Source organism: Artibeus jamaicensis, unplaced genomic scaffold, assembly GCF_021234435.1.
Source record: "Artibeus jamaicensis isolate MK-2021 breed Jamaican fruit bat unplaced genomic scaffold, CSHL_Jam_final scaffold_916, whole genome shotgun sequence".
NCBI lineage: Eukaryota > Metazoa > Chordata > Mammalia > Chiroptera > Phyllostomidae > Artibeus > Artibeus jamaicensis.
Window position 1 is genome coordinate 1,572,957 of NW_026522059.1, and position 67,159 is coordinate 1,640,115.

Below are 67,159 nucleotides of genomic sequence, written 5' to 3' on the forward strand. Positions count from 1 at the left end.
CAAACCCTGGGCATCCCTGACTTCTCTGCTCCTCGGTTCCTGCCGGGTCCTCAGGAAAGCCCACTGCGGCCCCGTGCCCGGGACCTGCAGCGCAGCCGCCCGGCACCCCGGCCTCCCTCGCACCCAGCCCGGACCGGGTTCCACCCACAGCGGCAGGGGTGCCTTCCAACCAGTGTGTCTCGGCCTCTTCCCTTGCCCCACCCCATCCCTAAGGAGCGTCTTCAAACATTTGCTCCTAACTTGCTCCCCCGCAAAATGTTAAGACCACGGATGAACTGGGCATCTGCCGGTGGCCCGATGCCTGTCTGTGCTTCGTATGTAAGAGTAAGGTTTCTTCATCTGCCAAGAACTGAGTTCCCCTTGGCAGGAGTGGGGGGGGTGGGCAATATGAACGCCTGTTCAGAATCATTCATGAGGTCATGCCGTGTCTCTGTTCCCAACCATCATGGGACAGGCCACAGCCCCAACTCTGGTCCTTGCCCCACGTGAGACGCCTGGACCTGCCACTTCCACCCACCCGGGCCCCTGCCCCCAGCTGCCTGCCTCCCAGCCCCTTCCCTGAGGGTTCTGCTCAGCCCTCCCCTCTCCAGTGGCTTCCCTCTGAGCCACTGGGAGGGCCGTCAGCCTGTGGAAGGAAGGAGAATGGGGCATGTCCACAGGCTGCTTCCCCCTCGTTCAGTCCTCAAGCCCTGCTGGGCCACAAGTGGGGAAACCGAGGCACAGGGAGGCGGCAGCTCAGTGTAAGCCATATGCCCACATGGTCTCCACCGGGGGGCTGGGGGCACCGCACTGAGGAGGTCCCTCCCTGGGTCTGTGCTCCCTTCACCGCCAGCACCGTCCTCCTCTGCAGCAGCCCTGCCTGCCCGCAGGAGCCCAAGGAGGTCAGGAGGGGACAAGCAGGAAGTCTCCGGGGCTGCGGCCACGGCAGTTACGTGTCCCTCACGCCGCAGGGGCCCCAGGAGTCAGGACAATGGAGGAGGCGCTGTCTCAAACGCCCTGGTCATCGTGGCAGAGGGGACAGCACCCCCAAGGGTCTTGCTCTGGCAATAGGTGCCCTGGAGTGACAGATGTCATGGTGCCCACAACTCACTGGCCAGCGGTCACCACCCAACCGCACAGGGCTGGGGGCACAGGCCTGCCCAGGAAGTGCCAGGAGGCAGGAACAGGAACTCCTGGGCCAGCCACTCTGGTGACCACAAGGAGGCGCTCTGGCCGTCCGGCCTCCAGGCCCTGGGACCTTCCTCCAGGCCACCGCCGCTGGCCTCCCCCGGGCCGTCACTCATGGTCACTCACTCCAGCCCAGCCTTTGTTGGCTGGACGAGGACTTCATCTGATGGGGAGGGACGCAAAGTGGGTCCTCCAAGTAACTCAATTAATCCTCCATCAGAGATTCAAACACAGTCAATCTGGGGAGCGGCCGACGTCCTAACACAGTAATTAGGAACAACTTTCAACTCTTGGCTTCCTTGGAAGATTGTAATTGCAATTAATTAAACACCCTCCCTGCTCCTCAGAGTCTGTTCCTGAGGAAACTGAAGCATAGAGGGGGGCCCCACCTTACCCCCGACCCCGTTCCTGGGAAATTGGGGGGTTGGCTCCTTTGACACTGAAGGGTATGCGGTTTTCTGTGGCCCTGGAAGCCCGTGGGGGTTTCAAGGTGGAGAGAGCCCAGCCTCGGCATTTGGAGTCGCTGCCCAGCCTCGGCTCCCTGCCCTCTCCCCAGGGATCCGCCTGCACCCAGAATGGAAGGGGGACCCTCGGGGTGCCCCACCCCTCTGCTCAGCAAGGTTAAATCCCAGTCACATTTCTAGAAACATTCCTACTTAAAAACATACCAGAGATAAACCCCAAATTCTCAACTACACTCTAGAGTCGTGAAATGGCTGTACCTACTCGTGAAAGTTTGTAAACGGTTACTCTGCATTTCTGTTCTTGAGACAGGTGTGTGCTCGGCGCCCCCACAGGCAAGCGGACCTGCCGGAGTCCAAGTCCCTGGGAGACTTCCTTGTCCCTAGGGTGTGACAGGTCAGAGGCAGGCACCACGCTGTCACCCAGGGTCCCCAGTGGGACCTGCCGCTGCCCATCAGGGACACTTGGGGGACGTCACACCTGTTATTTATTGGCTTCTTTCCCTCCGCCATCTCCCTTCCTCATCCCCTCACCCATGTCTCCAAGCGTCATCTCCCAGGTAAACCTCCTGCACGTGAATCTGGGTGGAGGGACCGCTTCTGGGGGACCTGAGCCATGAACACGCAACGTGGGGTAGTGCTACCTAACATCCTGGCCGCTGTTGTCCTGTTGCAGTGCAAACGCCAACTGCCGCACGGGGACTGCGTGCATCTGTGTGCCAGTAACAGGCAAGGCTGCGGCTGCCTAGGAGGCCGGACGGGGAGCGAAGGGCCTGTGGGGCCGCCTGCGGAAGGGGGGGCTGTACACCCCTCTTCCAGAGCCCCGAGACCTTCTCCCCCTCCGAGGGAGCATTTCCTGCTGCTGATTCTCCAAGCAAGACTTTGGGAAAAAAACATTTCTACCCACGACTAGGAAGCTATAAATAACCTCAAATTAAAAGAAAAGGGGAAAAGAAAAGCTCCAATTCTATGGAGGGAGAGCGCACCCCCGGGCCTCCCACCGCGCAGGCGCACCTGGAACCCAGCCCTGAGCAAGAGGAGACCGGGGCCCTCGGCCCACGGGTCAGAGGAGGAAGCCACTGGGGTCTGCTGCCCGCCAGCCCACAGCGGGCAGGTCTCTGCCGTGGCTTGTCACCAGAGAGGGGATGCTCTTCAGATGGAGGCCGGCCCTGGCGCTGTTCCTAACTCAGGGAATGCTCTCGGCCCCAAAGTGGGGAGCAGGGGGCACCCCCTCCTGCCCAGAGTCAGCAGGGGACGAGGGCAGCAGTACAGGGGTGCACTGCGTGGCCTTCCTGACTTGGAGTCTCTGCCATCCCAGCCTCTCCCCCGCCCACCCTGTTCTCTCGGCTCCTTGTCTCCCCCTCTCTGCTCCGACATGTTGCCCTTCTCCGTCTGTCCACCCACCTCCCCCATCTCCTACATCCCAGCGTATCTGTCATGGAAAATGGGAAAACTCCCGGGCGTGAACTCGAAGTCAGACACGCCAGGAACCAGATCCCAGCTGCTGCTTGGAGAAGCCAGGACTTTGGGGTCCTGACCTGCAGGGGAGAGCCACCCACGTCCACTGCAGGGCTGTGGTTAGGACCCCTGAGGGCAGGCACTGGGAGCAGCCCAGCCACCACCTCCCTCTCCCAGGTCCTCTTTGCCCCAGCAGCCCTGTCCTGCCTGCCGTTCTGACTTTGCCCCTTCATTCACTGTCCATCTGAGGCCCGCACAGTTTGCCTGCCCCACCACCGGCCAAGCCTGGCCTGGGGGTGGGGCTGAGATGAGGGCCCAGCAGGGACCGGAGGCCTGTCCTGGGGTATCCAGCAAACAGAGTCAGAGAGGCGGAAGAAGCAAATGCACTCTTTATTAACTTTCCGGGGGACACCAGGGAGCTAGCCCAGTCTTGGGGTGCCCCCACTGGGGGTGGCGGATTCAGGCCCGGCAGGCCCATTGACGGTGGTGCTGGCGGTGGGCCCAGGCGCCAGGAACACGAGGCCCGGCCGCTGGCCAGCACCCGCCTGCGCGTAGCTCAGTGCCAGGCGCTCCAGCTGCCGCTTGCGCAGGGCCGCCTGTGCCGTGCTGTGCAGGGGCCGCAGCAGCGCGGGCGGCAGGGCCCCCGGGCCCTGCAGCAGGAAGTCGAAGCCGGTGCGGTCGTGCGGGTCATAGAAGAGCGGCCCGTTGGCAGGGTCGGGCCCCGGTGGCCAGGCAAACGGGAAGGGCAGCGTGAAGTCCTCGGTGAGCACGCGGATGGTGAAGTCGTCCCCCTTGCCCAGTGCGCGGTAGGCACGCCCGATGCCGCGGAAGTGCGCCTCCCAGAGCTGCGTGTCCCCGCCGTAGATGTCCGGGAAGCGGATCTCCTGCGACACAGACGGACCTGTGGGGCCGGGGCACGGGGACGAGGACGAGTGACCACCGTGCAACTGGCAGCCACACGGGCAGGATGACGGGAGAGAGGAAGAGCACGCACCACATGGCTGAGCCCCAGACAGCAGAGGGAGGACACCCACAGACCGTGAAGACAGACCCCAAACGGCGTGAAAGAGTATCTGCCACTAAACATTATTTGGGTGGGAAGTTCTGTATGGGGAAGAAGCCCAGGCGGGGTGGCCAGGAGGGCCAGGCAGGGCTTCCCGAACAAGCTCATCCCGCCCACAGGGGTGAATGGGGACGCGGGTGGCCTGGCCTCTCTCCATGGAAAGTCGATGCCAGGCTGTGCGGAGAATGGACCACGGGGGCCCAGCCCAGAGGTCAGGCCCGCTCAGGATGAAGTGAGGACAAGAACAGGAAGAAGTCTCTCCCAGGAGGAGCTGAGGGGCCCAATGCCAGCCCTCTCGGATCCAAGTGGGGGGAACCCCAGGGTGAGAGTGCAGCCCCCAGCCTGGCACTGCTGGCCCCGGACCCTGGGGGAGGGACGGCTCCACAGGTCCAGGGGTCGGGTTGGAAGGTGAGTCGGTTCTGTCTCTGTGGGGCCCTCCCTGGGGGGAGGTCGAAGGAGAAGTGTGACGGTCTCTAGGCCTCTGTCCTGGGGTCCCACGGGGAGTCATGCATGGGTTCCTGGGGGGTCTGGTGGAACCCAGGACCCACTCTCAGAAGGTCATGTGCACGGGAACACGGCACTTTGCCCTGGTTTGGGGGTCTCTGCACCCTCAAAGGCCACCCATGGCCCGCACCCCAAAGGTGGCTGGGCAAGCCCTTTCCAGCTGGCCACACCCTCCCGGCGCCAGGGCCTCTGGATGACCATGCCCCTCCCCTTCACACAGGTGCACACGGGCACCACGTGTGCCGGACTGGTGCCAGCCCCGCATCAGAGCCCCGCACTCAGGCCCTGGGCCCGCACTCCAGGGCAGAGAGCTGGTAGGCCTGGGGCGGAGGTCCCACTTTGTACCCGTGACAGCCTGGATAGCCCTTTAACTTCCCTGCACCTCAGTCTCTTCTTCTAGAAAATGGGAGCAATCAAGCATGTCCTGCCGCCCTCACAAATGAGAAGACATTGGCAACCAGCCTTATCACCCGAAAGTGGTTTATTAGCTCAGCCTCCGGATAGCGCCAGAGCGAGCCACCGGGACTGTGGCATCAGCACCCTGCACAGCTCTGAGGCTCCCACCAGGGTGGGCTAATGGGTGGTGCCTCCCACCCACAGCAACCCATCCCGTCTGCCCATCGGGAGGCCCCAGGGAGGGGCCCCTGGACCTGCAGGGCTGCCCTTCCGTTTGAGCCACTGGCCTGGCCTCACACGCAGCCCCAACAGAGGGCAGGCTGTCGGGGAGGGCCCGTGGAGAAGAGGATGGCTGTGGACGGGGACCCTGCGAGAGGCGAGGGGAGTGTTGCCCCGACTGGCAGCCCACCAGGCGAGCGTGGGTGTGGTGCCAACTGGTGGAGGGGGGAGGGCAGCAGGGGCGGCAGTCCGGGCAGAGGGGCTGCTGGTGAGGCGAGGGCAGTGCAGAGAGGCACTCGGGTTCTCTATCTGCCTTGAAGGTAGAAGCGGCAGGGTCTGCCGGTAGAGAGGGTGCAGGAGTGAAGAAGGAAGGAAGACGCCGAGGCTTTCGGCCTCCACAGCTGGAAGGAAAGAGGCCCCATTTAACGAGATGGGGGTTGGTCAGAGCAGCACGTCGGGGTGGGGGGGGAGCCAGGAGCCCACCTTGGGAAGGTGGGTGCCCTCACACTCCAGGGCAGAGGCCCAGAGCACGCCGGTTATGAGCCTGCCCTGGGGTGGGGGCCACAAGCTGGGACAGGCTCCTGGACGCTGGTGTTTAAAGGACCCGAGATCACCAAGGACGTGAGAAGAAGAGGCCCTTGTCCGTGGCCAGGTCTGGGGGCGCCTCCTCAAACAGGAGGGGGGCCACGCAGGAGGAAGGCCTGAGCAGGAGCTGCCAGCAGGCCTCGGCCTGCCAACTGGCCTCAGGTTGGGCTGCTTCAGCGAAGTGCCGAGAGGAAGGACCTGTTCGAGTGGGCTCGAGAGCGAATGGAAGGGAACAATCGTGAGGCAGCGAGTATAAAGAACCTTTCTGAGCTTTGCTATAAAGGGGATCAGATACACTGGGTTGCAAACAGGGAAGTGGGGTCAAGAGACACTTCAGTGTTGATGGGGAGACCCTGTGAAGAGATGGGGGTCCTGATGTGGCAGAGGGTGGGGGCAGGGCTCGGGGGACAGGCGTGACCAGGAGAGAAGGAACAGGAAGGCAGTCTGGCCATGCCTGGGAGCAGGTGGGGGCGGACAGCACCTGGGGGTGCAGGTGGGTGGGGCTCACAGGGCCCGAAACCCACAGGAGTCCCCCTCCCATGGCGGTAGTTTCCTAGTGGGGGGACAGGCCCCCAGCTGAGTGCGGCGGGGGGGGGGGGGGGGCTTGGTGAGAGGGAGGACAGAGGAGGAACACAGGTCCCGTTAGGGACCCGGCCTCACAGGAAGGCCCCAGAGGCACTGGTGGGTGGAGTTTCCCCTGCTCTGCTCAGCCACAGTGGCCCAGGAGGGGGGTGGGCGGGAAGCTGGGGGGCCGGCAGGCTGACACAACAGAAAAGAGAGCCCAGGAGGGAGGGAGGGAGGGGGGGGAGGAGGTGGGAACTTGCTAGAAACTGTGCCCCCCAGGAGTGCTGCTGCAGCGGCCTGAGCGGGGTGGGGGGATGGGGACGGAGGGGCCAGTGCGATAGGAGAGATCACCACTGTTTCCACACCAGAGATGAAGAGGGTCAGTGACCAGAATCCAAAATTGAGGGGGGGGGGAGTGGGAGAAATAACCTCGAGTGGGGACAGGACTGCCCCTCCCCAGTAGGGGCCATGGCGCGTACTTCTGAGTGCAGCAGGGCGGGTTGAAGGCTTGGGGGGGGGGGCAGGGCCAGAGAATGACCCGGAAGGAGCCCTGAGGGAGAGGACCCTGCCCCACCTCCGGGCTCAGGGCTGCAGGACCCCGTGGGGGTGGGGCGGGGGGGTGGGGCGGCCGCGCAGCTGGCCCTGACTAGAGCAGGAAGGACAGCCATCCCGGGATGGGGCCCCTGCCTGTCCCAGCTGCTGTGTGGCCTTGGCAGAGCCCTCCCTTCCCTGGGAAGAGGGGCTGGGCTGGCTGCCGGCTCTGTCACAGTCTCAGAGCCCCAGATGCCACTGACACCCCCTTGCCTCCGTCCCTCCCCGCACCTGGTGTCTCACCTGGAGGAGGTAAAGGAGGAGGCGGCAGACTTGCCTTGCTGGGGTCCCCTGAAGAGGGGGAGGCCATGTCAGCAGGCTGGGGGTCAGGCTTGTTTACCTGGCTGCCCAGGAGACGGTGAGGGGCCTCCTGGGAGGAAAGAACCTTGCGTTTAAAGGGGCCCCACCTGGCAGGGGGCTGAGCTAGCAGGGGAGAGGGTGGGGAAGGTGCGCAGGGGCAGAGGGCCCTCCCCAACAGCCCTGCAGCTCACCTGCCACTCAGAGACTGCCCCCACCTGCACCAGCCCCCATCCCCCTTTGTGCAAGTCTCCCTGGTGTCCACAGCCCCTGTCCTGTAAGCGCTCACGTGGCGTCGAGGCCACGACCCGGCAGAGGCCGGCCGCCCCTGCAGACTGAACTCCCACCCCAAGAGCACCCCAGGGTTCAGCAGCCCCCTCTCAGCATCTGCACCGCGGACAGGGGTCAGACAGGGCTGGCCTGGAACACGGGGCCTGGGTAGGCAGTGAGTGGGTGGTGAGGAGGAGTGGTTGCCATGGTGAGGAGCCTGCTTCCTCTCTGCTTCCCTGGGAGCCCAGCAAAGACAGGCCTGAACCTGCGGGGCCAGAGCCCTGGTTGGGGAAGAAACCCCTCTCCCCGCAAAGTGCCCCCCGACGTCCTAGACGGGCCTTGCTTCCTGCCCTGGGAGGGAGCTGTGCGCCCCGCCCCACCTCGCCACCGCCGCCCCAGGGGTGCAGGGGAATGCTGGTCACTGCCTGGGCCGCCTCCGTCATTCCGTGTAAGCGAACCCACCGCACGTGTCAAGGGCTTTCGGAGGACAGCTCAGAGGGCTCCGGGCCAGGCCCCTCGGCCGCTGTGAGACTGGCAGCCGTCCCGGCAGGCTGGGGCGCCGGGCCTGGGGTGCGGGCGTCCCTTTCCGACCAGGTCGAGTGTCTGTGTTGTCCCATTACACCACCCCTTCTCCACGGCGACCACTTTTCTCACTTAATCTCAGGTAAACTGGTTCCAGCCCTGTTGTACAGACAAGGAAACTGAGGCTCGGAAAGGTAACTGTTTATTGGCTGCGTTGAATGGAGTCTCACCACTGTGCATTCCCACCCTGGAAAGAGGGTTCACACCCCGGGGGAAACGGCACAATTCGCATCTCAAATGGGGTGTGAGAATCCAGTCCCATAGTTACTCTTCACCACAAGGGAGGCTGGAAAGTGTAGTCCACACCTGGGCACAGGTGTCCTGCATTTGGAGGGAAAACTTCCGGTTTGCCCCAGTAATCAGACCCAAGTATCTTAGCTTGGGCTTTGCAAAACCCATTCTGTTCATTTCCCAGGGCTGCTGCCACAGGTCACCACACACCAGGTGGCTTAAAACAGTGTCATTGGGCTGAAACCAGGGTGTGGGCGGGGCCATGCTCCCTCCAAAGGCTCTAGGAGAAGGCCCGTCCCTGCCTCTCCCAGGATCTGGCGGCTGCTGGCATCCCTCAGCTTGTCCCCACATCACCCCAGTCTCTGCCTCTGGGGTCACACGACCTCCTCCTCTTCTGCTGGTATCTCAACTGCCTCTCACAAGGACACCTGTGACGAAATGTAGGGTCCGCCCAGACGACCCGGGATAATGGCCCCCTCTGAAGGCCCTTGACTTAATCACGGCCACCATGTCCTTTCTTGCCATATAAGCTAACAATGACAGGTTCAGGGGATTGGAACACAGGTGTCTCTGGGGCAGTGCTATGAGGACAAGAGGCCAGGGAGACATCCCCAGGGGCACAGGAAGAGACTGATGAAGGGTGTCATCGGGCAAGTGGTCGCCCGGGAGCCCCTGGGGCCCGATCCCACTGGGCGCTCCCGTCGCCGGTTTCCCACCCATCGGTCGTGGGTTCAGCGCCGCTCCCAGTAGGGCTGTGTCTCTGGCACCTTCAGCCGGTGGCCAGGTGCCAGAGAAGAAAAGCAAAGCCGTCACTTAACTATGAGGACAGTAAGTGCCCATGGGATGGGGGTGCGGGCCAGTAGCTTCTGCTCCCCGGTCCCCACTGCAGGGAGCTTGCAGTCTAGCTGCAAGACAAAAGACAAGCCGACTGATCAATGAAACGCCAAGTGCCGAGAATCCCGAATCATCAGCTCAAAAGAACCGGCGCGCCCCTCTGTTCACAGAAGTGCCAGTTTCAGTAGCCGAGAGCTGGGAACGGCCCAGGTGCCCAACAGTAATGAGTGAATCAGAAACCTGGGGGACAGCCCTGGCGGGTGCGGCTCAGTGGATTGAGCACCAGCCTGCAAACCAAAAGGTCACTGGGTCGACTCCCAGTCAAGGCACAGGCCTGGGTTGCGGGCCAGGTCCCCAGCAGGGGGCGCACAGGAGGCAGCCACACACCGCTGTTTCTCTCCCTCTTTCTCCCTCCCTTCCTCTCTCTCTAAATATAAATAAAACTGTTTAAACAAAGAATCAGCCAATCTAAATTGGTATATACTTGTTTTAAAAAACTGTGGTACATTCACACAATGGACTACTACACAGCAGAAAGAAGGAGCTCCTGCCCTCCGTGACAACACAGTTGGAACTGGAGAGCATTGTACGAAGTGAAATAAGCCAGTCAGGGGAAGACAAACACGGTGTGATCTCACCCGTAAGAGGAATCTAATGAGCAGAACCGCAGGCATGGACACCAGGAACAGCCTGGCGGTGCCCGGGGGAGGGGGATAACAGTGGGAAGAGGGGGAGGAGACCGTTCAGAGAACACGTGTGAATGACTTACAGACGTGGGACGCAGGCCAGGGGCGGACTATGGGAGCGGGAGTGGGCTGGGCGGAGGGGGGCCAAGGGGGGGAATTTGGAACAACTGTAATAGAACAATTAAAAAATGAAGCCCCCCCAAAAGAAACACCAGTGGTGATCAGGAAAGAGCGCAGGCTGTGACAGTGGCAGGTGGAGGGACCCCTCAGGACCACTCGGTGGCTACAAACAGCCTCCGGGAGAAGGACACTGCACCTGAGGGTGACGGCTGCACGTCACGTGAAGGGAGGTCTGAGGGACCCCAAGCGCGAAGACACGGAGGAAGAAAAAGCCCAGGGTCCCAGGACCAGGAGAAGCCCAGGCGGCCACGTGACCCGGTGACTCAGCAGCGAGCAGTGAGCCGGGAGGAGGACCAAGGGCACTAATCCGGAGCACAGTCCGGGCCCTGCGTGCCTTCCTCCTTCAGTGGCACGGTCACCTCCACACTCAGCAGCAGTAAACAAGGACCGGGCAAAGAGAACAGGGAGGGCACAGCCTGGGGGGCTCGGGGCAGGGGTAGGGGGGCTGGGGGGCCAGGGAGGAAGAGGAGGAAGAGGGGCCAGAGGCCCTGCCAGACCCACTCTGTGCAGCCCGCTCTTCCCAGGTAATCCCTCCTGCCACGGCCTCGCAGTTATTTTTAAAATCTCATTTTCAGAAAGTGAAGGAGAAACCCTCGTTATTTTGCCTCTTTTCCCTCTTGTGAAAGATTAGGGGAGGGGTGTGAGGCGGGGGGGAGTCTGGAAGACGGGGTGTCCCGGGCAAGACGCCTGCTTGGGGCCCAGGAGGCTGCTGCGACTCCGGGTCCCGCCCCCTGGTCCCAGGCCCGTGAGGCGGGACCCCCTTCCTGGGCAGCCCCTACTCTCTGCTTCTTCCACCAGCAGGCACTTCGTGGCGCACCCTACACGCTGGAACTCAGCAGGGAGGGAGCTCCGGGTCTGGGGTGCGGGGTCCAGTGGGGGGAAACTGGCTGTGAGCCCAGGGCCAATAGCGGGACCCCCAGGACTGAGGGCAGGGGAACAGGCATGGGCCTGGCCCGAGCTATATGCCAAGGCCCCTGGAGCAGCGCCCAGCAGGGGAGCCTGGGTGGGATGGCAGGACCCTGACCGACCCCAAGGGCCCATCAGGAGGTGCTCTCCCGGCCCCTGCCTAGGGGCCAGGAGAGGGGGGAGTCCCAGAGTCAGGACGGGCTGTGGCCGGTTGCCAGGTTTGGGAGGGAGGAACAAGGGGGGGGGGGAGTCAGGGTCAACCGGTCTCGTTTAACTGCCAGACCCCAGATTCCTGAAGACCTAAGGACTATCCATGACACTCATGGAGTGGCCCCATCCATTCACGGGCCCCTGGGCAGAATGCCCGCCAGGGACATGCCCAGAGGCCTGGGGCCCTTCTCACAGAAGAGGCGCACCCCAAGCCTGTTCTGGCAGCTCGGCGTGGTCAGGCCTCCCAGGGACCCTCCTTCAGGGCAGGACCCGTGGGCTGGTCGCTCGGTGCCCTCCCCGGTGTGGCGAATGGGGAAGGCCGGTGTCCAGGGGAGCCGGGTTACGGGCTGACCCCTCCATTCCAGCACAGGCTACGGGAAGGACGCCCTTCCCGGGTCTCGGGGAAAATCGCACCCCCAACTGCCCGGCTGGTGTTGGGGTGCAAGGTTTCCGGTAACTTGCACAGGACGGCGCTGGGGGCCCGGTGGGGCCTCCATAAACACACCCTCGTCCCGACCCCCCTCTCCCCACCAGCCTCGGGCCCCCCGCCACCAAGCCCAACTCCGAGCACCGGCCTGGAAGGAGTGTCAGGAGGCCTTCCGCCCCGACGGGGGTGCAGCTGCCCAGACAGCCCGGTGCTGTGTGGGGCTGGGCCTCCGTCCTGCGCCAAGCTCCACTCACAGAAAAGCATGAACGTCTCCACCCACCCAGGGGAGGTGGGCGTTGCTGGCCCATCTACACAGGGACCGAGGCCCTGGACAGGCCATTGGCCAGCAGCCGCAGAGCTGGGGTTCGAGCCCCGGGGGCCAGCCCTAAAGCCTCCATGCGGTTGAACGGTGCCTGTCACTGTCTGAGACTTTCCCGCCGTGGCCCTGTCCTGGGCACATGGCGCTCTCCCAAGTCCGGGGGTGGCAAGGTGGCCAGGGCCCTCCAGTGCAGGGGCTGGGGCATCGGCAGGTCCCGTCACCAAAGGTCCCATGGTCCCTGCAGCCTCCTCCCTGTTCACCCCACCCAAGGGCCTCCAATAGCCGAGTCCAGTGACAGGGGCCCATGCGGGGGGGGGGGGGGGGGGGTCTCCGGTCTGCCTTCTGAACCCAGCGCTGCCCTGCAGCACCACGTCCGCCCACACGGAATCCCAACTCCACCGCTGCCTGGCTCGGAACACATGGCGGTTGGCCACCCACTGCTGTGGGACCGACACCCCCAAACCTGCCGCCTACAATGCACATCGGCTGGCGCAGGGTGTCTCGGGCCGGGAGTCCCAGTCCAGCTTGGCCGGGCCCCCCGTCTCAGGGTCCCCCAAGGCTGTAGCCCAGTGTCTAGGGGGCCACCCCAGGGGTCTCAGGGCCCAGCTGTGAACCAGAGATGGAAGGTCCGGTCCGAGGCCACACTGGGAACACAAGCGTGGGAACGTGCACACGGGCTGCGCCCAGACCACCGTGTCCAGTTCACCAGTGTCCCTGGAAAGCTGCCCTGGGCGCTGGCACCATTGTGACCTCAGGGGTGAGGTCAGGGCTGGCAGGGCCGGGCAGGGGAGGCCCAGAGAGAGGGCTACCCTGCCCAACCTGAGGACAGCGCCTGCGGGCTCTCCTAAGCGCACCTGAACATGGACCGGAAGCCTTCAGAAAAGGCGGGCAGCCACTCCATGGCTGACGGCACGTCACCGGCTCTGTCCCAGAGCCCCAGGTCAGCCAGTGCCAGGCCAGGGCCTGTGGGAGCCCAGGAGGGGACCCCGATGCCCCGCTTCCCACAGGGGCCCTGGCCTCTCCCTCTCTGGGGAGAGAGCCTCCCTGTGGGGCTCCAGGGCAGACCCCCAGATCCGGGGAGGGAGGGACCCAGCAGCCACGAGCAGCTGGGGAGGGCGGCTGACAGGAGGAAACAGTGTCCCGAGTGTTCTGGGCAGCCCCAGGGGCAGCTCACCTCCCTCTGCCTTCTCAGCCCCAGGCTGGAGGGCGCCCTTCCTGGGGCACAGGGGCACCCAGCCCCCCAGACTGGGCTTCCAGGCCAGGGGGCCTGCCGGCCCTCCCCGTGTGCTGTTTGGGGAGCAGCCTCCACCTGCGGATTCTGTGGTTTGGATGGGTGCCCCCTTGTGTTCAGGGGCCGTCAGGCCAGTCTCCTCGCCACGTCTGCAGCTGGCTGTGTTCTGGTTGTCTGCAGCTGGCTGTGTTCTGGTTGTTTCCTTGTATTAAAACCACATTCCACCTTGGTCGAGATAGGGCAGGAGTGCGGATCTGGAGCGAGATAGCAGGTGGGCGGTGTGGCCCGGGCAGAGGCCCCTGCAGGGCACGGAGTTGGCGCCAGCCAGGCCTCGAGTGGAAGGTCCCGCTTTCCAGGATGCGGGCCTCGGGGTCAGGGCCCAGCTCTGAACCCGCACCACCCTGCAGAGGCTGTGGGTCCCGGGACAGCTCACTGAGCCTCTCTGTGTCCCCGCAGGTCGTGGGGCTGGTGTGAGGCCTCCCCCACTGGGGGCGGTGGAGGGGACAGCAAGGTGGAGGTGAGGTGATGAGAAGGGAGGCTGGGAAGCTGCGCTATTCCCGGGAGGCCTCCATTCATTCATCACTCGTTCATTTCTTCAGTCAGCCAGCCACACCCTGCACTTGTCCCCAGCCAACCTCCCTGAACCAGGCGTCCTAAAGTCTGACCCCCACAGCTGGCCCATCGAGTCCCCCTTGACTCCCCCCATGTCCCTGTTCCCAGCTGACACGGGGCGCAGCTCCTTGTCTGTTCATCATGTCTCCCCCGAGAACAGCAGCACCGCGAGGGCAGGGGTTTTCGTGCGTCCTGATCCCTGCGTGGTGCCCGGCCCATCGCAGGCACTGAACAAGCTCCCCTGACTGAACGAAGGCCGGGAGGGCCGGACCTGCCCCCGCCCTGTGGGACTTCACAGGGCGGTTTCTGCCCCTAGTGACACGCTGAGCGGCCTTTCTCGGCCATTCAGTCCCCGTTAGCCCTTAGCAGTAGCCACGACGGAACCCGGTTGATGCCCTCACCACTCGGTGTCTCCCACACGGAGCCATTGCAGAGAACACCGTTCCAAACACTGGTGTGCAGAGCGCGGTGCGAACATCAGCTGCCCTTGCACCAGAGTGAGCGCCCGCGGGGGGGGGGGGTGAACGCAGGTCCAGCTCCCTCCGACGCGCCAGGCTGCCCCCTACTGGCCGCGCAGCGTGGCCCCCCCACAGGGCAGGAGGCGCCCTGTGACGCTGTGCTCCGTTCCCCTGACTGACGCCGTTCTGGTCGCCAGGTCACAGTGTCCCCCTCTGGGCCTTTCCTTTGTCTCCCCCTTGGGGAAGGGTGCCCAGCATTTCGCTGTTTATTTGCCATTTTGTTATCTCCTGGGGTGGGCGTGGCTGTTCAGTCTTTCGCCCAATTTTGACAGGTTCTCGGTGAGTTTGAGTTCTCTCTGCATTCTGGGTGGAGGCCTTTATCGGACGTGGGGTCCACAGAGACGCCCCCAAGTCCACAGCCTTTCCTCTCTGTTACAGAGGGCTCTCCGAAAGCGGAAGCTCTCCGTGAGGATGAACCCCAGTTGGATGCTTTTTTTTCTTTATGGATAGTCTCTTGGTGTCCATCTGAGAAATCTTTGTCTCATCAAAATCATGAAGATTCCCTCCTATATTTTTTTCTAGAAGTTTCACAACTTTAGGTTTTACTTTTAGGTCTGTGATCTGTTTCGAGTTAATTTTTGTGCCCAGCTTGAGGCAAAATCGGGCAGTTTTGCATGTGTATACCCAATAGTTGCCCCCACTTGTTTGTCCCCCAGTTGAATTGCTTCTGCCCTTTTATCAAAGGCCGGTTGGCCTCACACAGGCAGGTCTTTCCTGGACTCTGGGCTTTGTTCCACTCATTTACGTTTCTGTGCTTCGCTCACACTCTATGGTCTCGCCTGCCACAGCCTGGAAACAAGGCTTGAAATTTTCCATGAAAATTTGAAAAACAACTTGTTGATTACCATACACACACACACAAAAAAAAATCCTGCTGGGATTTTAATTGGAATTATAGTAAATATTCAGCTAAATTTAGAGAAAGTGGTATCTTAGCAATGTTGAGTCTTCCAATTCATGGCCGTGGTGTGTCTCCTCTCGTTAAAGTCTTCCTGGTTTCTGTCATCGTTATTCTGTACTTTACAGTATAGCGATCTTGCAATTATTTGTTAGGTTTATACCTGTATGTGCCATCATCTTTAGTGCTACTATATATGGTACCTTTTGAATTTCAATCCCCAATTACTTGTTGCTTGTAGAAACAGGACTGATTTTTACACACTGACTTTATACTTACAAATTCGATGAACTTGCTTTTTAGTTCTTGCAGCTTTTTTTTATGGGGAACCACGGGTGGGTTTTCAGTGATGTGACCTATTCCGTTCCTGGCAGAGCACGTGGAGGGGGGGATACTGAGACTCACCCCTTCCACTAGGCTGCGGCCCCCCCCTGCTCCGGACGGGCTCTGGCCTCTGCCCCAGCCCTGGCAGGTGCAGGTGGTGGCCGGGGCATCTCGCGTGGTCCTGAGAAGCCCAGGTTCTCCTCCAAGTCCGGGCAAGAGCTGGAGGCTGGATGCGGAACCCTCCAGTCCACCCACCGTGTCTGGCCCGTCCGACGCAACAGTGCCTCTGAGGCGGCAAGACTCACACCCGGGCCCCGGGTTGTCAGTGCACTGAACAGAGGGGCGGACCCCTGAGAGGGCGAGACCCAGCCTGACCCACCCAGGGTGCTCTCAGTGCCCCTGCACACAGGCCCAGGCACCCAGGACCCGCTTTTCGTTTCAGAGTCTCCTCCCACCTCTCGGGGTCCTCGAGGGACCTGTCTTGCAGGAAGGCGCCCCAGAGCTCCGGCTGCAGGGACAGAGTGGCCCACCCCACCACCATCCTCCTGTGCAAGTCCAAGAGCAGCCAGGCCGCCCTGGCACCGCAGGAGCACAGGGCGTTCCTGGAGAAAGCCTGCAGTGCAGGTGACCGCCCCTCCCTCTCAGGCGGGGCTCCCTGTCCCCACCCTCGGAGTGCCCAGAGCCCCTCGTCTGGCCACCCCACAAAACCAGAGTCTGCTGGTGCTGGGCGGGGCCCCAGGGCCGGAGGCCCCTTCAGTGCCCGGCTGGGCCCTGACTCCTCTCTGAGCCCCCAACCCAGCCCTCCAACTACCCAGGGTGAGTGGCAGAGAGTGCTGCCTGGCTGGACAGAGGGACAAATAGGTGGGGAGAGAGCGGGATGGGCGATGGGTTTATGGGCGGGAAGATGGGTGGATGATGGATGAACGGACAAATCATTGGGTGGACAGATCAATGGGTGGATAAATGGATACATGTATTAACCGTTGGATTGGCGGGTGAGTGTAAGGACGGATGGACAGATGAGTGGAGGGACAGAGGGACGAACAAACAAACGTGTGAACGCAGAGGTGGACGGACAGTGGGTCAGTGGGCAGGTGGATGGCAGATGAATGCGTAAATGGTGAAAACCTGGCCGAATCGGTGAACGAATGGGAACACAGGTGCATTCGTGCCACTTGGATCTTGAACCCCAAGGGACTGGACAGCCAGGAGGCCCAGGAACACTCCCACGCTCCCTTTCAAACCGCTCTTCCCACGCCCACCCTCCCGCAGCCCCCGCCCTCACACACCCTTGCCCCGCACTTTAGCAATCTGCTTCAAGATGCTCCGAGACCTGAGTGGCTCAGACTCCACCCACCTGAACTACGTGGTCAAGAAGATCAAGAGCATGGCCCACGAGGCCCCCAGCCTGGTGCTGGAGACCATCCACGACTACTTCATGGACAACCCCGAGGTGGGGCTGCTCGGGCCACGTGCGGGAGGCGGGGCGGGGGTGCTGGATCCCAGAGCGGGCTCAAACCTCGCTCCTCCAGGGCGAGTCACTCTCCTCACGTGGACAAAGGGCTGAGCGGGGGCTGGGGGTGGGCCGATATGTGTGACTGACCTGAGGACAATCTCGCGATGCAGATGTTATGGCCCCTGTAGATGAGGAAATTGAGGCTGAGGCGGAAGGACAGTGATTTGCCTAAAGTCACCGAGCCGAGACGGGTGTGTGGATGGATGATGGGTGGGTGGGTACGTGGACAGATGGATCTGGGTCGTTGGTGCGATGGATCCCTGGGTGGATGATTGCTGGGGAAGGCATGTATGAGCTCTAAGGAATGAATAAATGCAGGATGCCTAAATAAACAGGCTTTAGAGACGGAACGCTTTTGAAACCCCATAGCAGTTTCTGAGGATGGAGACAAACTTCTACTCACCTGTCTCTGAAAAACCCAGCTCACGGCCCCCATGTGCTTGTATTAGGTGTTTGCTAACTGGTTCCTGGCCAAATGGCCAAATGCATCCACTTGGGACCTTCGCCCTGGGCCCCGGCCCCACCCTGCACAAGTTCTCACAGCGCCCCCCCAACGTGGCCCTGAGCCTCCGCCCACTCTGCCACCCACAGGTCTCCAGCTGGCACAAGTTGCAGCTGTTCCACGTCCTGGAGACCGTCATCAGAGTCAGCGACTCGCTGGAGGACAGCTGGGAGAAGGCCTTCATCAAACTGGCCCTGGAGAACATGGCCAAGTCCACGGTGGGCACCCCTCTCCGCAGCCCCCAGGGTGCAGGCAGCCACCCAGGGACCCAAGGAGGCCGGGACGGCCCGGCCTTGGGCTAGCCAAGCGGCCCCTGTCCGTTTTCCCATTTTCTTACCACCGGCCCCTTCTGAGGGACAACCCCACACACCCATTTCCCAGCCGAGGCAGGTGAGGCCCAGAGAGCTCACTGTTGTCTGGGCCTCAGGTCCTGTAAGCAGAAGAGCCCGATGTTGCTGCAGCTCAGGGCCCTCTCCCCGCAGGCCCCTGCCCTGCAGCGGGCTCCGGGCCCCCCTCCCCACCCCCCTCCTTACTATTCCCACTGGTGCTTCCCACACCCCAGCCTCTGGAGGTCTCTGTGAGTCTCACGCACACCCGGGCTGTCACTCAGCCCTGGGTCGCCCACTTTCAGGGTCCCACCTGACAGGGACACACAGGTCCTGCCCTGGACCACCCACCAACCGCACCCCCCCACAGGCATCACCCCAGGGGCTGCCCCGGGCTGGCCTGCTATCTCAGCTGGGACGGAGCCAAAAACACATGCCCAGTCATGGTCGGGGAGTGGTGACCAGTCACCACCGTGGGTCCAAGCCCTGGCACCCCACAAGGCAGGAATGGGCGTGACTAAGTCCATGACCTCTGTCGGGGACTCCGCCCCCTCCTCCCCGAGCCTCCCTCCCAAAGCAGACGTGAGCTCCGGGAGCTCCTTGGGAACACGTGTGCGGGAAGCAGGACTTTGAGACCACGCCTGTCGGGGATTCTCCTTCGCCCTCGGCCTGCCTTTCTGCTTCCGGGACCTCCTCTCTGTCCTGCACACCCCGCGTTCCACAGGGATGGCCCTTACCCTGGAGGCCCAGCCACCCTACATCCTCACTTCGTGCCCGGTGGCTGACGTTGACTCACTGGGGACAATGCCTTGTGTGTCTGTTCCAGGCCCCGGGGACACGGAGGCTCAGATAAGGCACTTTCGAAGGCTCCTAATGTTCTTATCTTCCTCCCTCCTCCATCTCTCCGTCCTTTGTTCCACCCTCTGAAGTGCGTCCTTATCTTCCAAACCTTCTAATTGAGTTTCCCATCGTGCCTCTGAGGCTTTAACTTGCAAGGCATCTGGATTCCTTCTCCGAATGTTCTTCTCTCTTACCACGCTGTTCATACACTCGCCGATGCCGTATCTTCTCTTATCTCTCAGAGGATATGAAAGAGGGTTTTGCCGGAAGTTCCCATCTCTCCGTTTGGCCTCTGTCTCCTCTGAGCTACTTGTTTCTGGGCTTCGTTGCATTTGTGGCCATGGGCTGCTTTCGCTCCCACCTCAGAGGCCTTCCCACGAGGGGCTGTCTGCAGGGTCAGGGGTCGATCAGGCGCCTGGGGGACACCCAGCCTCCCCGAAACCTCTACGACCCCTCCTGACACCAGGCCCGAGCTGCGGGACCGCACAGGTGTGCAGAGTGGGGAGGGCCTCTGGCTCGGGCTGCTTCGCCCCGTCCCCACCAGTCACAGAGGCAGATGTGCGTGAGATGCCACAGGGCTCAGCAGGGGCACCCACTCTTCCGCTCTCCCATCTGCCCCCCTCGCCCACAGGAGCTGAAGGAGGCGTACCAGGACGCGGCCAGCAACCTGCTGGTGGCTGTCTGCAAGCACTCGTGGCGGCCGGTGGCCCGGCACCTGGAGACCGAGGTCCTAAGGGGTGTCTTCCCCCACCGCAGCCTCCTCTACGTGATGGGCGTCCTGACCTCGCCACGTACGTCCTGACCCTGGGTCCTGGGACACCTGAGGCCACCTTCTGCTCCCAGGCCAGGAGGCAGGAGAGGGACAGGTCATGGAGAGAGGTCAGGAGGGTGCTGGGGGATGAGGCCAAGTGCAGTTCTGCCCACCAAGCACTCTGAGGCCCCCCGGCCCTGCTGGGACCCCTGTGAAAGGGTAGCCCTGCCCAGCTGGGCTGCCCCATTCCCACTTGAAGTCGGGGCCTCGCTACGATGAGGGCTCAGCTGGTGCTAACGGCAGATGCTGACCGGGGCCCGGCCCATGCTGGGCTCCCTGCCGTTAGCAGCTCACGGGGAGGCGAGTGCCAGCTCTCACTGCGCGCTCGCTCCTTCAGCCACTCACTGGTGTGAGCTGAGCTCAGCTGGGGGGCACTGGGCTTCCCTGGCGGCCATCAGGGAAGGCTTCTGGGAGGAGGCAGCAGAGTCTAAGCCATGCCTGGGGGGAGGAGGAGGAGTTTGGGGAGGGAATGGTGTATATGCCTCAGGACCTTACGGAGGACTTGGTCGGTGGTGTCAGCAAGAGGTTGGGGACGGTGCAGAACACAGTGTGGCCCCGAAGGCCATGCTCGGAGGTTGAGGCTACTGTCTAGGAGGAGGCAGGCTGGAGCCTCAGCTTTGCAGCCCTGCCTGGACCTGGCGCCTGGGCAGAGGTCCCCCTGTGCCTGGGGTGACCTCTGAGACCCCCAGGGTCAACCCTGAAGCAGCCCCTCCCTCCGAGGCTGGGTTTCCCATCTCGTACACCTCCCTCTCCCAGCCTCATCTTCTCCCCTTGTGGGGACCCCAGCACGGCCCCAAGGGCCACTGGTGAGCCTCCTGAGGTCACACTGTAGGGTCACAACTGCAGGCTGGCTCTGGACCCCAAGTTTAACTACAGTCGAGTCCTCGGAGCTCGCTTCCACCCTGGACCTGAGCCAGGCAGGAACCCCGACTCGGTCCTGGACCTGAGGGACAGAGGATGGGGAGCCCGACTGGCCGCCAGACCAGCCTCCAGCGACTGCTGTCTCCCACAGAGGGACCCCTCAGCCAGGCCGACAAGGCAAGCTGGGAGGAGCAGCTGAGCAAGGTAGGGAGGGAGCTGGGGCTGTGGGGACAGGGGAGCGGGCAGCACACCAACACGTGGGGGTGGGGGGGCCCCCACTTTACAGATGAGCAAACAGGCTTGGGGAGGGGAGGGGACTGGACCACAGGCCCGGGGAACTTGGGATTTGAACGTCGGCCCCTGTGCAGCTGGCCCAGGGCTGGTGCCGGCACATATAAGGTCCTTCCCACCCCTCCTGGGGGTGGAGCCCACAACTGAGGCCCCGGAGTGGGCAGAGGCGGATGGATCTCCACACAGGACAGGAAGGAGCAGGTTGGGGTGGACGCAAGGGGCCGGAGCCCAGGCCTAGTGTCCGTGCAGGTCCGTCTCTGGCCACCGGCCCACATGAGGGCCTGCGTGGCTGGGAGGAGGGACGTGGGACCCCCGCCCACCCGGGTTGGAGTCCACATTCAACCAATCGCAGCCAGGAGACCGGCAGACCTATACTGCCTCAGTTTCCTCACCTGTCCAATGGGGATGGAAGTACCTCGCTCAGTCAGGTGTGTGTCGTGAGGGTGATGGACGAGCTCCACGTAAAGGGTTTGCTCGGGTTCCTGGTTTGTTATCACGTGGTCATGGCAGCAGAATCGTCCTAGTTAAACTGTTCTAGTGGAGATAAGACCAGCAGCAGCAATGCAACTAATTAGTAGACAAATAAGACAGAAAATCACTCAGGCTATAGATGACCTGAACAACCTAATTAAGCAGATTGACTTAATGGGCATTCCTCTCGGAGGTAAACAGCGCATTCACCAAGACCCAGTCACTGCAGGGCCCCGTGTGCAGTTTCGATAAACACCCAAGGACCGAAATCGAGCCGCATGCATGCTCTGCCCAGAACGTAAATTAAAGATCAATAGCAGAAATAGTCCTGCAAAAACTTCAAATATTTGGAAAGTAGCACAGTTTCGAGGCAAACCACGGGTCACAGGAGAAGTCACACGGGGAACTTAGGAAATGCGGGTACCAAAAAACATTCTCAGGTGAGGATGAAAATGTTAATTAATTAATTAATTGAAATGCGTTCTTTATTCTGAAATAAACTAGAGGACGGATCAAAGAGAGTCTGTAAAGAGACAGACGAGGGGGAGTGAGTGAAACCTGAGGCGGGGGCTTCCCACGGGGCAAAGGGCCACACCCCCTGAGGGGTCAGTCTGGAAACGCAGCCCACAGGGCCCCCTGCCCAGTGGGGGCGAGGCGGCGCCCACAGCGCCACTCTCAGAACTGCGAGTGCAACCCCAGGGCCCGGGCCCTGAAACTCGGCCAACGACCAAACTGACTGCAGGAGGCCCAGCAGCTCTGAGCCGTCCTGTTTCAAGAACATGGGAGCTGTAATTACGTGCCTGCCCACGAAGTCACCTCTAGGGGCTCAGGTTCCTCCCGGTGAACCCCATCCCAAGAGAGGGGAGGGGGCAGCAGGCCCATGATGAGTCAGGGCACTGAGTGACTGAGGGGCAGGGGCAGGGAGGGCGCCGAGCGGGCAGCAAGGCCCCAGCTTGCAGGGAGGGCTCCAGCCCTGCCCCCGCACCTGCTCGCAGATAGCCGCCCGGTCCGCCCGGTTCCTGAACTCCGACGTCTGGTCCAAGGAGCTGCTGTGGGCGCTCACCAAGCCAGACCAGACCCACCAGGAGCAGCCCCCGGAGAAGGTGAGCCACACTGCTGCCTGGGCCAAGAGAAACGAGGGGGAGCTGGCCAGACTCCGAGACCACCCCTGAAGTCCCCCACCAGGCAGGCAGTGGGTGGTCCAAGTGGCCGGGATGGACAAAGAGGGGTCAGACTCAGGACAGGAAGCTGACCCCCCCCAGGCCTTCCTGTTTGTCTTCTACGGGCTGATCCTCCAAGCCGAGGACAACGGCGCCACAGTCAGGAAGCACCTACAGACCCTCCTGGAGACCTCCCACCGGTGGCCCAAGCAGAGGGAGGTGAGGACCAGCCCTCAGCCTGTGCCCAGACTGACCAACCCTGCCCACAGGCTCAGCCTGACCCTGGTCCCCCGATGAGCCCTGACCCACGCGGAATGGGCACATCGCAGCTGAGGGCCCCTCTTTCGTCACACACCTAGTTCCTGGGCTATTGTTCTGACCTCTGGCTCCTGTCTGCTCAGAGCCAGGGAGCCGGGGGGCCTGGGGGGGCTGGTGGGCACAGGCTTCAGGGAGTCCAGCTCCCTCCTGCCGCCCTCCACCCTCCAGACCCCATAAGAGAAACCTGACAGGGTTGGGCTTGGAGTTGCGTGTGCCAGAGTGTGCGGGGTCGGAGGGCGGTGGACATCTATGAGCCGAGACAAGGCCCCTCCCTTTCTGAACCTCGGTTCCTCAGTTTTCACGCCCTCAGTGAGGGGCCAGGCCTGGTCCTGGGACCCCACATGGCCGCCCTCCTCCCCCGCCCCTCAGGGCATGGCTGTCACGGTGGGGCTGGCCGCCGCCCGCCACCTGGAGGACGTGTGGGCCGTCCTGGAGCACTTCGGCCAGAGCGACCCCATCAAGTGCAGCCTCCATACCTTCTCCCCGAAGGTACAGGCTCTGGGATCACTGGGGCCCCCCCGCAGTGGGTGCGGATTAGGACCCCGCCCTCCAGAAAGGTTCGAGCCTCCCAGCAGGGTCCCCAGTGCAAGCTTTGGACCCCAGGTCCTGGCCCCTGGTCTGGCTCCAGCCTGCAGGTGGCTCCTCGTGCCTCAGTTTCCCCTTCCTCCCCCGCCAGCTGTTGGGGCTGAGATGAGCCATGCTGGGGAGTGCTCTGTGACTGCTCCTGGCATAGCCATGTGGCCGCCTGGGTTTGTCAGTAGCTCTTTGACCATGAGTCTTGTCCAACACATGAGACAAAGCCAGAGGTCAACCTCGTGCCCCCGCGGGTGGACAGAGCAGCCACTGTGCCCCAGATAACTCCCGCAGGCAGAAACGTTGTTCCTTATTTTCTGCTGAGGTAAACTGAGGCCCGCCATCCCTCGGAGCTCTCTGCCTCTGGTCCCCTGCTAGGGCCTGGGGCACCCCGGTCACTGGTCCCCCAGGGCAGGGTCCAGCATGGCCCTGATGCTCCACATCTGCCTGCCCAGGGCCTGGCCTCGGAGGACCTGCAGTGGAAGTGGGCCAGCAGCACCATCCTCCTGGCTTACGGTCAGATGGCGGTCAAGGCCAAGGCCCACATCCTCCCGTGGGTGGACAACATCTTGTCACGGATGATCTTCTTCTTCCGATACAGCTCCTGGGTATGTCCGGCACCCAGGCGGCCGCCGCTCCCCCTCAGCAGGGCTTGCTGCCACGGCTGACCCAGGCTCCCGCTCTCTCCCGCCCTCCCTGCCCCCTGCTCCCCGGCCCGACCGCACACGCCAGAATGAGACCCTGAAGCACAGCTTCCTCACCGCCGTCCTCATGCTGGTGGAGGCCATCAGCTGCACCAGTGGCGCCCACAGCCACCAGTTCTCCCAGCTGTCCGAGCTCTTAGAATGCCTGATGGTGAGCGCCAGCCCAGGCAGAGGGCAGGCGGGGGCGGGCGGGGGCGGGCGGGGGCGGGCGGGGGCGGGGAGGCCTCTTCCTCAGAGCTGCGCTTTGTAAGCGGAGGGGCAGCCAGGTTTCTGCAGCAGGTACAAGCCCCTTACAGGCTCTGTCCCCGGGAAGCACATCCATGTCCCCCACCTTACTTGGTCCTTCCACTGACCCCGCCAACAGGGGACATCGCTGAGGCCCAGAGCAGCTGAAGCCAGTGGTTCTGCTGCCATCGGCCTACAGCAGACCACAGTCACCAGCAGAGACTGTGGCCTCGCAGAGCCCCGGGCAGGGGAGGAGACATGGGGCGGTGGACGGTCACAAAAGTAACAATAACAGCAGTTCCCGTCTGCTGAGCTCCCGCTGGGACCAGACCCTGCTTTGCGTGCCTTTCTTCACGCATCACACGCGTGACAAGGCCGTGCGGTCTGTGAATAAGCAAAGCTCGCAGTGGTTTGGAGGCTCGCCAGCTGCTGCAAGGCAAACCTGCGTTTAGACAGAGTCTCAAGTCTGTGCCCTTGTTCCCTGAGTGGGGGCCAGGCCACCCCGTGGGACAGGACCTGGACCGTGACCCTGTAGGGCACGGGGGCGCCAGGCACTGAGGCCTTCAGGCAGAGGTGGCACTTGGCGTCAGGAGTGGGCTCAAGTGACAGCCCACCCCTGTGTACTCGCAGGTCCTGCTGCAGAAGGAGCCTAAGGACGTGCTGTACACGCCAGCCCGCCAGCAGGCCATCTGTGTCATCTCCAGCCTCTGGTAGGCTCCCCAGCCCCACGCAGGGCCTTCCTGGGCATCAGACGCCACCTGCCAGGCCGGGCGTGATGCCAGCGTGACCGCAGGCAGGGGAGGTCAGGAGTCAAGGCCCCGCTGTGTAGGGCCGTGGTGGCCGTGGTGGCTGGGGGTGGGCAGCTCATAGAGGCCCAAGCACTGGCTTTCCAGAGTGAGTAGACTCCCCTAGACACCCAAGGCCAGAGCAGTCAGGGCAAGCTCCCAGCCTGGGGCAGAGTCTGGAGCAGACTCAGCAGTCGGGGGAGGAGATACAAAGGTTCCACTGAGCCAGCAGCCCAGGGAAGGGAAGGAGGCTCGGTGGGGGGGGCCCCGGCACAGCCCTCCACCCACGGGTGGGACCAGGAGAGCCAGGACCGGTGAGCCTGCCCAGGAAGCAGAGGCCTGGGGAGTTCAGACCGCATGCTCCCTAACCACAGAGGAACAGAGCCGGCTGCTGCCAAGCCCCCTACGGGCCGGGCACTGCCCTCAGCAGGTGGCAGCGGCTGTGGGCAGGCCCTCCCCAGAATGGTTAGACCAGGTTCAAGTCCCACTGGGGTGGCCTGCCACAGGACACGGGGGAGGCAGAGGTATATTCGGGGAAGGCGAGAGGGGAGGGAGCACCTCAGTCCCGGGAGGGGCTGTGCTCCTGTCCGCCCACCGCAGGCTGCTGCAGGTGTCTCCTCCCAAACCCGGCCCCCTGTGCCCGTCCCTCACCACCCACTGTCCCCCACACAGGAAGCTGAGGCTGCCCCTGGACCTGGAGAAGAAATCGCAACTCCTGTCCACCTGCCTCCACAGCGTGCTGGGCCTGCCGCTGCTGGACGTCCTGGAGAGACACACCTGCCTCTTTCTGGAGCCACCCAACATCCAGGTGCGCCCTGGCGCCCGTGGCCCCTCTCGGAGAAGGCCCCTCAGCAGGGCCTCCAGCCTCAGAAGGGAGCTGGTGTCAGGGAGCACTGGCCACCTGCCTCTGCCTCTCCAGCACAGCTCAGAGAGCTCGAGGGAGCTCCCCAGGCACCCAGGGAGCTGATGGCCAGCACCCAAGGGCTCCGCTCCAATAGGCTCCAACGAAGAGTGGGCTAGGCCATTTCTGCGGCCCCCTCCCTCCCCAAGCCTGCCTGGCGAGCCAAGCAGGAAAGCTTGGGGGGTGTCATATGGGGGACCCAAGAATTGACACCAGCTGTGTGACCTGCCAGGACCACCACAGAACAAGAGTGTGGGATTCCTGTGTAAATCTGTGAGGAATTTTGGGGTGGTGCTGGCAGTAGATGGGGCAGCACAGGCCCCCCCCCCAGGCCAGGGCCTGGGCAGGCTGCACGCCTGGGGAGCCAGCCCTGCTGGAGAAGGCTTTACCTCTCCAGGGGGCAGGCCCAGATCACCCTCCTGCCCAGTCTCCCAGCTGCCAAATTGGGATTGGGAGGGCCCCTTCCTGGGCACGCTCTCTGGTGGGCAGCCTGGCCTGGGCAGTCTGCAGGAAGGGGGCACCCTTCGCACCCGGAGGCCAGAAGCACTCAGCCCTGCAGCGGCCTCCACCCTCCGTCCACCCCCTGGGGCTTGGCGGCCACCAGACCGTACATTGTCCCCACACAGACTCTCTACAACAAGACCTCGGAGGCCCTAGACCAGCTGCTGCAGACCTTCCTCGAGGAGAACCCCACAGCGGACGAGCTACACTTCCTTCTGTCAGTGAGTAGGGGAGGGGCGGTGCAGGGCCCGACACAGGCCGGTTTGAACCAGGGACTGAACGCAGAAGGGTGTCCCAGAGGCGAAAAGGCTGTGGGTGAGCCTGGCCTGGGGTGGGGCGGGGCCTAGGGTGGGGCGGGGCCTAAGATGGGGTGGGGCCTAGAGCCGGGCCTTGGGTGGGGCGGGGCCTGGGCCTGGGCCTGGGCCTGGGCTGCAGCACCCCCTCTGCCGGCCCAACCAACCGCAGCACCTGTTCACCTGGCTGGTGTCGGATAAAGCGCATGAGCGGCAGCGGGCTGTGAACAGCTGCGTCGGCCTCCTCAAATTCCTGAGCCTCAACCCCCACCTGGACGTGAGTACCCGCTGGCTCAGGCCACACCCCTCCGCTGTCCCAGCCAAACTGCCCCCTCCCGCCAGGGTGCCTGCCACGGTGCTTAGGTTCGGAGGCCCCCTGTGCCCATGCTACCCCACAGGGTGGATCCCCAAGTGTTCTGCGGTGGCCAGGAGACCCCCTTTTCACATAGGAGGAAACAGGCTGGGGCAAAAGTGAGGGTCTTTCAGGTCCCCCCAGCTGGGCTCTGACCCCAGGTGCGCTGACCCTTGACCCAGGAGGCTGGGCTCTTGTCAATGCACCTGAAGCCCCACCCTGTGCCTCTGTTTCTCACCCACAAAGTGGGAGGAAATGCAGCCTCTTCAGAGGGGTGGGAACTCAGGTGGGACTCAGATGGCAGGGGCCGGGAAGGGCTGGTAAGGCATGTGGCCCTGCCCCAGACCAGGGCGACAGTTACCGCGTGGGAAGCCCACCACCACTCCCCACCCACCATGGCCCCCCACCGCTCAGGGGACCCAGCTTACCCTCCTCCATCCGCCCTGCCGTCCCTGGGTAGAATGCACATCAGCCCTGTTCTGGGAGTGAGCAGCAGCTCCTCTATCCTCCAGAATCAGCACAAATTCCTTAGGGAGCCTCAGGGGGAAATCAGTTCCCGAACCGCTGAGCCTGGCCTGCGTGCCTTCCTCGGGGAGGCGAGAGGCGCGGTCGTGGGGTGTGGTTAGGGAGTGAGGTGGGGCTGCAGGCGAGCTCGCTGCGCAGACTCCCCCAGCTTTCCAGGGACCAGAAGGACCCTGGAAAGGGGTTTAAAGTGGCTTCAATTTACTCAAAATCAATTTCCACAGCACAGAAGTGGGACCAGGGTGAGGCGTTCGCCTCGGGCGTGACATTGATGGGGGCGCCAAAACACTGTGCCGTGGAGACAGAGGTGCTTTAATGTGGCGTGTTAAACAATTAACTCGGCACACCGTGGCCCAGGGGCGGGCTGCCTGCCACTGACGGTCACATCATGTGAGACCCCGGCCTGGCCCCAGGGTGTGGCACATGGGCCCAGGTCACAGGAATGTGGAGTCCCCTGTGCTGGTTCTATTTACGGTTTGGAAACATTTCATCATTGGGATTTTCCACGCATGCTGATTCTTCTATTGCACGATCATGTCATGTCTCTTGACTTCTGAGTTTTTCGCCCCCTCCCCCACTCACATGTTGCCCAAGCCTCCCCACACTCTCCCCACAGCCAAAGGAGGACTTCAAACGGGTCGGGCAGCTGGTGGCCATGCTGGGGGTCCTGTGCCAGGACCCGGACGAGGCCACCCAGGGCTCCAGCATGGAAGGGCTGGGCCAACTCTACCAGCTCCTGATGGGCCAGCGAGGTGAGCCTCCACGGCCAGCGCAGCAGTCGCACGCACGCCCAACGGCAGCCCCTCCCGGGCCCACGCCAGCGTTCCCCAGCTCAGCTCCCCACAATCTGCCCGGCCTCCCTCTAACCTCAACCACAGCACCGTGACGGCCTCACCCAGACCCCCAGAACCCCTCTGGGCCACATCCCCAAACTTGGGCACGGGCCTGACCCTGATTACCAGGGACCCCACCCTCACCCCTGCCTCTCCCAACCCAGACCCCAAGCCCACCTCTGTCCCACACTCACCACTGCCCAGTGCCACCCCGGCCAGCGGAGGCTTCGCAGACAGACGCTCTGGTGCCGGAGCGCCCCCAGGCCAGCTCAGATGAAGCCCTGCGGTGGAGCAGCGGGGACCAGAAGGCCAGGCTCCTCATTCCCCAGGAGGTGGCGTTCCCCAAGGACCGAATCTTCCAGCTTGGCAGCTCCCAAGTCATCAAGGTCAAAGCCCTTAGAATCGTGGGCAGGTCCGGGTGGGGGGCCGTGGCCATGCTCTGCTCTGACCCCCACCGCCGCCCCCTCTGACAGGGTTCCAGCTGCTGGTGCAGCCTGGCCAGACCCGGGGGGGTCAGTGAGAATTAAAACCCAGGCCAGGATCTCACCTTTGTCTTTGGTGGCTGACTGAGAACATGGGGGGAGCCCTGGCCCCCAGCCTGGGGAAGGGGCGCTGTGGGCAGAGGGAGCTGCAGGGAGGAGCTGGGGACAGACTCAGGGGCCAGCAGCCTGGGCTGGAGTCCCAGCTGCCTCTCCCGCTGCTCCAGCCTGGGACTGGCCCCTTGTCTCTGAGCCTCGTTCTCCCTGGGTAACACGGGCACAGTGGTGCCAGTGACGTCCCATCCTCTGCAAGCACCCAGCCCCCCTCAGCTGTCATGGTCACTGCCTCTGAGGCACCAGACGACACCCCTCCTCTGAGTCTGACTTTTGCAGGACCGCCCTGCTGTCCCCATGTTCTCAGGGGCCTCTCTTGACCCGCTGGAGGTCAAACCCTCCCCCTGTGACAGCCTGGCCTGCCGCTCCTGTCCCCGCCATCTGGTCCACCTCAGCCAGTTCCTCCTTGGCAATGGCTAGGGGTGTCCAGTGGTTCCCCAGGGCCCCTCCCATCACCACGGCACACTCCCGCACCTCTGTGACACTTCACGTCTGATTTGGACTATGTCCCCTCTGAAGATGAGCAAGGCTGAGCCCCGGGTGGGGACGGGTGCGGGCGTAGAAGGCCCGGGTCACGTGGGGCCTCAAGGTCTGGTGGGGCAACGTCGGCCTGCCCATTCTTGGTGTTGAAGTCGTGGCTCGCAAAGACCCGCCCTTGGTGCGCTTGTCCACCCCCGTCGGACCTTGCCCACTCCCGCCCGGAAGCGGGATCTAGAGGGCCCGGCACAGGGCCTAGCGGGAGAGCCTTCAGTAACCAGTAAAGTCGAACCAAATGGAGAAGACGTGGCCAGGGCCCGACGGGCCCCGAATCTGGTCCTGACTGCCGCCAGGCCCCCAGCCCCCCGGAGCAGCAGCGAGCTGCCAGGGAGGCCAGTCAGGAGAGGACTAGTGTGCAGGGTCTGCAGCCCTGAGGCCGGCACGTCAACTGTCCGGGCCAGAGAGGGGACACCTGGCTTCGCTTCAGTTTATGCCCAAAATCCTGGCCTGGGGGCAGAGGCAGAGCAGGAAGGGAGGGTCCCACTGACCTCCAGCTCCTTGGGGACCACAGTGAAGGGACTGCAGAGTGTTCAGGCCCTCAGGCAGACTGAGTTTGGAGGAGCAGGAGCGTAGTACCCAGGACCCGGGAAGGCGAGCCTGCCCCACCCTGCACTGCCCCAGAACACAGAGGGTGGTCGCTCAGCCCCGGCTCTCCTTGGGTGGGGAGAGTGACAGGGCCCTGACGGGGGCGGGGGGCCTGGTGACCTGCCAGAGTGGTAGAGCTGGAGCGTTCGGAGAGCACACCTGGGGTCTGAGCAAGGAGGGGCTGGCCTCCGCCCTCGGGTGGGCATCGAGCCTCCCTCTCTGGCCCCTGGGCTGTGGTTGGCTCAGAGAGATGCAGAGGCGATGAAACTGCATAATGGGGTACACGTATCGGGGGGCCCAGAGGGCTCAGGAGCACGCAAGCACTCAGGGACTCAAGACGCCTGGAGCACAGGAGCAGGGGAGCAAGCAAAGGTGGGAAGTGGGCCCTGGGGCCAGGTGGCCCGCAGTGACAGCCGCCCCCACGCCTGCTGCTACAGGAGGTCATGAAGCGTCTCACGTTGGCGGAGCTGACCGACCTCATCTGGACCACCATCGAAGGCCTGGGCTCCACCAGCCCCTTCCGCGTGCAGGCGGCCGCCAGCATGCTGCTCGCTGTCATCCAGGAGCACGGGGCCCAGCTGGAGACCGTGAGGGGCGGGGAACCTGTGGAGGGCCGGCCACGATAGCACAGGGGGCGGAGGGGTGGCCCAGCAGTCAGCGCCCAAGGGCCAGGGCAGTGGCCCTGAGCTTGAGCAGGCTCCGGGAGACACTGACCCGCCCCTGACCGGTTCCAATGCATGAGGGAAGGAAAGGAGGAAGGAAGAGGGAGGGTGGGTGGTGTCTGCGGTCGAGGGGCAAAGGCGCGTGGATGGAGCTAGGACGGGACATGGGAGGGAGGGCTCACAACCCAGACCCCCCAGGAGCTCTTGGTCTGGCAGAGGGGACAGACCCCAGACAGAGAAGTACTGGACCGCACAGGAATGCAAAGGCAATGGGGTGTGCCCAGCAGGGAGGCGCCCCCCCAGAAAGACGGTGACCAATGGCAGGCCCTGCAGATGAGACCTCAGGTGGGCGACCTTAGATCTGAGCGCGGGGGGCACACAGCAGCAGGAGGGGGAGGCCCTCCAGGCACAGAAAGCAGCCAGTGCTCAGGTGGCGAGATCAGGCGCAGACGAGGTGGGCCTGTCCGACCCCCCGGCTGACCGGGCAGCCTGCAGACAGACTCAGAAGACCGCGGTCACCGTGCAGAAGGTTTTGGGACTGTCTCTCCCTCAGACGGGGACGCCCCTCTGACCAGGTGTCCGGGGCTGTGCCTCTGCCCTCAGACTCCCCCGGACAGGCCTGTCTCCCCGCTCAGGAGAGGGCCATGGCTAAAGGGACTCCGCACCCCCCAGGGCAGGACCTCCCTCCCCCAGGAGACTCACCAGCATGGCTGACCTGACCTCTGACCTCGACCTCCGACATCCCCACTCAGACTGGCACTATCCCCAGCACTCTCCCTATCCCCACAGGTGGCCAACCTGGGCCAGGCCATCCACCTGCAGCTCGGCTCTGTCCGCGTCCCCCAAGCCAAGAAAGACGTCCTGCTTGCCGTCACCCTGCTGGCCCGGAACCACACCCCTGAGCTGGTGGCTGCCTTCCTGGACTTCTCCACGCCCCCGGACAGGTGCCCAGCCCCACTGCCCTTGCCGCCCCCTCTGCGGTCTCCCCCCTCCCAGTCCATAAGAAGCCCCACGAACCTGCTCAAACTGCTCACTCGCGGCGCACCTGCTGGGGTGGGGCGGCCCGCGTGCCACACAGACACCCGCCCAGCTGCAGCCCCTCTTACTTTGCAGGGAGAGGGCCCCCACAACCCCCCAAACAACACCAGAACCGGCTTCCTTCCTGCTCTCCGCTGGCCACCACAGCCCTCCGGGTGGGGCCAGCTTTCTCCCACAGCCTTCAGACCGGAGTCCGGAAGTGGGCCGGGGTCCCCTTGCTCCCCAAAACCACAGCTGTGAAGCCCGGGTCCTCAGTCTATGCCACTCACTACATACCACCCCCCACACTCCTCTCTGGGGCCTGGAAGCAGTAGCTCCCGGTCACTCCTCCACCAGGTCTCAGGGGTGCACGGGCTTTCCCCGCCCGCCCTCTCCCCACGCCTGCATCCCCCCTGTCCCCGAGGTCCCATGCTCCTCCTCCTCCCCCAGCCACCCCTCCCCCGTCCTCTCCCAAACACCACCCACCGCCCCACCTCGTTCTGCTGATACCACTACGGGCTTGTCCCCACAGCCTCCAGCCCGCCGCCCCGCCCTCCTCCTCACAGCCCCTCCCCCCGTCCCCACCTCTCTCCTTACCAGCGCCAACTCCATCTCTCAGCATCACACACCCTCCCCGGACATGTCCCATGTCCCCCTGTCACACTCAGCTGGCAAAACCCAGCTGGGGTCAAACCTAGCTCCAGCCCCCTGGCAACCGCAGCCGAGCGGCCTCGTGCAGGAAAGAGCTGACAGGCAGGTTTTTTCAACTGCCGGCCACACCCTCGGAGAGGCCAGGGCGCGCCCTGCCGCACGCCCAGAAGACCAGCCTTGATCGGGTGGCTTGGGTCTCACCTGGGTCCGCGTCGACCTGTCCTGGCGGAGAGGGGTGTGGTCACACCTCCGAGCGTCCATGTGCTTCTGCCAGTGTCTCCTTCCGCCTCCTGTGGCTTCTCCTCCACACAGGCGGCCGCCACGTATTCGAGGCACAGGTGTTCGCGATGCTGTGCGTCCTCTGTGAACCGTGACGCCCGGCGTTGACCCGTGTCCGGCCTCGTCGCGTGCGCTGCTGCGGGACTGGAGCCCCTCAGTCGGCTCTCAGGATCGCTACCTCTGCTTTCTTCATTTTTCCCAGCGTGCACGTGTCCATCCTTTCACCTGACCCTTTCGGAATCCGGCTGTTTCGGGTGTTACCTTACATCCGGCCGATGCCCGGGTCTACATTTGTGATCCGAACTGAAGAGCTTTTTCTTTTACTAGATGAGTTCACTCCAGTACATATCACTTATTGATATGACAGATACGTTGACTCCCGACTCTGTCATAACATTTTGTAACTGTGCGTTTTGTTACATTTCTGCGTTTCTTTTTCTACAAGATGTGCACTCTTTGATCCTGAGGGCTTTTTAACCCTCAGGAAATTTAGGAAAGGTTGTGGGGTTCGCCCTAGTCGTTACCTTTGTACTTACAAACCTATTCCAACGCGCCCCAGTCCTGTGTTTCATCATTTACCCTTTTAACGCCGATTTTTCCATTTCCACGGATCCTCTTTAACCCCCGCACACCCACCAGGGAGATCACTCTGACCCTGCTTTGTGGCCCTCGTTTCCTCCCGGGTCGTTGAAAATTTATACTTTGTCAAAAGCTGCCGCCTGAGCCGCACCCGCATCCCCGCAGCTGTCACGCGTGTGCCCCTGTGCTCACCGCAGCCCTCTCTGCTGAAGTCACCTGGCCGCCTCTCAGCCGGATGGCGCGCACCCTCCCATGGTCCCTCCCCGAGAGGCGCGCCGCCCGGGTTCTATATGCGGAGAGTCGCTCATGGACAGGACGGGCTACGGAATCCTCCGTTCACGCTTTCTCTTCCTAAGAAACAGAAACAGCCTTATAAACGCCGCTCCGTGGTGGCCCCGCTTTGTCGTCGAAGAGTCCAGTGTCGCCGGTTTCTTTCCCTTTATCTTCAACATTTAACAAGCTTGCTGAGCAATGTCTCCGAGTCGATCCTTCCTTTTCCCAGGTCCCGGTGAGTTCCTTGAACGTTTGGGTTTGTTCTGTTGTTGTTGCTTCTGAAAAGTCCTCTCGGTTGCACTTTTAAAGGTTAGTTCTGTCTCGCTGTGGTCATGCTTCCTCGGAGCGCGGTGATCCAAGTGCCGCGGTGTGCCACCGGTCCGCCGCCAGCCCGCCGCCAGCCAGCCATGCCCACGGCTTCCTCTCTGGCCCTGGGACCCCTTTCCTGCGCTCACTTCCGTTCTCTGGATTGTTTTACTGCTTTTCCACAAGGCCCCTTGCTAAATTTCCATTCGAGTCTTATCTCCCCGGGGCACCTTGTGGTTGGCTTTCTTTTTTTCTGATACAAGTTTGTCATTTCTTCCATCTCTTCCCTGAATTCAATCAACTCTCTTTTCTTCCCTTATTTATGTATCTTTTCAATTATAATCCAAGGCGGGCATTCATATCTTTAAATGCTTGCTCGCGTGCGTCGAACCACGTTGGGCGCGTCCTCTGACAGGTCTCTCTGCATCGCGGCGGTTTCCATGGAGAGAGTCCCCTCGTCGGCCGCTGTGTGCTGATCTCGCCTCCTGATTTCTTTGCAATTACTCTATGGACCTGCTCATTTTGTTCCTGTTCATCTAAGACACAATTGGAGCTTTCACAGGATTCCAAGTTCAATGGCACCCTCTTCTGTCAGCACAGCAGAACCCAGACCACTTGGTGGACGTTCTGGCTTGCTGGGCGATGAGAGGGTCCGGTGTCATGCAGTGGCCCGGGCCCCCTTTTCTCATGCGGCCCCTTACATATCCACCTTTTGGGTCTTTCACTTTACCACTTAACTTCCGAAAGGGGGCTTTCCCTATTGCCCTTCCTCCCTCCCCAAAGCTGTGTGTGCTGGGGACTGCCCCTCAGACCAGACCTGCCGTCATCCATCTGCCATCACCTGGTGGGGGCGGGGGGGCCGCTGTGGAGCGGGGATGACATGCTGGGGCCGGCATTTTCCTCTCCTGCTGGTAGCGGCATTGGGGTTGGTCATTCTGTGAGGTCACAGGTTTTGTGTCATCCTGCTTTTTCCTTCTTCCTTCTCTGTGTTGGTTTTCAAGGAACTTTTTTTTTTAACACAGGGGGGAAGGAAGGGAGAGAGGGACAGAAACATCGATGGGTTGCCTTCAGTAGGCACCTTGACTGGGGACCGAACCCAAAACCCAGGCACATGCCCTGACCGGGAATCAAACCGGTGACCTTTCACTTTATGGGACGACGCCCACCCACCGAGCCACAGCCGCCGGGCTTTCCAGGAGGGCTGCAGAGGCGGGGACCCCAGCAGCCACCCCGGTCCCCTCCAGGAGTCCGATCGTTGGTTTCTGTGTGTGGAAATGTATTCCCGACTTCCTCCCTTCTCAGAAGCACTTTCCACATGGCGCCGTCTCTGCAGCGGGAGAGCTTGTGATGAGGGTGATGCCTTACACCTGGCTCTGTGTGGCTTCTCTGTCACCTGAGGGCATGACAGCCTCAGGACCTTTCTAATTTAAACTCTCTCCTGGAGGTCTCTGGGGGCCACGGGGGTGGTGCGAACCAGACCCCGTAGCAGGTTTTGCGACCGAGTCCTCGGAAGAGCTCGTCTCCTTGCCCCGCACACTGGCCGAGTGTTGTCACATCTACAGTGGACGGACCGCCCTCGGGTCCCCCGCTGTGGTTACACTCCCATCGTGGGTAATTTTGCTTCTTAGAAGTGCAGAGATAGTACGGTGTGGCTTGAGAGTGTGAGCAGAAATCGTGTAGCGCGTTCCCTCCCGTGTTCTGGTATCCGGCTTTTTTTCTCTGCGTCGAGTGTGTGACTCACGCTGACGTGGGATGTGTCATCCAGGGCAGGCCCCCCACCCCTGAGCTGCACGGCTCCCCAGGCCGCTTCAGCTCCGGGTCTGCGCCCCTTTCTTGCTGAAACTTCCCCAACAGCCCCTTTTAAAACTGCCCATGCCAGAGGCACCTCCCTCTGCCCCCCCCACCCCACCCTGCTTTCTGCACTTGGGGCCTTGCCCACCCTCGCCTGCTGTCCATGCCAGACGGGGGGGCCACTCCCACATGGTCAGGAACTTGGACAGGCCCTGCCGTTGCTGAGTCCTCTGGGACTTGCCTGGGCGGGACAGTGCTCAGCACACACGCCAGCTGAGTGACAGACGCCCACAGGGAGCAGACTAGAGACTTTGGCCCCTGGGCACCCTTGGCCCTGGAGAAGCATCTCACTTAGGCCTCTGGAGACAGCTGCGCCCTAAAGAGGTGAAGGGCCTTGCCCAAGGTCACACAGATGGACTGGAGTGGAGAGGGCATTGGAGCCCAGGCCCTTCTGACCCCACAGGCCCCAGGTGGACCTCGACCCCACTCAGGGGTCTCCCGGAGTCCCACGATCTGTTATGCTCACCCAGCCTGGGGTCGCTTGGGGCTTCCCCAGGGCTCAAGGGTGGCCCCTCATGGTTCTGTCTTAAAGCTGGGTGTCGGAGCTCAGCCCGTCCACCCACTATGGCCTCCCAGCCCTGCCCAGCATCCCAGAGTCCCTGCTGCCCCTCCAGGCCCTTCGACCCGGCACTCAGGCCCACAGGACCCCCAGCACAGGAAACAGAGCACGGTCGAAGTCTCCCCCCTCTTGGGAGCCCCAAGGCCGCCTGCCTCCCCGGGTCTCACCGGGCTGCGCCCCAGGACCAGGCGAAGGGCCCCATGACCATGCAGACCTGGCCTCCAGTCCCATTTCCCCAGTTAACAATGCAGAGCCCTGATCAGGCACAGTCCTCAGTTTCCCCACCTGCAAAATGGGCCCAGAACACTGCCGAGCTCTCTGCACATACCAGCAATGGGCCCTCACTTGACACTGGCTGGGCAGGGCTGGGGGGCTGGACCCCCGCACACCCGGGCGCAGGAGGAGGCAGCCAGGCAGGCTTCCGGGAGGAAAAGACTATGGCGAGCCCCAGGCAGAGCAGAAGTGGGCAGGAGGCGGGGGGCGGGCGGCGTGCTCCAAGCATGGGTCCAGAGGCAGGAGAGGAAAGAGGACAGGGATCAGAGGACGATGGCCCTGAGAGCCAGCTGGACTTGCCCTGCCAGCCTGGGACCGAGACAGGGACAGACAGAGTTAGAGTCTTCGGCTGGGCTGGGAGGGACCGAGGGGAGAGACCCTGACAGTGGGGAGACCCAAGAATAGGGACCAGGGACACCTTCCATGGCCCCCGCCCCCCGCCACATCACTCCAGCCCTGACGCCCTGGTCACTGCAGTGCAATGACAGGGCTGAGCCCCCCCCCTCTCTACCCACAGCCACACCTTCCAGCTGTGGAGGGCCCTGGGGGCCGAGCCGCCTGGAAGCCGCCGGGTGCTGGCCACGCTGCTGGCGTGGCTGCAGGAGCGGCCACTGCCCACCCAGACCAGCAACAGCGGCCCCCAGCCTAAGGAGAAGGCCCCCCTGCGCTCGATGGCGGTGAGTCTCTGCCCCCACCCCCAGGGCTGTCACCCACTGCCACTGGGCTGAGGTGACTGCACACAGGCATCCCACACCAGCAGGGGCTGGGTGCCCGAGGTGGGTGGGGACCCAGGGAGGGGGCACACCCAGCCCTGCCCTGCCAGGCCTGACTGGGGAACTGCCAGGCCCCCTGGTCCAGACCCGACTCCCACTTCCTGGCTGAGGGCCCGGGACCCCTCTGCGCAGTGAGACAGGTGGTCCTGCAGGGCTCGGGCAGGTGTGTGGTATGGACTCGGGGCTTCAGGCTCCAGCAGAGCGGCGGGCACGGGGTGGCTTGGGCTCTGGGGCTGCGAGTTCTGGAGGCGCCTTAGAGGCCACCTCCCACAGGCCCCACCACCCTGTCAGAACCCCCCTCCCCCCAGCTTTCCCCACAAGCCCAGGTCGTACTGGCACAGCCCCGGGGCAAGGAGCTCACTTCCTAGCCCCGCCACAGGTGGGTCAGCAGGCCTGGCCCCCGGGCTCCAGGCCGAGGGAGCTTCAGTGCCCCCTGCCACCCAACAGGCCATGAACACACTGTGCAAGCTGCAGCTCGCCCGAGAGTTCAAGGACACGGTGCAGGAGGCCTACCCCCAGCTGCTCCTGGCCTTCCTCGCCCAGGTGCACTACATCTTGGAGCTGCACCTGCCCAGGGAGCCCCAGCCCAGCCGGAAGGCCCAGGAGGCGGCCATGCCCAGTGCCCAGAGGTAGGGTGTCGGCAGGTCCTGGGGCTGAGCAAATTATGCGCCACCATGGGGCGCTTACTCTTACAGCTGCAGGGTCCAGAAGTCCCAGGCGTGCACAGGGCTGAGCTCCCTCCGAACCCGGGAGGGAGGGTCCTTCCTGCCCCTCCCCACTCCTGGCGGGGGCACTGCCTGGCCGCTGCCTAACTCACGGAGGCAAGTGCCCTTCTGGGTCCCCTGGGCATGTCCCTCGATGCTGGAACAGTCTCGCGCTGATGTCGTGGCCAGTCCACCCCAGTCGGGTCCTGCCTTGCTCAGCCAAGGTGAGGCTGACAGGCTCAGCTCCCCTCTGCGCCACACGGCAGCCGGGGGGACCCGATCAGCAAGGCTTAAAGGCCGCAGGGGCCCGACTCTTTTCATTTGTTTGTGTTATGATGTGCTTCACGTGATTTGTCAGTCTTAACAGCTCTCCCCAAGGGCGTCACTGGGAAAAAGTACCACTTCTTCTCATATCGCTTCTGGATTTGAAAGCACATAAAGTTCCTTCCTCAGTCATATCACCTGCGCATGAATCTTCTCTAATGAGCTGACAAGCCAGCCTCCGCCCGAACTCGGGGCGGGGGGTAGGGCAGGAGGAAGCTTCGGGGTGGGCCCCCGGGCCTCGGCTTCCCCCACCAATGAGGGCGGCCGCGCGTCTCCCAGCTCCCGCCTGCCTCTTCCGCAGAGCGAGCCGCAGAACCCCCGAGAACCCCCAGATCAGACCACACCACCTTCCCGGAAGCCCTGCTGTGGCTGCAGGGACAGGCCATTTTGAAACTGGAAGCTTCCCAGTTGTCAGAAAGGGACAAAACGCCACCCCGCCCCCAAGTGCCCTTCTCCAGGCTCCGTCCCTACTCTGAGGCTGAGCCCGAGGAGGACCTGGAGACCGCTCCCTCTCTGAGCGGCGGGGCTCGGAGCAAGTGGTCCGGCCGGCCGGCGCGTGGGTTGGTGGCACCAGGGACTCGCTGGGGTGGCATGTCACCCTTTGACCCTTGCTCTTGCAAATCTGCTCACAGCGTGCCCTGCTTTCTGGGGACCTATGTTCCCGGCCTGCCCCTGAGCCCCCCTGCGGGGCCTGGGACCGTGGCCCTGACATCACAGTGCAGTTTGGGAGCGAGGCGTCTGGCCCGACTCTAGTCCTGCCACCCCAGCCGGCCGGGCTGTGTGACCAGGACAGGCTTCCTGGTCTGCAGGGAGGGTGGCCGCACAGGGTCTTCCAAGCCCGTGAGGGGAAGGGCCCGGAGGGACCACCGGTCGCTGCCCAGCACTCGGGCACGCATCCGTGGAGCTGCCCCTCTAAGAGCAGAGCGGCGTCAGGAGGTGCAGGCAGACCTTCCTCTGGGCTTCAGTGATGCCGCCCAGCACAGCCCGCCTCCCCCTCCCCGCTGTGCGTTCTCTGGGCTCTTCAACCCACATTTAAAGGGGACCCTCACCCAAGGCCTGGCAGGGACCCCCCTCAGCCTGTGACTCCGAAACCTGCCCTGCTCTGTGAACGAGGGTGGGAATGAGCCGCCGGGGCGGGGCTGGCCCCGTGACCCTGCTGCCCCCCTGCAGCATGTCCCTGGAGGCGCTGAGGAGCCTGCTGGCCACCACGGGCCACTGGCAGAGCTTCGCCCAGCTGGAGCTGCAGGACGCCTGGCCCCTCTTCACCGCCATGGACACCTACTCCAAGGGCGTGGGCCTCCTGGCCAGGTGGGGGCGGGGCTAGGCAGGGAGGGCTGACTGGCTGTGGTGACCCCAGGGGCGACCTGGGGGAGCAGCCCCAGGACTCACGGCCCTTGGGTGTGGCAGATGGGTGCCCCCATGCCCAGTCCCACACACGCACAGAGAGCCTGTGGGTACAGGCGTCTCGCCCAGCCCTGGCCCCGGCCCCGGCCCAGCCCCAGGCCTTTTCGGGGACAAGGGCCGTGCCTGGTCCTGTCTCCCCCACCCCCAGCCCCAGCCTGGCGGGTAGTGAGTGCAGAGGGGCCGGGAGCTCACTCTCAGGGGTGGTGCCCACCCCACCCGTCTGGGTCGGGTGGTGGCAGGAAGGTGGGCACCAGGTTCTCCTATAAACCAGGCCCTGTCCCCTGACCCTGCATCCCCCCAGGGCCATAGTACAGGGCGTCTGCGGGCAGGTCAAGGACGTGACCCGCCAGCTGCTGCACGGCCTGAGGAGCCGGGAGGAGCGGGAGCGGAAGGTGGCCATCCTCATCCTCAACGAGGCAGGTCCCGGCCTGAGCCCTGCCCCCAGCTGTCAGAGCACCCCATCAGGACCCACACAAGGACCCCACCGGACAAGGGGCAGGCCCACCCAAACAGACCCCCAACACTCCTCCTTCCCACTCGGGCCCCTGCTTGGACCCCCCACCTCTCAGGCCCCAGAGCCCTTCCCTCCCTGGCCTCAGCCCTACAGGAAACCCCACCTGTCCCCCCTCCTGGGGCCTGGGTCCACCCCTGGGTGAGACCTGAGAGGAGGGGGTTGGAGGCAGACGGGGCGGAGTGCAGCTGGCTTTGCAGTGGGGGGCTGGGGGCGGCACAGAGTGGGGGTCGTGGGGCACCCCTCCCAACTGTAGCTCGGTCCTGCTCCCCACCCCATCCCACCAGCAGGGATGTCTGGGTCACCCTCCATGGGGCCCTGTCCCCAGAGGGTGCCATGGGCCAGGCCAGTGAGGGACATTGGCCCCAGCCTTGCTGTGTGGCCTCAGGTGAGGCCCTTTCCCTGTCTGAGCCTCGGTTTCTCCAGCAACCTGCTGAGGACTCGAGCCAGCTTGGAGGTGGGTTTCAAACACCTGCTAACCAAGATGCCCAGAGGGTGCTGGTCAGCTTCCCCCGACCCCAAAAGCCCCACCAGACCCCAGTCCTAGAGCCCCGCTCCTGGGCGCGGGCGCCAAGCCTGAGCCTCCTGCCCTCGGGGGGGGCCCCAGTTCCTCCACAGCCCTGCCCTGCTGGAGGTGCTCTCTGAGCAGGACGCCCTGACCCTGCTGGCCCAGAGTCTCAGGGACCCCAGCCCCGAGGTCCGGGCGCTAAGCCTGCAGGGCCTGGGGAACATCCTCTTCCACCCGGAGAAGGTAAGGGCGCGGGGCCCCTGGCTGGTGCACACCCGCCACCCCAGAGTGGCCAGGACACAGGTCCAATCCCAGCTCTGACCCTCCCAGCTGTGTGGTTAGGGACATGACTTCACTGCTCTGGGCCGCAGTTTCCTCATCTGTAGATAGGGGCCAGGGTGGCTCCACACCCCAGAGGGACACAGGGCCAGGGCAGCAGCCTGGGAAGGGACATCGCTAGGGGACCCTGAGTGTGTGGATCCAACTGGCAGGGCAGGAGTTGGGGGCACAGGGCCGCCGGTCCTGGCACCCTCGGCCCACAGCACCCGCCATACCCCCCATCCCCAGGGAAGCCTGCTCCGCAGACAGCTGCCGCACTTCCTCAGCGGCTTCTTCCAGAACAGCGAGCCCGTGGTGGTGCACCTCATGGGCACCGTGTCTGAGGTGCTGCACCGCCTGGGGGCGCAGGGCGTGGGGGCCCAGAGCCTCTCCGTGGCCGTCAACGCCCGCTCCTTCTTTGACGACGTGAGTGTGCCCCAGCAGGGATGCAGCACCCCCACTCCTGGGCCTGTGCCTCAAAGGCAGGGAGAGCCCGGGCTGTCCTGCAGCGAGGGCAGGGGACGGAGGCTCCGACGCCAGTGTGTGGAGCTGGCTTCACGGCCACCAGGTGGCACTCGGCCCTTCTCTGCAGCCAGAGCCCGAGCCGCGGTTCAGTCTCAGGCCCCCACCAGGGCCTCACGGCAGATGGGTCTTCATGTTTCTGAGAACTGTTTTCCCTTCACTGGGAAATAAGGGATTAAGTCTCGCCCCCATAATGCACTTGTGACCCTTGGGTTGGCAGGGTGTGATTGTGTGAGGGTGGCAGGGACACAGCCCACCAGCCCTGCCTGTGGGGGGAGTCATGGCCCTGCCCCGGCAACACCAAGCCTGAAGAAGGTGTCCTGCTGAGGGAGCTGAGCCCCGTCCCCATAACAGCCTGGGTGGGGGGCCAAGCTGGGTGGAGGTGGGGACCCGCGGGCAGCTCTGGTGGTGACTCTGCCCCCTGGCTTGCAGGAGCGGGAGGGTGTCCGGGCGGCGGCCATGGCACTGTTTGGGGACTTGGTGGCATCGATGGCAGGCAGGGAACCCAGGAGCCTGCGCACCCAGGTCCACCAGAGTATGGTGCCCCTGCTCCTGCACCTGAAGGACCGCTGTCCAGCCGTCATCACGGTCAGCGCCTACTGAGGGGCCTTTGCCTTGGAGGGCCGGGGGCCAGGGGGCTGTGGACTGAGGGGTTGCCCCTGGGGCAGCAGGTTTGGCTCCTGCATTGGTCTCCTCTCCGGTCTGCCTGCTCTCCCTGTGTGCACGCACACACACTTGCACACTCCCACCTGCCTGCCCTGTGTGCACACACACACAAAAGCACACTATCGTCCACCCTCCCCATGTGCACGCACATGCCCGCACCCAGGTGTGCACATGCAGCTGTGCCTTCTGTGAGCGGGACCAGCCTGTTCTGTTCATGCCTTGTCCACTGCACCTGGCACCTGGTCAGGGCTCAGGTTGCTCGTTGAACCTGTGAAAATGTGGGTGGAGCCCCGTGTGCCAGGCCGTACCCTGGCCCAGGCCATTAAGACAGCTCAGCCTTCCCAGGCTCCCTGGCCATCAGGGAGCTAGACAATGAGCAGCCAGTTTGGAAACAAAACAGGGGAGCTGCCTTGGGTGCAGCCTGGACCCCAGTGCAGTGGCCAGGGGGTGGGGCTTCCCCAGAGGCTGTGAGCAGGAGCCGAGTGGGTGCAGCCAGAGGACAGTAAGGCAGGAGGGTGACTGTCGGGGAAGGAGCCCGGCCTGGCAGCCTTCCTCAGACCCCACCCTGAATCCTGGTCCCCTGGCTGTGAGACCCCGGCCCCTGGTGACCCTTCCCTGCTGTCCCTGCAGCAGGCCAAGTTCACCTTCTACCGCTGCTCCCTGCTGCTCCGCTGGCGGCTGCCACACACTCTCTTCTGCACCCTGGCCTGGGAGAGGGGCCTCAGCGCCCGCCACTTCCTCTGGTCCCACCTGGTGAGGGGCCTTGGGTGTCGGTGCGGGGCACTGGGCTGCAGCTGGGAACGGGAGGTGGTGTGGGGGAGCTGACCCCAGGCCATGACATGCATGCTCCCCTTGGCCAGCTGACCCAGAGGCAGGAGGAGTTCAGCATCCATTTGTCACAGGCCCTCAGCTACCTGCACAGCCGCAATCACCACCTCAAGACCTGGGCAGCGCTCTTCCTAGGTGACTGCGGGTGCCCGGACTCAGACACCCCTATGCCTGCCCCGTCTGCCTGCCTCTCCTGCCCTGTTCCTCCCACCTAGCACTGGCCACGCCTCTGCACCTGGCCCAGAAGAAAGGTGCTGGGAGGAGGGCCTCGGACGAGCAGGGGTGGGTCTGACCCCCCAAAGAAGACAGGGAGCCCCGGCCCGCCCTCAAACCCCCGTCCTCCGGCCAGCACGCTCTCCTCTGTGTGTCTCACAGGTTACGCCACCTGCTACCACCCCCAGGCCGTGTCCCAGGTGGTGAACTCGGGGGACCTGAAGCTGCTGTTCTCCAGTGAGCACTGTGGGACAGGCCCACCCGGGCCCACCCACACCACCGGAAGCTATGGGTGGGCACCCAAGTGTGAGGGGCTCAGAGTGGGTGGGGTTGGGAACAGAAGCCCCCCCAGGCTTAGAAGGTGGAAGAGGTGGAGCCTGGGCCCACTCTGCCCCTCCACCCCACCTGACAGAGCAGAGGGCCCTCTCCTCCCCCCACCCCGGGCAGGGCTGGGGGTCACCTCTGACAGGTTCCCCCCTCTTGGAGCTTTCAAAGGTCTTCAGAAGGAGCCAGAGCCTGGCATCCAGGGGTTCGCCACCAGGCAGCTCAGCTTCCTCCCACAAGTGGCGGCCAGCCAGAAGTGACCGCCCGCCGCCTCCCTCAGCCTCCCCTCCCACGCCCACCACTTGGCCAGCGCTGCCCCTCTGCACAAAGCTTGGTTGCATAACATTTTTCCATTTGAAAGAAAGATCTAGATTCCACAGAGAAGTGTCCCACCTGTCAGCTCGCTGCCCACCCTCCCCGGGGGGGACCAAGGCCAGCCCGGCAGACACCGACAGGGCCGGGGGACAGGGCCAGGCCCGGGGTGTGGGGCCCTGCACATGCCAGCTACTCTGCTCGCAGAGGCTGCACCCGACCGGAGCCCAAGCCGCAGCCTGCCAGTACCTGGGCGCTGTGGGCACCCCGAGGACAGCAGGCCCCGAGATCCCAGCAGAAGGGGCCATTCGTCAGGGTGCCCCCAAGGCTTCCAACCGTCGCCAGCTCAGGCCCACAGGCGGCCGGTGAGGAAGGAGCCCTGTGGGCCTTTGCCCCCCTCCACTCTTGCCTCCATCCTCCCGGCCCCAGTCCAGGCTGGCGCCGGGCTGGCAGCAGAACCACTGGGGCCCGGGGTCAGACCCTCCTCATGCAGCCTGAACAGCTAGATGAGCTGTGTTACCTCCACTGTTCCACCTGTGAAATGGGCAGGAAGGCCTTCCGCCCCAGGCCCCTCAGAAGGTAGACCCAGAGGTCTCCCTGGCAGTGTCCAACTTCCTGGAGACCCACCTGACCTTCAGCTGGCCCTTCCCTCAGCCTCGGTTTTCCATCCTGTGAAATGGGCAGCATGCCCTTTGCTGGCCTCATCCCTGGAGGCCTCCCTCTGGACCAGACCAGCCGGCTGCCCCACCAAGACCACCCCCAGCCTAGCCTGCCCACCTTCTGTCCTCTCCAGGGCCCCACTGACGCCTCCCGCCTTCGATCCAGCCACCTCCCACCGGGAGCACCTCCCCACTCACCCGCCATGGTACCTCCACATCTTTCGAGGACCAGGCGGCTTGTCCCCTGCCCCCAGCCCCTGAAAAGCTCCTCAGTGGCTGGGCGCCCTGCCCCCCACACTAAACAAGGGGCCGGGGAGGAGGGTCCCCTGGGTTTGGCCGGTGGGTGCAGTCTGGGGGTGCTGTCTCCCCTAAAAAGAGCTTCTGTGGTCTGACCCACTGGCCGCCCTCCGGAGGTCTTTGGGTAGAAGGGCCTCCTCCATGCTGGGGATGGGCAAGCCCCTCCGGGAAGCCGAGGCTCCCGGGGGCCGAGTCCGGTGCCGGGCAGGGCCACCTCCTCCTGGCAGGTGGCCGCACTTTGCATAGCCAGGCGCCGGGGACCTGGCCTAGCACCGGCACTTCCCCCCAGGCCTGCCGCAGCAGGCCGGGGGACCGAGGTTGGGGGGCAGGCCCCGCCCAGGGGCCCCAGCAAGGTGCAGCCCCAGGCCTGCCCTACAAGCACAGAATGGGCCCAGCTAGGGGACACCTGCCTTGCCAGGGTCCGGGTCTCTCCCAAGGCCTCACCCTGGGCCCCCATTCCTGGGCCCACCTCGTCCCCTGGGAAAAGGAGTGGGGAGAGCGTGGGGTGCTGGGCAAGCCCCCACCCCAGCATGGGTACAGGGGGCGATGAGGAAGGGGCAGGCCAGGCAGGTAGATCCAGGTGAGGGCAGCCTGGACACAGGAAGCCGAGCCGGCCGCCGTCCCCCGCTCCCTCCAGTCCTCAAAGCCCGAGATGAGGGCACTTGCTGAGGGCAGCACAGGGAAACCACACACTGGCCACTAGGTCCCAGCCTCTGCACATCAACAGGGCAGCCTGGGAGCCCTGCCTGCTCTGTTGTGTCAGGGAGGTCCCCTGTCCCTAAGCAGGAGAGCGCAGGACCCAGCATGGACACCAGGGGGCGGCCCAGAGCAGCCTGGACAGCAGCCTCCCTGGGCGACCCGACCTCACCACGCACACACAGCCACAGGGTCCTGGTTTATTGCCTTCGAGTGTCCGGAATAACTGGCCGCCCTCAGACCCAATCATCTAAGGGACCGAGAGCAGGTCAGGGCGAGGGGCTGCGGAGGAGGGGTTGGGCCCAGTGGTTAAAAAGTATGCCCGCCCCCAACAAAAGGCCAGAGAGAAGAGCCGGGCAGGGAGGGTGACAGCAGAAAGGCCAGGGCCCCGGACAACACCTCAGTGAGACAGACACACGGGGCAGACCAGAGACAAAAGGAAGGGCGGGCCTAAAAAGTGGCAGATGGGCAGACGGACGCAGGGACAGACGGGCAGAGACGAGGGTGCCTGGGTGGAGCAGGGTGGGAGGCGGGGGCGCCGGGGCACTGCTGGGGGAGGCCGGGTGGGCAGCCCGGCCCCAGCGCCCGAGCTACATGACACAGCATCGGGCCTTGTGTGTGTGCGAGTCTTTGAACCGCAGTCTCTGTTTGGGCCGATACTTTTCCAAGTAGGTGAGCTGCTTGCTGTTGATGGCTCCTCGCCGCTTCCTGGGGAGACAGGCCTGGGGTGGGGATTGGGTGGGACCAGGCTCGGCCACCTGCCCTGCCGCAGGGAGCTGGAGGCCGGAGGGGCCAGGGGGCTGGAGCAGAGCCTGTCCTGCTGCCAGAACTGTTCCCACTGCCAGGCCCACCTCCCCAGTCGCCTGCCGTGACCCCTGCTGGCCTCCGACTCACCTGGCTGTCCCCTCCTGCAGGCTGACCCCCTGAGCTCCCTGTCTCTGTGGTCCCCACCTCGGTGGACAGGATGTTTACCCAGGTGCCCACGCCCCCCCTGGCCACTGGCCGCTGGCCGCTGGAGGACGGGCAGGTGAAGCCTGAACAAACCTGCTGTCTGGGAGGGAGGGACCTCAAGGACAGGGTGCGGCAGGTGCCTGGGGCTGTGCACCGAGCTCCTTGCAGGTCAGCCGTCCACTGCCCAGGACCTCAAATGTGACTGTGGACTCGCTCTGGCCGATGAAATGTGAGTGGAAGAGACACGCGTGTGCCAGGCAGAGCTACGAGAGCCATCACATGGTCCACTGTGGCTGTCTCTGTGATCTGGTGACGCCACAGGAGATGGGCTGCCCCCACTGATGGCATCGGATGGGTCCCAAGAGCAGGGACACCCTGTGTGGCTCTCAGTGGCTGGAGTCGGGCCCACTCACTCCTGCAGCATGGCCCAGCCCGTCCTGACTCTCTCGGCCTCGGGCTGAGGGACCACGGCCCAGCCCTCCCCCCTCCCCCGCCCCCCAGCATAGCCCTGCCCCCGTCCTGGGAGATGGACCCCACACCCAGGGCAGCCCTCCAGGCGGCGTCCCAGCCCTGCGCCCTCGGGGCCAGGAGGGTGCACAGGGGCAGGAGGCCTCTCAGGAGCTGCCCCGGCCCCAGGGTCAGGAGTACTGCTGGCAGGGGTCTGGGCTCGGCAGGGTGGGGCGCCCCCTCCAACCTGGACCCCAAAGCTCACCCAACCAGCCTCATTTGGCCACTCACTGTCGAATGAACTGGATGGCGTCTTCATACTTCATCCCGCTCTCGATGAGGGCTAGAGCCACGAGGACCGGAGCCCTGGGGGCAGACAGCAAGGCTGGGTGATCCAGGCCTGTTGGCACCTCCCTCCCGACAGGCTACCCGCTGGAGACACGGGGCTGAAGCCTTCACCCTCGGTAGCCGGCCGCCCAGACTCCCCCCAGTGCCCCTCCCTCCCCCGTGAAGGGTGCAGGCTCGAAGCTCAGCTCACCAACTGGTCCAAATCCCATTCCCTCCTAGCCCTGCTGTGTGACCTAGAGTAGGCCAGGCAACCTTTCTGTGCTGAGCTCAGGATAAGAACTTGATACTCAGTTACCAGCCCTGCTCAGCCGGTCCTCCCTCGGCCAGTTGCTTTCATCAAACCCAGGCTGTGTAGTGGGATTGGGGACTTTGTGCCTGGGGAGGGGTAGGGCCAGCAGCTCCTTTCTGCCAAAGGGCAGGGACAAAGTTGCAACCACAGCAGGAGGGACTGGAGTCAGACTTCAGGAAGGACTTCCTCCCTCTGAGGCTGCAGGAGGCCCGTGTCTGGGAACCCTCTAGAAGGCAGTCCTGTGCCCCCCACTCACCGTCCCAGGCCTGCCACGCAGTGCACGGCCACGCAGCTGCCCGGGTCATCGCAGAACTTGGCCTTCAGCAGGCTCAGCCAGTCCTCCACCACCTTGCCAGGCGGGGGAGCCCCATCGTCAAACGGCCAGTCCTGCGGAGGGCAGCAGCCCTGAGCACCCCGCCCCACAGGTGGGTGGGCCAGCGGGGCTCAGGCCAGCCTCTCCGCAGGCTCCAGAGACGGCAACGCCGGGCTGAAAGCAGCCTGCCTCACCGCCTCGCATCTGACCAAACCCTTCCCACTGCAGTGGAAGGCGGGGAGGGGCCGCCGGCCCCCTGTCCGGAGAGGCTCCGCCCGCGCTTTGCTCCCAGTCCTCCAGAGCACGCCAAGGTCACAGGACTGGGAGGGGGCAGAGGCGGGGCTCAGGCAGAGCCTGTGTGACCCCAAAGCTCCAGTTCCTTCTGCCATTCCAAACAGCTGACTGGAGGTTAGAAAGTGACAACTGCCAAAGACAGGGTCCCTGCAGGGCCAGGGGCCTCTGGTGCCCAGGTGGCTGAGGCCGGAGCAGAGCTGGGTCAAGCCTCAGTCGGGCAGCTCTGTGCCAGAGAGGTGCCATGAGACCCACCCCCGGGGACGTGGCAGCACAGCCACCCACCCTCCGCGTGGACTCGGGTCCCCAGGGCCAGGGACCAAGGGAACAGCCCAAGAGTCCCTCCCTCGGCCTCCACAGGCAGCCGCCAGGGGGCCGCCAGGTGCGCCCGCGCCTCCCTCCCACAGCACCTGCTGCCCAGCGACAGGGCCCCAGGCACAGGAAGCCAGCCACGGAGAGGCGGCCTCGGAGCCCGGCCCGGGGCTGCTGGCTCCCGGCTTGGCCCACACTCAGAGTCTCGGGCATCTGCACAGTGGGGCCAGGTCCCTGCCAGGCCTGGCTGCGGGGGTCACGGCCCCAGCCCCCGACGGGGAAGCGCCCCTGCAAGGGGTGTTGTTGCCGAAGTGCCACTGCCCCGGCGGTCCCAGTTCTGCCAGCATCGGTGGCCTCAGATGGCCACTGACACCAGCCTGAGGTTCCCCACAGCCAAGCCACTTGCGGCCTGTCCTGAGGCTGAGAAGGCTCAGGCCTGCCTGCCCTGGCACTGGGGACAAGCACTCTGGAGGTGGGAATGGCTGCACAGAGAGGGGGTGACTCACTGGAAGTCACACAGCCCGATGCCTGGGCCTCCCGGAGATGTGTCCACCGGACACACAGCCCAGGCACAAACCTGCCGGGCGGCAGGCGGAGGGCGGAGGGCGCCTGCCTCACAGTGCCGTCCAGGCGAAGAGGGGCCCCTACCCGCCAGCAGAGCCCCCGCACCACGCGCCCCTCACCACGACGGTGATGCCGTCCTTCTCCAGCAGGGCCTTGTCGTAGGTCACCTCGCACACCCGCACCACGGTGGTGGCCCCATACTTCTTCAGGTCCTGGCAGGGAGGGGAGGAGGCCGGGCTGGGCTGCAGGGCTCAGGGTGTGACCCCCTGACCAGTCTGTGCTGGCCCACCTGGACCGAAAGCCTGGGGCACAGGAGCAACTGCGGGGGCCTTTGGGGCTCCCAGACGTGCTGGGGGCAAGTGCCTTCTGAGGCAGCCACGCCCTGGCCCTCCGAGCAGAGAGGAGGTGTTCCCACCCCACCCAGGCTCCTGGTGACCCCCGCCTCAAGCACATTACCCCCTCCTCTTGGGGCTCAGGACCCAGCAGGACCCCATTTTCCACACAAACCTCCCAGGTCCCCAAGCAGGGACAGGACACCACCAGCCGGCCCGTGGGCTCTGGCACAGCCCCCACTCTGAGCAGCCCCCCGGCTCGGGGCAGGAATGGTCCACCCAAGGGCTCCTCCAAACCCCACACTGAGGCCGTCAGTCTGGGAGGGGCAGGCCCCCGGGGGCAGGGAGAGGGGGCCACAGGGAGAGCCCGCCTGTGCTGAGCTGGTGGTAGAGGGGAGGCGGGCCCTACACACCAGCAGGGAAGCCCCAGGGAAAAGGTCGAGGCCATTCACAGCCAGGCCCAGGACAGGATATTTATACTCGGGGGCGGGGGAGGGCAGGTGTCCCCCCGCCGGCCACGTGCAGGGGCTGCTCCCCCCCCACAGCTATTTCAGGGGTGGTGAGCAGTCAGCTGCTGGGCCTCCCCGTCATGCGACAGGGATACCGGATACAGTGAGGTCAGGACAGAGCACCTCCAAGAATTCGAGGGCGGGGTGCAAGGCTCGAGGTGGTGGGGTGCCCTAGATCCCTCAGTGCCCCCTGGGGTCGAAGCCCTGACCCCAGTCACATGATGACCCTTGACCCTGCCTCACGTGGAGCCCAGAGCCCGACCACAGGCTTCGAGCTGCACTCAGTCCCCTCCCAGGTCCCGCCACAGCCTCATGGGTCCCAGCTGTGGGGGCGTGGCCATAGAAAGGGCCTCTGGCTCACGTCTGGGGTCCAGGACCCTGCTGGCCCGGTGCTCACCGCCTGCCCCGTCCAGTCCTCAGGGCCCTTCCCGCCCGGGTCTCTGTGTGTAATGGTGGCAGGCACTCACGCTGCCGAGGGCCGAGGCTGAGGCCCCCAACAGCTCCGCACACAGCTCGGCACGCGACCCGCCCCCAGGCTCCCGCCAGAGGCCGCATGAGGGGACGTGGGCTCTGCAGACACCCCTGGTCCCCTCTGCTGGGGATGCGAGCGACGCCCTCTGGCCCTCGGACACCCCAGCTCGGACCCTTGCCCAGCTCCTCCCCACACGGACACAGGCAGCCTGACCCCCCACCCGGCCTGTGCTGACCCGAGGCCTCCACCTGGCCTGTGTGGGCTTCCTATGGCCTGGGCAGGCCTGGCGCTGGCCATGGTGCTGGCCTCCCGCTCAGCCGCTGCAGGAACTGAGGGCGTGGGCCTCCCCTCGCACCTCTGGACCTGCCTCGGTCCATGCAGCCCGGGGCCCACCTGCCCACACATCGGCCCCAAGGAGCCAACTGACCTCCCAGCAGTCCTCACCCTGAGCTCTTGGGGACGGTCTCGTGTCCCCCTCGGGGATCCTGTAACCAAGGGTGACAGCTACGAGTCGCTCTCAGGAGGCTGAGGGCAGTGCAGCCAGGTCTGCAGGACACCGGGCCCGGCCCACTCACCTCGACGAAGCTGCTGAGGGTGGCGTTGGTGGGGTTGTGCGTGATGAGGAACCGCATGTTCTTGTAGCTGACCTCCACGGGGGCCGGCCGGTTCATGCGGGCCATGGCCGCTCCCTGAGGCGGCTGGGACGCAGGTGGGGAGAGTCCCCAGCCCCCCACAACCCAAGAACGGGATCTCTGTGCTTGTCCAAGAAAGAAAAATGCTTTTTAAAAAATCCGCCCCCGCCCCCAGCACAAATATTGTGCAAACACTTGGGAGGGGGTAGGATGGTTAAAAAAGAAAATCCAAGTCTTTAAAAAAGAAAAGCAAGAAAGAGCCCCCAGAAGTCTAACAGGCCATCGGAGCCCCTGCCTCTCAGAGATGGGCAATCAATTATAAACAATTAATCATAGGAACGATTAATTACAAAAGGGCGAAAATGAAAAGAATGGTCAAGAAACTCCGAAAAGAAAACTTGTAAAAGCCCCGAGTCAGTCTGGCCGCTGCAACCACGTCCCACGCCGCACCGGTTGCCGGGACGTCCTCTCTGCATCGGTGGGCGGGTGGGCGGGTGGGCGACCCCTCCCTCAGGCGGGCCCGAGCCCTCCAGGACCGAAGGGAAAGCACACTGCCCCACGGGGCCTCCCTGGGGCGGAGGTCACGGGCAGACGGGCGGCTCCAAGGAGTAGGCCTGGGTCACGTCACCCCATCAGGGCACGGTGAGTCCTGGCAGGGCACGGGGGGCTCAGGTGGCCCTGGGCCGGGTGGAGGCCATGGGCGGGCGAGGGCGACGGCGCAGGCCAGAGGCACGGGGCACCCTCAGCGGCAGGCGCGGGGACGCTGGACACGGCGGCGCTCAGGGCTGCCGCCGGAGGCCCTCTCCATGGATCCCAGGCCGGTCAGCAGTGGGCAGCGTCTGGGGACGTGGGGGAAGAGGAAGTGAAACAACCAGGGGTCACCAGAGCCCCTGCCCTCCAAGAGGGGTGTCAGCCTGCCCAACCCCCACCACCTCGTCAACGCTGCTTCCCCCGGGACCTGCCGCGGGAACTTGCTAAGGGGAGGCCCTCCTCGGGCCTCGGTCTCCCCACGTGAGTGCACGAGGAGAGGCGGCTCCTGTCCGTCTGGCCCGGGGCCCTTAGGCTACAGGACAGCACCAGGATGGAGTGAGGAAAGGGTTCCAGGATCACGCGCACACCCTTGGGGAGTCCTGAACCGCAACACACAGGTGCCAGGCAGTCTGTGGCGGCAGAAGCCTAGCACCCTGAGCCCGGCGCCCCCAGCCCGTGACCAGCAGACACCCCACCCACACCCCAGAGACGTCCGCCTGTCCACCGAGGAATCTGAGCTGGGTGACTGGGGCAGCGAGCGGGTCCTCGGACACAGGGGCGCAGGCATGGGGGCCGAGGGGCTGGGGCCCGTGGGCGAGTGGGTGAGGTTCCACTCACAGCCTCTCTGCTGTCCCCAGCCGCTGTCCCCACCATTCGCCCACAGGGCTGGCTGGGCACAGGGGTCAACAAGCCGGGCTCTGTCCTCCCGGAGCTCCGAGAACTGGGACAGACCACAGCAGCCAAGGGCCGGCCGCCGGGCACACACAGAGCAGGTGACAGCACAGGCGGCCGGGAGGGGGTCGCTCTGGGACAGGGCGCCAGGGCGGGGCGCTGCCAGGCCACAGAGACAGGCACCCAGCACCCCCACACCTGCTTCTCCCTCCTAGGCTCCCGAGGCCCAGGCCTGGGGCCCCCAGCAGCCGCGCACAGGCTCAACGCTGGCCTCAGTTTCCCCATCTGCCCCAGAGGTTAAACAAGATGCACCCAAGTTCCCTCCAGCTGTGACCCAGTGGCCGCCAGGACCTCAGCCTGGGTGCAGGAGGGGCTAAAGGCCTCAGACCCCAGATGCCACTGCCGCTCCCCGGCTCAGGGCAGCCGCCATGTCTCACCCCCACCCTGCCCCTTGTGGTGGTCCCAGGAGGGGAGAGCTCAACACGGCTGTGGTGCCCCCAGGGCAGGGGAGAGAGGCAGAGAAGGGTCCTGCCCTCACTCAGCCCCAGCCGGAGCCACCCTGCAGCCAGAAAGAGACTGCTGTGGATGCCCAGGACAGCCAGCGAACGAACGCCTGAGCCTCCCGCGGCGGCGGCACGGCACCACATGCACACGTGTGCATGCGTGTGCATGTGTGTTTGCCAGAATGAAGGGGGGAAGACCCGAGGAAGCCTCAGGGCTCTGCCTGTCTGCCTCCCTGCCTGGGGACACCTGTGGGCAACAGCAGGTGGCCTGGCTCTGCCGCCCAGTGTCCCTGGGAGAGTCCTGAGGGCCAAGGGTCACTGGGCAGAGAGGGGCTAGGAGCCCCTCCATACTACTGCCCACTGGAGCCTGGAGTTGTCATGTGTCAGTGGGGTTAGAGGTGAGGGGTTAGGCTGGCTAGGGTCAGAGGTCTGGACAGAGGTGGGACAAAGGCCACTACCCAAGCTGCCACACCCACCAGTCCTCTGCAGGGTCTGGGACTCCCAGTCGCAGGTGGGAGCACACAGGATGCCCACTGTCCGGTCCCAGATGCCCTGTGTGGCTCAACCAGGCCTTGGGGCCACCCCAGGAAAAGGCCGTCCTCCTACCCACGCCTCCTTGGTGAGGCCACTGAGCAAGCTCCCCAGGCAGCACGACCCAAGGCCACCAGCTCCACCCCCTTGCCCACCCCCAGGCCACCGGAGTCAGGAGCCCATCCCTCTGGCCTTCCGGCCGCAGCCCACACCCGCTCCCCTCCCGGGACCCCAGCCTGCCTCCTCCAGCCCTCACCCTGCCCAGAACAACTGTCCTTTGGGAACCTGTGAGGGGAGGCCCCTCACTGCCTGTCTGCAGAGGACGGGACAGCCCAGGGAGAGACAGAGGCCCTCCGTGGGGCCCTGACCAGGCCAGCAAAGTGCTCCCCGGTTTCCTCGAGCCCAAGTCCAGGAGTCAGGAGTGGTGCTCATGCCAGTTCGGGGAGGTGGAAACCACGCTCACCCCTGGTCACAGCTGGCTGCGGAGCCAGCAGGAATGGGAACCCACAGGGTTTCCGGGAGGGCCGGCCCCTCTGGACCCAGAACCGGGAATGAAAGCAGGAGTCTGGAGGACTGGGGCTCAGGGGGGTCCAGACGGGCAAGGCGAGAACGCGGGAGCGCGAGCCCGTGGGCGGGCTGGGGTCCTGGACGCGGGCTGGCTCGGGTGAGGCCACCCTGTCCCGCGGCGCGTGAGCCCCTGGCGCGCGTGGAGGCTGGTTCCGAGGGCTGCGGCCACCTCCCCGGGGCGGGGCTGGGGTCCTTCCCGGCACGCCCCCCCGCCCGCGCCCTGCGCGCCCCGCTCACCGGAGAGTGAGGGCGTCCTGCCGCTGCCTCCATCCGCACGGGGCCAAACCGGGCCCCGACCAGGAGACCCACGGTGCGGGGCGCTGGCTCTCCGCGGAGGCTCCCGGGGCGGGCGGCCCGGGGCTATTTATAGAGCCCGGGCATCACGTGGGGCGGGGAGGCCGGTGACCGGCTGGCGACCTGGCTTGTTGTGGCTCCCACACCTGCCGCCTAAATATAACTGTGGGTTCTCCGCGACCGGCAAACAAAGGGGCGGCGGAGGACCCAGCGCAGAGGAAGCGGCGCGGAGGAAGGGGAAATGCAAGGGCAGAGGGGAGGGCCGCTGGCCGCCGCGGGGCGGGGCCCCTGCCGCCGGGCGCAAGGCCTTCCTCCTCCCCCAGCGAGCGTGCGCCGCCCTGGAACCTCCGGGGCTCCCCACGGCCCCATCGGAGGGGGGCTGGGGTAGAGCCACGCGGCGCAGAGGGTGCTCCTGATGAGCACCTCGGCCCAAGCCAAGGCTTGGACCCAGAACTTTGAAAATGCAAAGGAGGGTAGCCATGGCCCAGATGGGTAAACGAGGCTGACGCCCCAGAGTCACTGCCACCACCACGCCTGGCCACGGCCTCTGCTGAGGCTCCTGCTGGGACCCTGGCCTCACACTGAGGACCCCTCCACTTGCTGAGCACCTACAGCCCTCACGTCCTGGCTGCCTGGAGGAGCGGCAGCTGCCATTCCCCACCCCGCCCCTAGTGTGCAGGTGAGGAATGGACGCCTTGGACCTCGGAGCGGGCCCAGGGAACCACAAAAGGCAGGGTCCACGGGTGCTGTCTCCCCGCACCTTGCCCTCCGAGGCTGGGAAAAGCCACCCACCCTCCAGCCCAGGAGGCTCTGTGACACTCCCAGCCCCTCCCCAGGGTCCTGGCATGCTTCCAGGGAACCCCAGTCCAGACGCACATGGTCCCCAGACTCCGCACAGGGTGGCCAAGGAGGCCCTCACAGCCCAGGGCTCTCTGCTCCCAGCTCCTGGATCCTGGCAGCATCTCCCTGGACGGCGGCTCTGGACACTCAGTGCCACACCAGTCTCCCACTGTGACGGCTCACTGTGGTCTGTCCCCCCAGACACAGCCAGACCCTGCATACCGTGAATGAGACTGTCAGCCACACCGAGTGGGTGACACACAGCAGCCTAGACAGCTTGAGTGACTTCCTCCGGCCACATTGGGGCTGGGTCCTGCCCCACCAGCCGTGGCTCCCTGGAGACAGGGCCTCTGGGACCAGCGGCTTCCCACCCAGCCTGTCCCCCATCCGTCCAGGTGAAAGTTCCCATGAAGCCCTGGGATCTGCACACAGGGCCCACCCAGCTGCTTGGGCTGCAAACCTGGGCCCCAGCATCCCTATCCCCCTGGCCTGGGGCGCCCACTCGGGCCAGGCCTGGGGGGCACCTGCTGCCCCTGGCACAGCCCCAAGCCCTTCAGAGAAGTCTATTTTTATCGGGCAGGAGCCGTTCCTGGAAGCCTCCCAGAGCAAGCCCAAGTCCACACACTGCAGTGGGGGGGCCTGGAGGGGAGATCTGCCAGGACGAGCCCTCACTACCTCCCCCCCCCAGAAAGCCTCCCAGAGTCCTCCCGCCCTTGCACACAGCACCCTGGGTCCAGCGCCCACCGACAGCCGCTGCTGCCTCCCCCGCTCTCCTGCCCTGTCTGTCCCCTCTCCCGCCAGCACACGCCTTTCAGGGCAGAGAGCAGCCCACCCCGGGGAAGGCGGGTCCTGGGGGCAGACACAGGTCGTCGACTCCACCCGGCCTCCGGCACTCGGGGCTGGCACCAGGGGCACCCCCACTTGTTTGTGGACAAATGACCCAACGTTCTGGGCAGAGGTCCAGATCTGGGAAACTTCCAGAACTCATCACGGGATCTCAGCCCCTGAGGTGCAGAAGAGCCTCAAAGGTCACGTACGCCGTCTAATCCCTGGCTCGCACACCCGACTTGCTCACTACTCTTTGGCATCGCCCTCCGACTTCGGGCAGCTCCCCAAGTTACCAGTCCCTCCTTCTAGTGCCTGCTGAGTGCCCGCTGCTGGGGTATGACTAACAGGAGGGAAGCCTCCCAGTGGGACCAGCCCGCACGCAGGCAGGCGCTGCACAAGGCAGAGGGGGAGCATCAGGTGATCAGGGAGGGCTTCCTGGCGGAGTGGGCCTGGAACGGCATCGTCAGGGCTTGGCCAACTGCTCCGCCTCCCTGTGTGGCCCGGGACCGGCATTTGCCTTCTCCGGGTCCTGTGGCCTCCTCTACAAGAGGGGACACTGCCGCGGAGGGAAACCACGGTGTGCGGCGGGGCATCTTCCAGCCGGTCCCAGAGCCCCCCGCTGTGAGCTGGCTGTGGAGCCTCGTGCGAAACAGTCTTCAGTTTCCACAGGGCCAGGCTCCTCTTCTACCCACTGGAGTCTCGGGACGGCGAAGACACCTCCCGGAGCTCAGCTGCCACCGCACAGGCCTGCGAGCATCAGCCCTGCCACACGTGTGGCTTCTGGTGCCCGCGGGACCTGGCACTGACTTGCCTACCCACACCGCCCTCCCGCCAAGGCTACCGTCCCATGCTGTCAGCCCTCGGCACCGCCTGGACAGGCTGCAGCTCCCCCACAGACCGGAAGGCTGTCATTGCCACCCTCAGGGGTGACCCGGTGGGCGGGCAGGAGGGCGCAGGGCCGTGGGGCTCCTGCTTCGATGTTCAGTCCCCCCGGGAGTGGCGTTAAACCAGGGTCAGGCTGCCCGTGTTCACAGTCACTAGGAGTGGCTGGTACCCGCTTTTCCGTAGAACCCAGCACACGGGGGAGCAGGAGGGGGTGTGGTCAAACCAGCACCCAGCGGCCATGTGGCCACGGGTCACGCGTGGCAGCCGTTCTGCCCCCCGCGCCTTCAGGAGACGTGATGACAGGGGACCCGAGCCCGCCCTGTGCACACCGGCTGTCCCGGGGTGGTTTTCCACAAGCTCTCCTTTCACCCCCACAGCCTGGCATAAGTGGCCAGCCGAGCCATCGCTGCCGTGCTCCGGCCCGCATTTAACAGAGGACGTGGGCGCAGAGGGTTCCTGAACTCCCGAGGGGCAGGGGGACTGGGTGTCGTTGTCGTCCCCCCCCCCCGCCCCGTCCACGGAGGCCCGCGCCACAGCTGGGAGGCGGGGGCACCTGACAGTCCCAGAGAGCCTGGGGGGAGGAGGTGCGTCTCCACGTGGCCCAGCTGCAGCTCCGCGAGGACGAGGCAACCAACCCCCTCACCCCATCTGTCCGAGGAAGCCACTGAGCCAGAAGTCCCAAGGACCCCTGGCCGCGCGCTCTCCTGAGGTCTGCCCCGGGGTGGCCACAGGCAGGCCTCCAGCCCCCCCACCGCCCACACCCACCCCCCCACCCCAGGGAGGCGGCCAGGAGCCCTGAGACACTCACCCGAGTCTCTAGTCCTGGAGTCCCTGGTGGCCGCACCCCCAGCCTGGCTTTATCCCCATCCGCGTGCCCGCCCTCCCGCGTCAAAGGCCCCAGACCCCCGCCCCCCCCAACCGGCAGGGAGGCTGGGGCACTGGCAGGGGCGGCCGGGAGGTTCCTGCCGCCCAGCCTTCGGCTCCCGCCTCTGAGGGCCGCCAACAGCTGGACAAGGGGGCTGGGACTTGGGTCTGAGGTCGCAGGGGCACCCCGGTCCCAGGAGGAAGAAAGGAGAGCCCCTCCCCCACCAGGCCAGGCACTGGGGCTGGAGCGGGTAGGACAGTCCCCAGGGCCCTGTAACTGCAGGCAGGGCTGCGGGGGGCAGGGGGGCGAGAGTTGCGGGCATGGAGCCAGAGGGGAGGGGAGTCCAGGCGCCAGGGCCCGGACCTTGCAGCTGGCAGGGTTGGCAGGGGGCGGCGGGTGGGGGTGTGAGGGGGGAAACCATCCTACGCAGCAGCGAGGGTCTCCTCAGGCTCTGCCCTGTCTCCCCTGCCTGCTCCACGTGAGCTGGGGACAGGGTCTGAGCGGCCTCCCCTTCCCGGGCGGCTTGCCGCACTCCCACCACCCCACCTGCCCACACGGAGATCGCTCACCCTCAACCTGAGTGCCCCTCCCCGCCCACCCCTCACCACCACCTGCTCAGGGGGTCCCCAGGGTCTCTCCCATCAGCCCGGCTCTTCCCAAGCGCCCCCTGAGCCCTAAGGCATTCAGTTCACCCCACTGCGGCCCTTTCCTCCCGAGAAAGGAGGGAGCTGGCCAGACAGTGGACTGGACAGTCACCCTGCCCTGCTGCCCGCAGGCCCTGCTCCGGCTGAGGAAGTGGGAACCCCCACCAGCGGGGGAGGGGCTGTTCCTGCCGCCCAGGGCCAAGGTCAGCTGCCCCTCCCCCCCAGGATGCTGCCCCAGGATGGTGATGTCCGGAAGGGTGGGGCGTCTCACCCACCCCGGGTGGGGGTTGGGGGGGGTCTCAGGCCGTCCAGTCTCCTAGAGGGAAAACCCTGGGACCACGGTGGCCCCCAGATGCCCACACGAATGCCCACACCCCAGGGGAGCAACGAGGGGCAATAGCCATAGGAGGGACCTACCCTCCCCCCAAACCTCCCTCCATCCCCGCCCCTCTGCACACCCCCAGGTGGGGACCACCCAGGGGACCACCCCACACAGCAGGAGGGGCAGCTCCAACGTGACTCTCAGCAGTCCCCGACCCGCCCAGTGGACCAGGAGCCCTGTGGGGACACTCACTGGTCGGGCCACAGACCGGGACCTCGGGACCAGACGGCTCAGCCAGGAGGGATGGGGACCCTCCCCCACCACAGCCCAGCAGCAGCAGCCCTGCAGCCGCCCTGTGCCCTCGGACCAGGCCCGTCTTTCCGGCTGGACGTAGCAGGGCTAGGGCCTCCCCACAGCCTTTGGCATTTGCCTCTGAGGTGGGCTGCCCCCTGTCTGAGGCCAGGAGCCCTGCCCTGGTGCACAGAAGGACAGAGCCTCGCACAGTGGAGCACAGCCCATCCCTGGCTCCAGCCAGCGGTCTCGTCTTGGAGTGGACGAGACTGGACTCATCCAAGGGCCCAGACCCCGGCCCCCAGACAGGCAGGGCCCTCGCCTGCTGGTGCTGCATTGGCCCCTCGCTGGGCTGGCCGGGGCACCTGGGAGTCGTGTTCAGTAGGCCCCGCGGCAACCCCTCCCCCAGTCCTGGGGGCCTGGCAGCAGCTCCCACCGCAGAGCCTGCTTGTCTGGAGTCGGGGTCGTCTGGCTGGAAACTCCGGGTCCCCGGGATGCCAGACATGGGCCATGGAGCTTCAAAACCCAGCCCTGGCCTCAGCGTTAGACCTGCGGCCTCCGTCGCGGGCACTTCCCTCCTGGGCCTGGATGGCTGGCACCGGCTCCTGGCACTGGGCCCCACGTCTCCGAGGCCCCTGCAGGCTGTGCCCAGAGCGGGCATGGAGTGCCAGCAGGACACAGAGTTTCAAGACCCACTTGGAGCTAATGGCCCCAGAGGCCCTCAGAGGCCGCCCAGCAGGCCCCCAGCTGGGCCCCGCCAGGAGCAAGGAGGCCTGGCTCGGGCGCCCAGAGCCTCCCAGGCAGCACAGTCAGGACCCTCAGCCGACGAAGTAACCCTGGGCCACAAACCAGGCTCTGGGCCAGGCCGCGGAGAACCGGCACCGGTGCCGTGACCTTCACAGAGGGTCCCTGTGGCCCAACGGTCCCTCTCGCTGCCCGGAGGAGGCTGCCCACCAAGTTCTTACCCACAGGTGGGAAAATAGAAGCTGCACCCATGGGTGTCCAGCCCACCGGTGCCTGCGGGGTGTCACGTGGTCCGGTGGGTGGGCAGGGGCAGGGCACGCGCGCAACGCCTGGTCTCCTGCCAGGCCCCTTCTGCAGCAAAGATTCAGAATTCACGGGATGCGATGTGCCCACCTGCACAGAGCCAGGCCTTGGACCCCGGACCCGCTCTGCAAAGGGGCAGCTATGGTTCTCTGGGACCCTGGACAGTGCCGGGGCAGGAGCCCCGAGCGCCTGGCCGGCTGTGCAGCTCCTCCCTGTCATTCCCCAAAGGCAGGCGGGGTCGGATCCCACCCGAGCACCCCAGACAGAGCGGGCAGCGTCCTGTGCCCACCCGGCTGCCCTGCACCCACTCGGGAGCTGAGGAGCGAGCTGGCCCGTCCTCAGACTTAGGGTGCTGTCCGGAGGAGGCCTGTGGGCCCCCGGGGTGGTGGGGCCTGGGGGCATCGCCGTGCGGTGGCCCCTTCTGCTCACCAACGCACCCAGAAGCCTGGCCGGAGCAGGAGGCAGGCACGCAGTGCCCACGTCTCTGGAGAGGAGGCTGCGGCCCAGGCGGGACACAGGCCCAGGGGCCGCCCGCGGCCCTGAGTCCGCACTCAGCCCCTCTGGCCCCCTGGCGTCCACACATCCCACGCACATCTCTTCCCTGGGCCCGGTGTCCAGTCCTGGGCAGTGGGGGGAAGCCCAAGGTGCCCTGCACACACACCACATAACGGCTTCACCTCGCGCGGCCACCCGGGCACAGACCCTCCCCCACATCCATCCTCAACGCAGTCCTGGAAGGCACTCCCCTCCCCCTTTGATGCGTGAGGCCCCGGGTGGGCTCTTTCTGCGCAGTTTCCCCCCTTAGAACAGCCCCTGAGGGGGAACAGAGGCCCTGCCCTTCCATGGACGTCAGGGCTCCGAAAGGCCCCTCACGCAGCTCCTGCGTTATTCCCTGGGGTCCTCCCCCACCACCCCGGCTGGAACGCAGGCCACAGGGGTCAGGTGGGCCGGACCAGGGAGCAAGATCGCCGAGGTGGCCAGGGCTGCTGGCCAAGGTCCTGGTGGACGCACGTCAGAGGACCCTGCAAGAGCTGCGGGAAAGAGCTCTGGCCCGGCCTGGGGAGGCCGAGTCCAAAATAACCCGCCCCGCCACCCTGCGAGGACTCGGCTGGGCGAACGTAGGTCTCGCAGCCCTGGCACTGCCGAGCTGGGTGCGGAAGGTCAGGGCTATTTCTGGGTTGGGCTGGCAGAGAGAGGTAGCCCACTGCCCTGTGCCCCTACAGAGCCTGTTCAAGAGGGGCACCAAGGCCCAGCAAGCAGGTCGCTGTCCTCAAGACACAAAGGGGCCGGCCCGCAGGTGCCCCAAGGTGCCCAGGTCCTGCTGCGGACCCCACTCCACCGGCCTTTCCTCCCTGGTCCGTCCTCTTGGGAGAAAAGCCTGTAGGAGCGGAACAGGCCAGGGACTCACGCCAGCAGTGGCCAAGCCCAGGCCCTGCGATCCGCAGGAGGACCACACCCACCAACAGGAAAGCAGGTCACACTCGCAGGGGGGCAATGCGGACGCCTGTCCCTGCCTGCGCCTCCGCTCGTGCGTGCTCTCCGCAAAACTTGCCGAGGATGAAAGGCACTCTGCTCAGGCAGGAGGAGGGACCCAAGCCGGGTTCCAGTGCTGGGGCCCCCACCACGTCCCTGTGTCCCCACGTCCCTGCACAGGGCAGCTGTCAGCCGCCCTTCGTTAGAGCGAGGACTGCCCGGCACTGGACACCTGGGGCGGAGCCGCTTAATCTTACTTTGCAGGTTTGAACCGAGGGTCTGCTCGGGCCAGGCTGTGCCGGCAGGGAGGCAGGTTGATCTTTTCAATGGAGTTAAAATTCACAGAACAGGACACTTGCCATTGTAACCGGTTTCAAGTGCGCACTCCGGTGGTTTTCAGTGTGGTCGGGGTTTTGTGGTCGTCGGCCATGCCCTAATTCCAGAACATTCCCATCGCCCCCGCAAAGAAACCCCTCCTCCACTAGCAGTCCCTCCCCACACCGCCCCCAGCCCTTGTCAACTGCCAACCACTTCCCGTGGCTCTGGGCCCACCTCCTCCCACCACTCACGCAGGGGACCGCACATGGTATCTGAGGCTGGCCCCCGTCACCCGGCACCGAGTCTTCACGGCTCATCTACCGTGTGGCCCGGGTCGGGACACCGTTCCTTCCGGTGGCTGGGTGGTGCCCCATAGCGTGGAGAGGCCACAATGTGCCATCGCTCCCTGCTGATGGACACGGGGGTCACTCCAGGTCTGCGTGCTTCTCACCCGGAGGGACTGCGCAGCAGCACGCAGGCGGCCGGCGTGCTGGTCCGCCCGGCCTCTCTCCCAAGGCAGTGGGGGCAGCGGGCCAAGGCTGACCCCGCTCCGACCTGGGGTCGGCCCGGCTCTGCCTTGGGAGGTAGCCAGTCCCCCACAAGCGGAGCCTGGGAGGCAGCTGTCAGGCTGTGCCGTGGAGTCCGTGCTTGGGAACCACCAGCGACCCTCCTGGGACGTGCCAGTGGCTGCCTGTCCTCAGCACACCGATGTCCCCAGAACATGCACGGTCACCCAGAATTGGCCAATGGACATGCTTCCCAGCAGTGCGCTCGAGCCCTGGTTCTCACGCTCACTTCCTCACAGGGGTGGGGGAGGTGTGTGGGGCCCTAAGACCCCAGCAAGTTCTCAGGAGGGCTGTGCCTCTGAGGACCCTGAGCCAGAGGCTCTCAAGGGGAAGGGTGAGGAGAAGGGGCCGCCTGGGGCTGCTCCTCGGCCCCCCATGGCTGGCAGGGCAGGGCAGGATGGGGCTGTCTGGCCCCCCAGCCCACCAGGTCTGTCTAAAGACAGACGCCTGGGCAGCCAAGAATATGGGACGCGGGGCTCCTGGGGTCAGTGTTTCCCCTCGGGCCAGGCAGGCCCAGCTGGCAGCACATGTGGGAACGGCCCCAGGCCCAGGCGGCCGCACTCAGGCCAGTTAGCGGGCAGCAGGGCGCGTCCCGAGGGGCAGCCGCCCAGGCTCTGATCCTTCTCCAGGCCTGTCCAGCCCCGCGGGGTGATAGGGGAGGGGCGGGGAAGGAGGGGCTGGGGGCGGAGAGTAAGGCCTCGACCTTCCCTATAGACAGGCAGTCCCCACCCACGTACCCAGACACCGTGACCTCCTGAGGCCGGACCCTGCCGGGCCTCACCTGGGGCTCCTGTGCGGAAGGGGCAGCTCACAGGGCGGACAGACAGATGGACATGCTCTGTAAAGAGTTCAGTCTACGCCCAGCCATGTGGACCCAGAGCCTCCAGCTCTGCCCGTTCAGTCCCCTCCAAATTCCCTGCCCCCATCACTCTACCCGGGGACCCCCAGCTCTGGCTGTCCTCTGTCCTCACAGGCCTAGGGCCCCAAGGGACAGCCCTTCCGGTGACTTCCTGCCAGGATGGCCGGGGGAAGGGTGGACGAGGCCTCCAGATGGCTTCCGCTGGCTGCCCTGCAGAGGCAGCCCGTGGGAACAGCCCGGCACCACCTCCGCCACAGCGGGGAGGGGGGGGAGGGGCGGGGAGGGGCAGAAGGGCAGGGTGTCCCACTCGCAGAGCCCCAACTGTGGCACCCAGACACACTACCCCCTCTTACCCCTCTTAACGTCCCCAGGAAAGGGCTATACACCCCCACTTATGAGGAGGAAACTGAGGCACAAACAGGTGGTGACGCCAGGACCGCCTCTGCTCAGCAGACGCCCCTTTCATAGCCAGCCTACCCCTTGCCAGCTGAGGCATCTCTGTGGCCGGGAGGCCGAGGCCAGACAGCAGAGGTCCCCGGGCCGAGCCGGGCCGAGCCATGCTGGGATGGGGCCCGCCCCGCCCCCACACACCCGGAGGCCCTCTCTGGCCGAGCACCGCAGGACCCCAGCTTAAGCAGCCCACCTCCCCACCTGGCCCCCCCGCAGGGGTCTCAGGCTCAGACGCCCAGCCTGCCCACCTGGGAAACAGGTGCCCATGAGGGTGGGCGGTGTCCGGGACAGCCCCCTCCCTGCGCCGAGACCCACAGTGTTGCCACTGGGCTCCCTTGGAGTTACTGACTCGGGCCCGAGCTCTGGGGGCCTGCCTTCACCCGACTCCCCCTCCGGGGCCCATCCTCCAGCCACCGGGATGTCCGCATCCTTCAAGCCCAGGCCAGAAGCCCCCTCCTCCCAGCAGCCCACCTTGACTCCCTGCTTCTCCACACGCTTCAGGAAGGTGACTCCTGTCTCCTGTGGGTCTTGTTCAACCACGGGACCCTCTCAGGATCAGGTGCTCCTCTCTCTGCCTCCCCCATCTCCCACAGGGGCCGGGACAGGCCTGGGCAGCCCCCTCCAGAGGTACAGTTGCAAGGTCAAGATGGAGGAGCCCAGAGCCCAAGGTTCTACCTACAGGACCAGGAGGAGCTCACCTGGGTGACCAGAGGCAAGTGCCCACCTGCCCGCAGCTGCATTTGTGGCAGGCCACCTGGGGGCCCTGGTGCATCAGCAGGGCCCCTCCAGACCTGGGCCCTGGGCCCACAGAAGGGAGTGTGCGTGAAGGGGGGTTTCCAGCCAGGTGCCCAACAGTGCACGGGGCCCCACGTCCACACGTCGTGGAGGACACGTCCGGGGCCCAGACCCCACCCCAGTCAGGGTTTCCGAGGCGCCCCCGACACCAGGATTGGAACAGCTGCACCATGAAGCGCCCGCAGGTGACTGCCGAAGGCTGCCATTCTCAGTGTCAGCAAGCCTGCGGCCATCTGGTCACATGTGGCAGGCGCAGGGTCAGAAGGAGGCAGAGGGGCTCACGTGGCTGAGCCCTAAGCCCCAAGGCTGCCGACTTTGTCCTGACCCCCACCCAGTCTGCCATGGGGTCCATGGTCTCCAGCTTCCCATTCTCCAGACAAGGAAACTGAGGCCCGGGAAGGAAAGAGCAGGCCCAGGGTCTTGCAGAGGGGGCCTGGCAGACCTGGGCCATCTGGACAGAACAGTGGGGTCCTTGTGGAGAGCCCCAGGCACCCCCCGGGCACCCCTGAGTCCTGTATGGTGATTCCCGCAGATGGGCCCTGGGCAGCCAGCCAGAGAGAAGTGGAGCCCAGAGGACACTGGACGGCTGACCCGGCCGGGACGGGGGGGAGAGAAAACGTTTGCTTTGGCAGAGCCGGGCCAGGGAGGCAGAGAGGAGGGGCTGGAGTCCCAGCACCAGCTGGCAGGGGACCTTCAGTGGGGGGTGGGGCGGGGGGGGGGTGGGCAGAGCTGACAAGCGGGAGAGCCTACTGTGTGTGACCATGGGGGCGGTGATGGACCACACAGGGGCAATCGGGGCGGGGTGGTAGGGACCCTCTGCCCCCTCCACCCTGTGCCGCTTCCAGGAAGCCTGAGTCACAGGCGGGGCCCTGGAGAGTGGCCGGGAGCACCGGTCCCCTGGGAATCGTGCGGGGCAGGGCTGCCTCCCCAGGCTGGGCCCCCCAGCTCCGGGGTCTCTGCTCTCAAGGGCGTGGGAACAGACTCCTCCACTCCTGGGCCGGGCTGGGGGTGGGGGGAGGATCGGGGACAGCAGGTCCGAGGCCCATTCTGCAGAAGGGAAAACTGAGACCGAGGCCAGAGCCTCCGGAAGCTACCCCGTCACCCACTGGGCAGGGCCGCCCCACAGGGGACACTGGGGGGACACTGGGGGAATACGCGGCAGCCCCTCCCTGAGTCCTCAGTGCAGATATCAGCCCCCAGCCGCCCACCCAAGACACCCAGGCCCCGAGGTCAGAGCCTTCCTCCCAGTGCCCCCACTTCTAGGATGACACCCCAGGAAAGTTGGACCCCTACCGGGACTGCTCCACCCCACCAGCCTGCTCTAGAGCATTCTGCAGCTCCTGCTCCCAACCCCCAGACCCCGAGTCCTGGAAGGGAGCCACAGCTCACACTGCAGCCTGCAGGGTCCAGGCCGCCCACCACCCACGTTGGCATGGGGACACCAAAGTCCTGGGAGACCCGCGTGCACCTCAAGGAGCACCCAGCATCTGGGTGGCTGGCTGTGGTGGAGGGACCTCCGCTCCCACTCTGCGCATTGGTGGGCGGGGTCCTGGGGTCTCCTTCACAGGGAGGACAACAGAGGTGAGGGCCGCGCAGGGAAAGGCGGGTCAGGGGACTGGCCTGAATTCCAGGCGCCCAAGTTCTCCTGGCTGGAAGGTCCCATCCCCGCCTGGCCCCCTCTCTAGATCCACCCACCCCCGCCAGAAGTGTGGCCAAGTGGGGCTCCCAGAGGAGGTGGGTTCGGAGGACCCAGATGGGCAGGGTTAGCAGACGGGCTCCGCCCGGGGAGGACAAAGACAGGCCAGCACTAAGTGGGCCCCAGAAAGCAGCCAGGGCCAGGCAGGAGGGCCAGAGCCAGCCTCTGGGAGCTTTGGAGCCCCAACACCGGGCAGCACACTTTACATCTCCTCACCTCAGTCCCCCCCATCCACAAAGTGGGGTCATAACAGGTGCCAGGGGTGCATCTGGAGCAAGAGGGGTGGCCTCAGGGACTGCGGCCCCGGTAGCCACACCGCACCCCTGCCCACCCCCAGCTCAGCTGCAGCAGCAAGCTCAGACCCTCTTCACCCTGACGGCCCGGCCCCCCAGGTCATGCCGAGCCCCGAAGGTGTTAACGACCAGGACAGCCCTCACCAGGGCGTGCGCACCCCAGCCTGCGGTCTGCCGATGAACCACCCTGCTCCGAAAGCCAGCTCAGGGCCTGTGGGGCGGGGTGTTGGTGGTGCTTGTAGGGGAGGTTGGGCAGGGGCTGTACCATCTGGAAGCTCCCCGGGGCCAGGGGGACCTGTTTCCAAGTGGCTCACTGTCCCAGCTGCCAAGCTGGCCTGTCCCTGTCCCTCCGCACTGAGCAGACCTTGGAGGGGCTGCCGTGGGCTGGTGTCCCCGGGCAGAGCTGTCCCAGAGAGCAAGCTGCAGAGCATTTACAACGTGCATCCCATCAGCCAGCCCTGAGACTGGGGGGGGGAGGGGGGCAGGGCGGCTTCAGGGGCCAGCCAGCTGCACCAGCTCTGCCCAGGGGCAGGGTCTCCAGCTAAGCCCGGAAGTTCCAGCCCTTTCCTGCCTGCTGGCTTACACCCCTCGTGCAGCTGACACTTCCTGAGTGCTTGTGCAGACTAAAGCCCAGAAGCCCACCAGACAGCCGCCTCAGGGAGAGCCGG

General features: G+C 64.8%; 3 protein-coding genes across 5 annotated transcripts in view; 1 reads left to right on the plus strand and 2 right to left on the minus strand.

The window, feature by feature from the left end:
* Window positions 1–8,018, minus strand: part of CUNH8orf90 (chromosome unknown C8orf90 homolog) — a 16,658-nt gene extending 8,640 nt beyond the window's left edge. The window contains exons 1-3 of the mRNA XM_053660933.1: window positions 7,956–8,018; window positions 7,252–7,378; window positions 3,628–3,987 (exon numbers count right to left, since the gene is read on the minus strand). Of these exons, the coding sequence (XP_053516908.1) occupies window positions 3,628–3,987; window positions 7,252–7,378; window positions 7,956–8,018 (550 nt within the window). The remainder of the gene's footprint in view (window positions 1–3,627; window positions 3,988–7,251; window positions 7,379–7,955) is intronic.
* Window positions 8,019–12,810: 4,792 nt separating this feature from the next.
* On the plus strand, window positions 12,811–43,838 carry LOC119064661 (maestro heat-like repeat family member 5). The gene is made up of 32 exons (XM_053660934.1): window positions 12,811–12,890; window positions 13,638–13,698; window positions 15,673–15,854; window positions 15,976–16,157; window positions 16,841–16,986; window positions 17,641–17,769; window positions 19,349–19,508; window positions 20,541–20,593; window positions 22,147–22,254; window positions 22,414–22,530; window positions 22,999–23,118; window positions 23,658–23,810; window positions 23,935–24,057; window positions 24,762–24,841; window positions 25,589–25,736; window positions 26,444–26,539; window positions 26,784–26,888; window positions 28,102–28,237; window positions 28,538–28,704; window positions 30,471–30,620; window positions 31,485–31,639; window positions 37,001–37,160; window positions 37,704–37,885; window positions 39,449–39,592; window positions 39,990–40,104; window positions 40,807–40,950; window positions 41,275–41,451; window positions 41,980–42,135; window positions 42,844–42,966; window positions 43,074–43,176; window positions 43,417–43,491; window positions 43,741–43,838. Exons 1-32 carry the CDS (start codon window positions 12,811–12,813, stop codon window positions 43,836–43,838), a joined length of 4,128 nt encoding a protein of 1,375 aa, XP_053516909.1.
* Window positions 43,839–45,728: 1,890 nt separating this feature from the next.
* Window positions 45,729–54,566, minus strand: PTP4A3 (protein tyrosine phosphatase 4A3). 3 transcript variants are annotated; one of them, XR_005085468.2, is made up of 7 exons: window positions 54,263–54,565; window positions 50,946–51,841; window positions 49,177–49,269; window positions 47,834–47,964; window positions 47,232–47,306; window positions 46,587–46,756; window positions 46,164–46,250 (listed from the first exon to the last, which is right to left on the minus strand). XR_005085468.2 is itself a non-coding variant. In XM_037166652.2 (6 exons), the coding sequence occupies exons 2-6, from the start codon at window positions 51,048–51,050 to the stop codon at window positions 46,133–46,135; spliced, it is 522 nt and encodes a 173-aa protein (XP_037022547.1). In that variant the 5' UTR covers window positions 51,051–51,841; window positions 54,263–54,561; the 3' UTR covers window positions 45,729–46,132. The 3 variants fall into 3 exon arrangements, 2 of the variants coding, with proteins under 2 accessions (XP_037022547.1, XP_037022549.1); XM_037166652.2 differs by lacking the exon at window positions 46,587–46,756 and having other exon boundaries at window positions 45,729–46,250; window positions 54,263–54,561; XM_037166654.2 differs by lacking the exons at window positions 46,587–46,756; window positions 49,177–49,269 and having other exon boundaries at window positions 45,729–46,250; window positions 54,263–54,566.
* Window positions 54,567–67,159: the final 12,593 nt, after the last annotated feature.

Excerpts from the sequence above, each read along its gene's own strand:
- LOC119064661 (XM_053660934.1), top strand. The coding sequence starts at position 12,811 with ATGGACCGGAAGCCTTCAGAAAAGGCGGGCAGCCACTCCATGGCTGAC. Across the intron at positions 23,811-23,934 it reads TCTTCCGATACAGCTCCTGG|AATGAGACCCTGAAGCACAG; the intron begins GTATGTCCGGCA and ends CGCACACGCCAG. Across the intron at positions 43,492-43,740 it reads CCTGAAGCTGCTGTTCTCCA|CTTTCAAAGGTCTTCAGAAG; the intron begins GTGAGCACTGTG and ends CCCCTCTTGGAG.
- PTP4A3 (XM_037166652.2), bottom strand. The coding sequence starts at position 51,050 with ATGGCCCGCATGAACCGGCCGGCCCCCGTGGAGGTCAGCTACAAGAAC. Across the intron at positions 47,965-49,176 it reads AGGACGGCATCACCGTCGTG|GACTGGCCGTTTGACGATGG; the intron begins GTGAGGGGCGCG and ends TGCCCTCCGCAG. Across the intron at positions 46,251-47,231 it reads GCCATCCAGTTCATTCGACA|GAAGCGGCGAGGAGCCATCA; the intron begins GTGAGTGGCCAA and ends CTGTCTCCCCAG.